The 72089-nt window shown below is 39.5% G+C and overlaps 1 protein-coding gene, 1 long non-coding RNA gene and 1 pseudogene across 9 annotated transcripts; 2 read left to right on the top strand and 1 right to left on the bottom strand.

Moving 5' to 3' along the window:
• Positions 1-7708: 7708 nt before the first annotated feature.
• LOC147343933 (olfactory receptor 5D18-like) lies at positions 7709-8767 on the bottom strand. The gene has a single exon (XM_086378430.1). The coding sequence runs from the start codon at positions 8752-8754 to the stop codon at positions 7813-7815; it is 942 nt and encodes a 313-aa protein (XP_086234556.1). The 5' UTR covers positions 8755-8767; the 3' UTR covers positions 7709-7812.
• A 27231-nt stretch (positions 8768-35998) lies between these two features.
• On the top strand, positions 35999-57832 carry LOC147343932 (uncharacterized). 8 transcript variants are annotated; one of them, XR_015155405.1, is made up of 4 exons: positions 35999-40843; positions 46512-46628; positions 48208-48654; positions 57582-57832. It is a non-coding gene; the product is annotated as an uncharacterized LOC147343932 (long non-coding RNA). The 8 variants fall into 8 exon arrangements; XR_015155400.1 differs by having other exon boundaries at positions 46491-46628; XR_015155403.1 differs by having other exon boundaries at positions 35999-41091.
• A 5729-nt stretch (positions 57833-63561) lies between these two features.
• On the top strand, positions 63562-64339 carry LOC147343931 (olfactory receptor 5M5-like; annotated as a pseudogene).
• Positions 64340-72089: the final 7750 nt, after the last annotated feature.

Here is a 72089-nt window from a genome sequence, read left to right as displayed (position 1 = left end):
TTTCTAGCTTACTTCACTCTGTATAATAGGCTCCAGTTTCATCCACCTCATTAGAACGGATTCAAATGTATTCTTTTTAATGGCTGAGTAATACTCCATTGTGTATATGTACCACAGCTTTCTTATCCATTCATCTGCTGATGGGCATCTAGGTTGCTTCCATGTCCTGGCTATTATAAACAGTGCTGCAATTGAAAGGTTGTTGTTGAATCACGTGAATACACCGGGATTCTTGGCCCCCGGAGGAGAAGAATTCAATCCGGGGCCAGAGACGAGGCTTGATTGCTCAGAGCTTTTGTGTAATAAAGTTTTATTAAAGTATAAAGGAGATAGAGAAAGCTTCTGACATAGGCATCAGAAGGGGGCAGAAAGAGTACCCGCCTGCTAGTCTTCAGCTGGATGTTATATAGTCACTAGCAGTCTGTTAATGAAAGAAAAGAATGTCTTAAAATTCAGAATGGCACCAGGCCCCTCACCCATAAGATGCATTTTGGGATAATCTTGGCACCAAATGGTTTATACTGGGCCATAAAATGATTAACTTGAATCTTGAAGAAGGGCAGACCACTCTACAAATAGTTTCATTTACATAGATTAGGGGAACAATATCCATACTGGTTTGTCAAGTAGGTTCTGGGCCAAGAGGCGGAACCGACTTGGAGATAGAGTTTGGGGTAAAGGCATAGTACATTAGCATAGCTTAAGACAAACATTTCCATAAGAAAAAGGCATTGATTATCTCTAGGTGAAACCAGGTATCATTATGGCAACACAGTATTTTAAGAGAAACCTCCCTTTAAATTTGTATAGAGAAGGAAAAAATATTGCTAGTTTGTTTCCTCCTGCCGCTTAAGAGAGATAAAAATGTCTGACACTTGCAGGCTATTTCCTCCATTTGGAGACCCCTGGCCTTCCTGCCTGTTACCCTCTCACAATGAACATTGGGGTACACGTGTCTCTTTCAATTCTGGTTTCCTCAGTGTGTATGCCCAGCAGTGATATTGCTGGATCATAAGGCAGGTCTATTCCCAGTTTTTTAATAAATCTCCACACTGTTCTCCATAGTGGCTGTACTAGTTTGCATTCCCACCAACAGTGAAAGAGGGTTCCCTTTTCTTCACATCCTCTCCAGCATTTATTGCTTGTAGACTTTTGGATCGCAGCCATTCTGACTGGCGTGAAATGGTACCTCATAGTGGTTTTGATTTGCATTTCTCTGATAATGAGTGATGTTGAGCATCTTTTCATGTGTTTGTTAGCCATCTGTATGTCTTCTTTGGAGAAATGTCTATTTAGTTCTTTGGTCCATTTTTTTTAAAATTTAATTTAATTTTTAAACTTTACATAATGGGTCGGGCCTGGTTAGTACTTGGATGGGAGGCCCATTTTTTGATTGGGTCATTTATTTTTCTGGAACTGAGCTGTAGGAGTTGCTTATATATTTTTGAGAGTAGTTGTTTGTCAGTTGCTTCATTTGCTATTATTTTTTCCCATTCTGAAGGCTATCTTTTCACCTTGCTTATAGTTTCCTTTGTTGTGCAGAAACTTTTAAGTTTAATTAGGTCCCACTTGTTTATTTTTGCTTTTATTTCCAATATTCTGGGAGGTGGGTCATAGAGGATCCTGCAGATGAATGGATAAGAAAGCTATGGTACATATACACAATGGAGTATTACTCAGCCATTAAAAAGAATACATTTGAATCAGTTCTAATGAGGTGGATGAAACTGGAGCCTATTATACAGAGTGAGTAAGCCAGAAAGAAAAACACCAGTACAGTATACTAACACATATATATGGAACTTAGAAAGATGGTAACAATAACCCTGTATACGAGACAGCAAAAGAGACACTGATGTATAGAACAGTCTTTTGGACTCTGTGGGAGAGGGAGAAGGTGGGATGATTTGGGAGAATGGCGTTGAAACATGTATAATATCATATATGAAACGAGTCACCAGTCCAGGCTCGATGCACGATACTGGATGCTTGGGGCTGGTGCACTGGGACGACCCATAGGGATGGTATGGGGAGGGAGGAGGGAGGAGGGTTCAGGATGGGGAACACATGTATACCTGTGGCGGATTCATTTTGATATATGGCAAAACCAATACAATATTGTAAAGTTAAAAAATAAAATAAAGAGAAAAATCAAGCTGCTGATTACTTATAGAAAGAAGTCGTTCTTAACCAGGAGAGATTATAACCCCATGGGACATTTAGCAATTTTTGATATTGTTGATAGGCACAATAGGGAACGTTGCTACTGACATCTAGTGGACCGACTAGTCAGCTGTTTCTGACTGAGACCCCATGGACTGTAAGCCTGACAGGCTTCTTTGTCCATGGAATTCTCCAGACAACAATACTGGAGTGGATAGCCATTCCTGTCTCCAGGGGAGTTTCCTGACCCAGAGATTGAACCCGGGTCTCCTGCATCACAGGCAGATTCTTTACCCTCTGAGCCACCAGGGAACCCCCCTGGACAGATGAGATGCTGCTAAATAGTCTACAAGGTACAGAACAGCATCTCCCTCCCCAACCCATCCTCCACACACACTCACAACACATGAAAAGACCAACATATAATTTGGGTCAAAATGTCAATAGTATCAAATGTGAGAAAATTGCTATAGAGAGACATCTACAAATCCCTTTGGCACAAGGACAAAGTAATCCCCCTTCTGTCTGATCCAGAGGTGGTTCACATGTCTGTGTTCCTCCTGGAACAGTTCCGAGGACCCCTCAGCACCACTCCCAGCCTCAGAGTGACTGTCAGGAGACTTTCCCTGCTGTATTTCCCAGGTTCCGTGGATGTAGTTAAACTGAGGGAGGAGGAGGGGGGAAGAGGAGAGGAATCAAGCATTCCTCCCTGTTGGCTCACACTCTTTCCCTCTTACACTGATAGCTGTTACAAGATATTCGGCTCTGCAGATTGAGTTGTTCCCATTTCCTGTCGAGATTGTTTCTCAGCACAAAAAGTGAAAATATTTTCAAAAAGGAGTGCTCAAAATTTGGACATTTCTTAAAATACTCTATAAATACAGACTAACTACAGACTTTTAAAAATATGTCTAATGTCACTACCCTCTTTTACAATTCTCCCCCCTCTCATACATGGCTACTAATGTTACCCTTATGAGAAGATAAATAAACAAGCCTCCAGACCCCAGGAAATACAGTTCAGTCCATTCCCCCCAAAACAAGGTATAGTCCAACTAAGCTGTGAGATAGAACTTGCTTCCTGTTTGTGAAGATGCTATGAGGGAAAATGTTACATGCTTTACATTTTTATGTGTTTGTATCCCTGGAGCTCATATTTCTTAAGCTTCCAAACTAATCATTGATCTCTGTGGGACATCAACAAGACTCAAGCAAACAACATCATCTTGGGACTCAAATAATTAAAGAGTTGTATGAGATGCAGTCAGAGGGGAAAAGCTATTTAAAGCTGGTTCACATACATGCCAAGTCTCTTCACTCATGTCTGACTTTTTGTGACTCTATGGACCATAGCCCACCAGGCTCCTATGTCCATGGGATTCTCCAGGCAAGAATACAGGAGTGGGTTGCCATGCTCTCCTCCAGGGGCTATTCCTGACCCAGGGACTGAACCTGTGTTTCCTGAATTGCAGGTGGATTCTTTATCCACTGAGCCACCTGGAAAGAGCCAAGTTGGTACATGTTATTACGGTTCAACACAATTCTTTTCAGATGTCATGATGAACTACAGAGCATTTTTTTTGCTGCGTTCAAACATTGTCCTCTGAACCAGGGATTATGTTGCCATTATGAAATATGTGGATAAGTCTTATAAACTGTGCCAGTCTTACACTTAGAGCTCCTTTCTGGAGGACATAGAGTTTGATGTCACAATAGCATTCTGCTGAATACCAGAAAGGGATGGAAATAATCATCCACTTTTGTTGAGAATAATAGCAATTGCTCACATTTGCTGATCACTTTGTATGTATTGTGTACTCTTCTGAATACAACCACCCACACCTTTCATCTTTATAAAAATAAGTGAGATGATTATAGCTATAAAAGTAAGTGAGATGATTACAGGTATGCAGCATCTAAGATGACTTAGACCTCGACAGCTGTAACTTGCACAAAGTCATAAATGAAATCACTGACAGAATGAGCTCATATGCTGCTCCTTGTTTTTTGCCATCTGGCCCTGTGTTAGGAAGAGCAGAGCCACTGACGGTGCTGGAAACCATGCTCCCTGCTCAACACAGAGACTGTTTAATGGGTCTGCTTGAAGGATCTCTCCCAAGTCGCTTCTTATCTGACTGCATAACCTCTCCTTAAACCAACAGTGCTCAAAGGAGAGTCTGCTGTGTGTGCCCTTGAATATACCAAAGATTCAAGAATTCCAAGTAATTTCATTTTTCAGAAGCAAGGATTCATTTTATTCATTTGTGTATTACCCAAATTATCCCAATTAGAAAAGCAAAAACAAAATCCTAAAACTTTAAACATAAGAGCACTGTGAAGTACTGCTTTCCAGAAAGCCTAACATTATCTATAATCAAGATTTTGCCAATCCTTGACATGACTTCTTGTTTCTCTCTGGTTTATATATATCTTTTTTTTTTCCTCAAAAAATAAGGACTTTAGACATACATTTTAGACCATACAGTAATGTTTTGAAATTAGTGGGTTGATGATTATAATATATCTATTTAGTATCTATTTTTGTTGTTGTTATTCTTAGTATGCCCTGAAAATATTGCCAGTTTTAAAATGCATCTCTCTGAGGGAGAGAATTCCATTACAGAAAGAATAAAAAGACATCTATAAAGAACAGCATTGGCAGTGATGTTTTACATCATCTGGGCAAAACACTCAGAGGAACTCTCTATTTACCTATTTGTCTAAGTCTTAAAGGCAGGGCAGGTATTTTTTAAAGTAATTTAAACTTATAATTTAATTTTATTTAATGATCATTTTAATAAAATTTATAATAAAATTTTGAAGTTGTTAGTTTTTGATGAACTACATTTATACAAACAAGATACTATACTTTTATTAAAGTATTGTATCAAAAGATTCAATGACATTAACAAGTTAAATTGTCTAAACTTTTTAATTGCACATTTTAATCAAGTTGCATTTAAGAAAAGCTGATATACTTAGTTGCTATATGATAAGACTTGAGAAGGTCTTTATGGTACTGTCAGAAATTAAGAAGGTCAGTGGTTTTAAAGACAGCATAACAAGCTACTCCAAAACACTAGCTTAGAAAAAAAAAAAAAAAAAAAACAGCTGCTTATTGCATGGATCACTATTACATGGGTCAGTAAGGTCAGTGCCCTCATCTGATCTTGACATGGCTGATCTTGGCTGGTGTCCTTACATGTACTTTATCAACTTTGCAGTCTAGGTGATCTAAGAAGACCTCACACTCCAGTCAGGAGGTTGCTAAATGCTATGTCATGGAATAGGGATGTAAGGCATATTGTTCATTATCCAGTAGGCTAGCCTGTGCTTATTCACATGGCAGCTTTTTTAAGAGACTATGCAAATTCCAAGAGATTATGAGAAAGCCACAGGGCCATCAGAGGCTTGAAGATGGCACAATCTCTCTTCAGCTACCATCAGTCAAAGCTAGTCACAAAGTAGTCTACATTCAGAACATGGAGAAATTGATTCCACCATTAATCAGAAGAGTAAGAAAGGGCGTGGATACCTGGATAACTGAAGAATTGGAATCATGTTGAAAACTACCATATTGGACAGAAATCATCTTAAAAGATATAAGGTCCAAAATTTCAGTCTTCAGCACAATTAGAAAGCAATCTAATTTTAATGCATTACTTTAAAAAATTTGAGGAAAAATCATTGTGAGAAATTGGCTGAAGTATTTGTGTCATTCCTATTCCAGCACAAATTCTGACAGATTCTATTCCCATTTACATTTAATGCTCTCAAATATTATGAGTGTTTAGATCTTTTGAAAAGTAGACATTGCAGAATTTATCTAGACATATTGAGTAGAGAGAATAGTGTACAAATTATTCAAGCAAAAGTAAGCTATTAATGTTAGGTGAAGTGAAAGTCGCTCAGTTGTGTCTGACTCTTTGCGACCCCATGGACTATACAGTCCACGGAATTCTCCAGACCAGAACACTGGAAGACTTGGTATTTCTTTTATTCAATATGTTTTCATTTGGCTACACTAGATCTTAGTTGCAGCACATAGAGTCTTTCAGTTGCAGCACAAGGAGTCTAGTTCCCTGACCAGAGATCAAAGCCAGGATTCCTGAATGGGGAGTGCAGACTCTTAGCTTTTGGACCACAAGGAAAGTCCAAAGATCTGGTATTTCTAATTTGCGAGATTGAATAGGTCTGGATGCTAGTGACTACCTTCTTCTCGTATGTTGAATATGGTCATATAGGCAACTGGTTTTCAACACTTAGGGCAACTCCAAGTACTGTTTTTTTTTTAAAGCTATGAGTTTAGTTGAGAGGGTTTCCCTTGTGGCTCAACTGGTAAAGGATCCGCATGCAATGTGGAAGACCTCGGTTCAATCCCTGGGTTGGGAAGATTCCCTGGAAAAGGGAAAGGCTACCCACTCCAGTATTCTGGCCTGGAGAATTCTCTGGACTAGTCCATGAGGTCACAAAGAATAAGACACAACTAAGCAACTTTCACTTTCACTTTCTTTAGTTGAGAAGGACAAAGACATTTTATTCAGGGGGGGAAAAAAGAATTGATAATGTTTTTGATGTCTTCATAGGCAGAATAATAGCTTGAAATGCATATTAGGCAGGTACTTACCATGCTTCCTTTCTGTATGTAAAATTTTCTGAGATCTGGTCTACCATTTTTTAACTCTTTTGTGGACTCTATCACTGGAGAAGGAAATGGCAACCCACTCCAGTATTCTTGCCTGGAAAATCCCATGTATAGAGGATCCTGGTGGACTAGAGTCCACGGGGTTGCAAAAGAATTGGACAGAACTGAATGACACAACAGCAATCATAGCTGGTTATGTTGCCACACTGGAGCTTTTTTGAAAACACATTCAGAATATAGACCATGTCTTATCAACTTTCATTCATGCCAAGTAACCTGTATATACAATACAACAAAAATATTCAAATATGCAAACACAGTATTTATTCAATTAAAAAAAAAATCATTGTATCACTGACTTAGTATTGCAGTCTGACCTCCTTGTTTCTCAGTCTTTAGTCTCCTAGATAAAACTCCTATGTTGAAATATGTCTCCTAAAACTCTTTCTGTTATCCAAACCAGAGTACATAATGCCTATTTTATAAAAGTATCTTTCTTAAGGACTTGAAAAGTTTCCTCTGAAACCTTCTAGTATACTTACTGTTTTCTCTCTTATACAATTTCCACTTTTTAAAGTGCCCTACTATCATCACTGAATTTTCATTACTTGAAGGATGAACATTATGTCTTAACTGCTATTTGTACTTTTTGTAAGAGGAATCCATGTTATTATTGAGAGCCTAGTCTATCATAGGTATTAAAAAAGGAGGATGAAATTAACAATTATTAAGATTACACAAGTATACCACATGATATTTATGTCTTTTAACCTTTGTAATCAGATTATTTTGTCTAAAATTTTAGATGAAAAAGATTTGAAAGATTGCTAACATTTTTTCCAGTAAGTAAGAGAGAAAGTCAAGTTTAGTACAGTTAAGAAAAATACCATGTACTTTCTATTTTATGTATTAACACTTCATTAATAATAAATTTATTTTTATCAACCAACCTTTGCAGACACAGTTTATTTACATATCAAGAGCAAAATCTTTCAGAATAATGCTTAGTACGAAAACACTTTAGAGTCCATGATCTTGGAGACTGTGTCCTTGACATCCTTATTTCTCAGACTGTAGATCAGGGGATTCAACATAGGGATGACCACCGTGTAAAACACAGATGCCACTTTGACTGTGTGCCTGGAGTTTTTGGAGTTGGGCACACAGTAGAGGAAGAGGATGGTGCCATGGAAGATGCTGATGGAGGTCAGGTGGGAGGCACAGGTGGAGAAGGCTTTGTGACGACCACAGGCTGAACACATTTTGAGGATGGTGACAACAATAAACACATAAGACAGGAGAACGATGATGAGTGTGCTGACCTCATTAAAGGTGGCAAAAATGAAAAGCAGCAACTGGTTGAGATAAGTATCAGAGCAAGAGAGGGAAAGCAGGGAGGATAACTCACAGAAGAAGTGATCGATTGTGTTGAAACCTTGAAATGATAATTTGATAACAGTACAGGTGAGTATCAAGGAACAAGCTACTCCCCAAGCATAAGATCCAACCACTAATGTGGCACAGAGTCTCGGGGACATGGCCACCATGTAGAGCAGAGGGTGGCAGATGGCCACAAAACGGTCATAGGCCATCACAGCTAATAAAAAGGACTCAGTCACCACAAAGGTACAAAAGAAAAAGAATTGTATTACACAGCCTACAAATGAAATGGTTCTGTCTTCTACCGTGAGGTTCACCATGGTCTTGGGAGCAATGATGGAGGAATAACAAAAGTCCACAAAGGAGAGGTGGCTGAGGAAAAAGTACATGGGGGTGTGCAGTTTGGGGTTAATTTTGATGATTACAATCATACCAAGATTCCCTACCACAGTGACACTGTAGATGGCCAGGAATGTCAAGAAGAGGGGGACTTGCAACTCTGGGTAATTGGAGAAGCCCAGGAGAGTGAACGTGGCCCCACTTTTATTTCTCTCTGATAGAAACATGGTTTCTGTTTGTCAGAATCTGATTCAGTCCTAGAAAGAAAAATATTAAGGGAAATAAGGATGTATGACATTTGGTTAACTACTCCTTACCAAAGCTCAAAGATGAAGCAAAGTGTCTCTGTTAGAATCTATGTATTTTCTATGTATGCTATGCTAAATGTCTAAAATTTTCAAAAATGACAAACTTTTAAACTTTTTATTTAAGTAAAGTTATAATTATCGAACTTTCTTAGTTCTCAATTTTAATTTTTAATATTTCAAAGTAAAAAGATGGGTTCAAGTCACTTGGGATTATTTTAAATGAAATCCTCAAATAATACTTTCAGATTTTCTTGAACATTATAATTTCATAAAATATTAATTTACCCTAGTACCAGAGCTACTTGTTTCAGTTCTATAACTAATAGCAAAAGTGATAAACTTCTAAACAAATTAAATTTTGCATTGTATGTTCAGAATGTGACATTAAAAATGACACCCCTAACACTTTACATTTTTCTCTTTACTATTAATTCCATATAGCACTTTAGTACTTGTTTTGCTTCTGGATCAGTAAACTTTTTTTTTTTTTCAAAATAAATTATAATTTTTCACAGAGCGTATTTCTCAACCAAGCAAGTCCAGGTTATCAATCCCCCATCATTGTTTGAGGAATAATAATATTTAAAAAATAATAAATATAATCTAGTCTAGCTACTTACTCTAGAGATGGCAAAGCATAAGATGGAAATTTTTGACTTTCCCTGTACCATGCAAATAAGGCCCAATCTACACATCTATGACATGAACTCTGATCCAGGCTCCCAGCAATTACTCATTTGTCTACAGTAATCTTGATCCAGGTCCAGATGCTATTTTCTTTATTTATTATCATACTAATTTATGACAAACTGGAGACTTTGGGAATGTGCCTGACGAAAGTATTCATATCACAGAGCTATACTAGAATGCATCAAGGAAAGAAATTTGAGAAAAATATTCTCTCAGAAAGAATAGCTATCCTTATTAAAGATTCTGACTTAGAAATGTCCAGTTCTTGGCCTTTCTCTCTCTTTTTTCTCCCTTCAAGGTGCATAGGATATTTATTCTGTCCCTGTGTTACCTGTAAAGGAGAAAGATTAAACACTTGAGGTAGCATTGTACTATGGAGACATTTCATGAGAAAAAAAAGTAATATAAAATAATTTTATTTCTTTAATTGGTGACCAATACCTCTAAGATCCTATTGAACCAGAACCAGAACCAGGAGCTCTTTCTCTATCATTTCTGGTAGTTCTCTCTAATTCCACAACTCAAGAAACTGATTTCAAATGGCCAGCAATGAAGAGATCAGATCATATGCAAAACAAAGAACTCAAGATCCCTATCTCTTCCTAAACTCATAAATTTGAGTATTCAAGACAGCCTATCACAAAGCTGGATGTTCTAGATATAATTAATTTATAATGTTTGGAAGTTGAGATGTGCATGCACAGTGAGAAAATACGTTTGCAGCTTTCATTCTTACATCTGAAATGGAACCAGTCCCCCAGCAGCATTTAGGAACCCCCCAAAAACTGTGGGTTCCTTTTGTTGTTGTCATTGATTCAGTTTTTTGCATGTAAAAGCATCACTATAGCATATGCCTGTGTGTAGTCCATGGGGTCGCTAAGAGTCAGACATGACTGAGCAACTTCACTTTCACTTTTCACTTTCCTGCATTGGAGAAGGTAATGGCAACTCACTCCAGTGTTCTTGCCTGGAGAATCCCAGGAATGGGGGAGTCTGGTGGGCTGCTGTCTATGGGGTCATACAGAGTCAGACACGACTGAAGCGACTTAGCAGCAGCAGCAGCAGCAAGGTGTTTAAACTTCATTTTATTTTATTTATTTATTTTTGATATGGACAATTTTTAAAGTCTCTATTGAATTTGCAACAATACTGCTTCTGTTTTATGTTTTGTTTTTTTGGCCATGAGGCACGTGGGACTACAATTCTCTGACCAGGGATCAAATCTGCACTCCTGCATTGGTCAACTTCTATCCACTGAGTTACCAGGGAATTTCCTAAACACTCATTTTAAACTAATGTTACTTTTGATATAGGTTCCCTACATTTTTTCCCTATTTTGTTGTAATATTTAGTCTTAGAGCCACTTTATAATCTTAAGTAAAAATGGTCCTATTTTCCTTTTTTCATTATAGAGTTTGTTTGATCTCGCTCTCTTTTTAAAAATACTTGTCCTTTCTACTTTGACTGCAACTTCAAACATTTGTAGTAGCAAGACAATGCACATTCCCCAGATTCTCAGAACTCTCCTAACCCCACATTCCAGGCATCTCTTGTTTAAGGAGCTGTTATTCAGGGGCTAGGACTTCCTAGGAGGCTCCATGGCAAAGAATCCTCCTGCTTGAGGATGCAGGAGTCACAGAAAACCTCGGCTTGATCCCTGGGTTGGAAAGATCTCCTGGAGGAGGAAATGGCAGCCTGGTTCAGTAGTCTTCCCAGGATAATCCCATGGTCAGAGGAGCCTGGCACAGCATCATACAGGACTGAAGCACTGAGCACCCACACACACTCACTCAGGAGCTCAGCTGAGCCAGCTTTAATAAAGAGTTCTGTAGGCTAAGTGCAGTTCCTCTTCCTTGAAACCTCAGAAAGGCAATTTTCAATGACTACATAATTCTCAAGAATGTCTATATCGAAATGGTAAATTTCCACTCCACATTTTTTCCCTAGATTCCCAATATTGAAATTAATATTAATCTGTCTTTAGAGTCTAATTCATACCTGCTGATGTTGAAAGAAGGATCTGCCCTATTTGGAAGTAATGGATATATTCTTATATGCAGAGTCACAGCCTTTGGGGCATAAACCCAAGAGACTATCTGTTGCCTCATTCTCTTAAAACCATTAAATAAACATTTATAATTAATCACCATTCTCTGATGCAATTTCTGTGTCCCAGAAAAACTGAAACATTGTTAGGGGCATTTGATATGAAAATTTATATGTTAAAGTTACTCCTCTCAGACTTTTCATCACTCCAATACTTTTTTACAGTTATCAAATGTATGTAATTATTTTGTATGCAGGTCAGGAAGCAACAGTTAGAACTGGACATGGAACAACAGACTGGTTCCAAATAGGAAAAGGAGTACGTCAAGGCTGTATAAGGTCACCCTGCTTATTTAACTTATACACAGAGTACATCATGAGAAACGCTGGGCTGGAAGAAACACAAGCTGGAATCAAGATTGTCGGGAGAAATATCAATAACCTGAGATATGCAGATGACACCACCCTTATGGCAGAAAGTGAAGAGGAACTCAAAAGCCTCTTGATGAAAGTGAAAGTGGAGAGGGAAAAAGTTGGTTTACAGTTCAACATTTAGAAAACGAAGATCATGGTATCTGGTCCCATCACTTTATGGGAAATAGATGGGGAAACAGTGGAACAGTGTCAGACTTTATTTTTTTAGGTCCCAAAATCACTGCAGATGGTGACTGCAGCCATGAAATTAAAAGACACTTACTCCTTGGAAGAAAAGTTACGACCAACCTAGATAGCATATTCAAAAGCAGAGACAATGGAGTATTACTCAGCCATTAAAAAGAATACATTTGAATCAGTTCTAATGAGGTGGATGAAACTGGAGCCTATTATACAGAGTGAAGTAAGCCAGAAGGAAAAACACCAATACAGTATACTAACGCATATATATGGAATTTAGAAAGATGGTAACGATAACCCTGTATACGAGACAGCAAAAGAGACACTGACGTATAGAACAGTCTTATGGACTCTGTGGGAGAGGGAGAGGGTGGGAAGATTTGGGAGAATGGCATTGAAACATGTAAAAATATCATGTATGAAACGAGATGCCAGTCCAGGTTCAATGCACGATACTGGATGCTTGGGGCTGGTGCACTGGGACGACCCAGAGGGATGGTGTGGGGAGGGAGGAGGGAGGGAGGTTCAGGATGGGGAACACATGTATACCCGTGGTGGATTCATTTTGATGTTTGGCAGAACTAATACAATTATGTAAAGTTTGAGAATAGAATAAAATTAATTAAAAAAAAAAAAAAAAAGCAGAGACATTACTTTGCCAACAAAGGTCTGTTTAGTCAAGGCTATGGTTTTTCCAGTGGTCATGTATGGATGTGAGAGTTGGACTGTGAAGAAAGCTAAGCACCGAAGAATTGATGCTTTTGAACTGTGGTGTTGGAGAAGACTCTTGAGAGTCCCTTGGACTGCAAGGTGATCCAACCAGTCCATTCTGAAGGAGATCAGCCCTAGGATTTCTTTGGAGGGAATGATGCTAAAGCTGAAACTCCAGTACTTTGGCCAACTCATGTGAAGAGCTGACTCATTGGAAAAGACTCTGATGCTGGGAGGGATTGGGGGCAGGAGGAGAAGGTGACGACAGAGGATGAGATGGCTGGATGGCATCACTGACTCGATGGACATGAGTCTGAGTGAACTCCGGGAGTTGATGATGGACAGGGAGCCCTGGCGTGCTGCAATTCATGGGGTCGCAAAGAGTCGGACCCGACTGAGTGACTAAACTGAACTGAATTATAGAAGTCAACATTATCAAATATTAATTGAATGACTACAATATGCCAAGCATAACCCTCTTCTTCCAAACTTTCACTATAACCAAATGGGAGTAGAATGAAGAATTCTTCATGATTTATTTATTTTTTGATATGGAAGATTTTACTTAGATAAATATGTATCCGGCCTTTAACCACAAATCTCAACTCTATTTATGCAAGGGGCATGACAACACATTTCTACAAAAGGGATCACACATCAGTATTCACAGAAGCTTTATTTACTGTTTCCCAAAGGTGGAAATAACCCAAATATCAATAAGATTTGATAAGCAGGTAGTAATATAGTTTTACAATGGAATACTACACAGAAATAGAAAAGAATGAATATCTGATATCATGATTTATTGAGTTAAAGCAGAAATATTTACAAACTTAAATATTAAGTTAGGAAAATGATCTAGTCCCTTTTAAATATCTCTTTTATTACATCACCACATCCACTCCATTAACTACTTTTAGATATTGAAATAGCACATATTTCTTGAAAAAAAAAAAAAAAAACATGAACTATAGAATTTAAATAATAAAAAAATAGCACTCTAGAAATAATTGTTATCAATTCAACTACATTGGAAATCTTGCTTTCAACTTTAAAGAAATGTGACTGATATTACCTGACTGCTGCTGCTGATCCTGCTAAGTTACTTCAGTCGTGTCTGACTCTGTGCGACCCCATAGACAGCAGCCCACCAGGCTCCCCTGTCCCTGGGATTCTCCAGGCAAGAAGACTGGAGTGGGTTGCCATTTCCTTCCCCAAGGCATGAAAGCAAAAAGTGAAAGTGAAGTCGCTCAGTCATGTCCAACTCTTAGTGACCTCATGGACTGCAGCCCACCAGGCTCCTCTGTCCATGGGATTGTCCAGGCAAGAAGACTGGAGTGGGTTGCCATTGCCTTCTCCATTACCGTTCTACCTGAAGTAAAAGAAAAAGGTGACCATCACCATAGTGGTGTAATGTGGCTCTCATTTATCCCCTGGTATGATGTGGTGAGAAAAGCTTTACTTCTGTGATATTCTTTCCCTCGATCCAATGTGAGAAGAATTATTAGGAAAGCCCACATTTTAAAGTATTCTACAGGATACCTCACCAGTATCTCTTAGAATTGTAAGAGCCAAAAAAAAAAAAAAGAAAAGAAAAAGAAAATTGAAAAAGTGTCACAGACCAGAGGAGATTTGGAAGACATGATGACTTAATGCAATGTGGTACCTGGACTGGATTCAAGACAAGTAAGCTGGCATTAATGGGGTGGGCGGTGGGGGGGAGGAGCAAGAAATTGATGAAATGCAATAAAATTGTTCTTTTTAAATAATAATACACCTATATGTCTTTTTAAAAATATATATATATATATTTCTTTTATTGTGGTAAGAACACAACATGACATCCTCTTAGATTTTAGGGTACCCATACAGCATTGCTGACTATGGATGTGTTTTTGTATATTACATCTCTAGAAGTTATTCAACTTGCTTAAGTAAAAGTTTATGCCCATTGATTTGTAACTTCCCATTTACCCCTCCACCTAACTCTGACAATTATCATAACACTCTTTGATTTTATGAATTTCATTATGTTAAATACATACATAAGTGGGAAATCATATAATATTTGCCTTTCAGTTACTGGTTTATATCACTTAAGCATAATATCTTCAATATTCATCCATGTGGTCACATATTGCAGAATTTCCATCTTTTTTTTTAAAGGTTGAATTGTATTCCATTTTTTGTATATGCCACATTTTCTTTATCTACTTATTTTTTCATATTTAGATGTTTCCACATCTTGGCTACTGTGAATAGTCCTATAATGAACACAGAAATGTTAACATCCCTTTGAAATCATAATTTCACCCTTTTTGGATGAAAATCTAAAAACAGGATTACTGGATCATATAACTATTTAATTTTTATATTGTGAAACACCACTATACTGTTTTCCATAGCAGCCATGCCATTTTGCATTTCTACAACAGCATGCAAGTGTTCTAATTTCTCCATATCCTTGCTGACTTTGTCTTTTTATATTTTCTGATAATAGTCATCCTGACAGATATAAGGTAATATTTCATTTGGGTTTTGATTTGCCTTTCCCTGATGATTAGGACATTAAACATGTTTTTCTTCTTTTAAAATACCTATTGGCCATTTATATATTTTCCAAAAAAATAAATGTCTAAATCATGTCCTTAGCTAATTTTTAAGCAGGCCTATTAGCTTTTGTGCTTTTTGCTATTGAATTGCATGAGCTTTTTATGCATTTATTAGAGATTAATCCTTTGCAGTAACCTTCAGTGTATTTGGTGCCAAGAACTGGCTTCATAGAAGACAATTTTTCCATGGACCAGGATGATAGTGGGTTTGGGATGATTCAAGCACATTGCATTTATTGTGAATTTTATTTCTATTATTATTATTTTCAGATCCACCTCAGATTGTCAGGTATTAAATCCTGGAATTTGGGGACCCCTGCTTTATCAGATACATGCATTTCAAATATTTCCTCCCATTCTACTGCCTCTTCTTTCTGTTGATTATTTCCTTTTCTGTGCAGAAGGTTTTGACAAATACATCATGGCAATGGTGTAAGGTATTAACAATGTGGCACATCTTAGCTCACCTGGAACTGTCCTTTCTTTAGAACTGTAAGTCATACATATCAGATAATTAACTTCCTTTAATTGTCTTTCTTTATAAATAAGACTTCTTTCTCTGACTAACATTTCTGGTAAGGTCATTGCTATTTCTCAAACCTAGAACCAACTGGTTCTAGATGTTTCAGCATTAAAGGCAAGAGGTCCCACATAACAGAATTCTTGATGGCTCTGTGTGTTCAGATATTCAAGGATTTAAGGATGAATCAGAAGTAAATCTTACCAAGGCAATTCTCATTATTATAAAATCATTTATTGATTATAATTTTCAGAGTTTCTCAAGCTTGGTACTATTGGTATTTCGTGTTGGATTTTAATTTTTATAGGGAGCTACCCTGTGTGTGCTACCATGTATAGCAGCATCTCTGACCTCTGTCCAATCACTCTGGTACATTAATTATGACAATCAAAAATGCCTTCAGATATTGTCAAATGTCCATGTGGGAGGGGAGGGGAGGTTCATAATCATCTGTAGTTGAAAACTATTCCCTTATTTCCTTGGAGATTTTCAGGTTATTCTGTCTGAATTATGTCCAAATTAAACATCTAGTTTCTTATCTCCCAAATGATGTTATTGTATAGTTTAAACTGTATGATTTTTGAATCTGGAATGCACTGGTATCTATAATCTTTATCCTTGTAATTTTTTCACATTCTTTTTTTTTTTTCTTTTTGCTCTTGTAAGCATTTGTTTTGCCCATGCTCTAAAATCTGATATGGAGCTGAACCTGTTGATTATTTGTCTCCAGAATGTTCATTTTATTCTCTTCAATTCAGTTTTGTTTAAATACCTACCTCTGTTCCCTTGCACAGTTCTTCCAAAAACTCACAGAAGGAGAGAAACATGTACCTGAAAACTCTCAAGGACCGTCTTCTCCCCAACTCCCAGGAAACACTTGTTGAGGACACTATTACAAAGGAGCTCAGCTAAGCCAGGTTTCCTCTACAAAGCTTGCTAGAAAATATGCACTTCCTGTCCCTGTTAACTTAATTTTGGCAATGACTCTAAATTTCCTTCAAACGTCTTTTTCTCAGGAAGGAACGTGTGAATGTGAGGTATCTTTTAGATACATTACATGGTAAAGAATATCCATATTTTTTCAGACCTACAGACAGACCTGCCAGTGGAAAAGCACCCTGCCTTCCAGCCTCTGGAGGCTTCAGTAGTTTGGGGAAGAGGTTGAGACTCATGTCTATCCACCTCCTATGGCATAAGAGCCCTGGAGAAAATCTCTTGCCTCATTCTTCAGACGCCTCAAAGGAAGCAATTATAATTAATTACTGCTTCCTCATGTAATTCTATTTTCTTGGAAAAGCTGAAGAAAAATTTAACAGCAGCTTTAGAAACATTTATATATGAAAGTTAAAAGCTTAAATGTCTTCTCCCTATGCTCCATAATCATTCCCATAGACTCCAAATATGTTGGATATAAAAAGTCACAGCAAAATTTATGTTGGCTATTTAATAACTATTTATCTTCTTAAAGTATACTTTATAATTTTATTTTTTAAGATTTATTGAGGTATAATTGACAAAACCAAATTGTATAGATCTAAGGAGAATCAGTTCAGTTCAGACGCTCAGTCGTGTCCGACTCTTTGCGACCCCAAGAATCGCAGCACGCCAGGCCTCCCTGTCCATCACCAACTTCAGGAGTTCACTCAGATTCATGTCCATCGAGTCAGTGATGCCATCCAGCCATCTCATCCTCTGTCGTCCCCTTCTCCTCCTGCCCCCAATCCCTCCCAGCATCAGAGTCTTTTCTAATGAGTCAATTCTTTGCATGAGGTGGCGAAAGTACTGGAGTTTCAGCTTTAGCATCATTCCCTCCAAAGAATCCCAGGGCTGATCTCCTTCAGAATGGGCTGGTTGGATCTCCTTGCAGTCCAAGGGACTCTCAAGAGTCTTCTCCAACACCACAGTTCAAAAGCATCAATTCTTCAGTGGTCAGCCTTCTTCACAGTCCAACTCTCACCAACCATACATGACCACGGGAAAAACCATAGCCTTGACTAGACGGACCTTTGTTGGCAAAGCAATGTCTCTGCTTTTGAATATGCCATCTAGCTTGGTCATAACTTTCCTTCCAAGGAGTAAGCGTCTTTTAATTTCATGGCTGCAGTCACCATATACAGTGATTTTGAAGCCCCCCCGCCCCCCGGCAAAATAAAGTCTGACACTGTTTCCACTATTTCCCCATCTATTTCCCATGAAGTGATGGGACAGGATGCCATGATCTTCGTTTTCTGAATGTTGAGCTGTAAGCCAACATTTTCACTCTCCACTTTCACTTTCATCAAGAGGCTTTTTAGTTCCTCTTCACTTTCTGCCATAAGCGTGGTGTCATCTGCATATCTGAGGTTATCGAAATTTCTCCCGGCAACCTTGATTCCAGCTTGTGTTTCTTCCAGTCCAGCATTTCTCATGATGTACTCTGCATATAAGTTAAATAAGCAGGGTGACAATATACAACCTTGACGTATTCCTTTTCCTATTTGGAACCAGTCTGTTGTTTCATGTCCAGTTCTAACTGTTGCTTCCTGACCTGCATACAAATTTCTCAAGAAGCAGGTCAGGTGGTCTGGTATTCCCATCTCTTTGAGAATTTTCCACAGTTTATTGTGACCCACGCAGTCAAAGGCTTTGGCATAGTCAATAAAGCAGAAATAGATGTTTTTCTGGAACTCTCTTGCTTTTTCCATGATCCAGCAGATGTTGACAATTTGATCTCTGGATCCTCCACCTTTTCTAAAACCAGCTTGAACATCTGGAAGTTCACGGTTCACATATTGCTGAATCCTGGCTTGGAGAATTTTGAGCATTACTTTACTAGCATGTGAGATGAGTGCAATTGTGCAGTAGTTTGAGCATTCTTTGGCATTGCCTTTCTTTGGGATTGGAATGAAAACTGACCTTTTCCAGTCCTTTGGCCACTGCTGAGTTTTCCAAATTTGCTGGCATATTGAGTGCAGCACTTTCACAGCATCATCTTTCAGGATTTGGAATAGTTCAACTGGAATTCCATCACCTCCACTAGCTTTGTTCCTAGTGATGCTTTGTAAGGCCCACTTGACTTCCCATTCCAGGATGTCTGGCTCTAGGTCAGTGATCACACCATCGTAATTATCTGGGTCATGAAGATCTTTTTTGTACAGTTCTTTTGTGTATTCTTGCCATCTCTTCTTAATATCTTCTGCTTCTGTTAGGTCCATACAATTTCTGTCCTTTATCGAGCCCATCTTTGCATGAAATGTTCTTTTGGTATCTCTAATTTTCTTGAAGAGATCTCTAGTCTTTCCCATTCTGTTGTTTTCCTCTATTTCTTTGCATTGATCACTGAGGAAGGCTTTCTTATCTCTCCTTGCTATTCTTTGGAACTCTGCATTCAGATGCTTGTATCTTTCCTTTTCTCCTTTGCTTTTCACTTCTCTTCTTTTCACAGCTATTTGCAAGGCCTTCCCAGACAGCCATTTTGCTTTTTTACATTTCCTTTCCATGGGGATGGTCTTGATCCCTGTCTCCTGTGCAATGTCACTAACCTCCATCCATAGTTCATCAGGCACTCTATCTATCAGATCTAGGCCCTTAAATCTATTTCTCACTTCCACTGTATAATCATAAGGGATTTGATATAGGTCATGCCTGAATGGTCTAGTGGTTTTCCCTACTTTCTTCAATTGAAGTCTGAATTTGGCAATAAGGAGTTCATGATCTGAGCCACAGTCAGCTCCTGGTCTTGTTTTTTTGACTGTATAGAGCTTCTCCATCTTTGGCTGCAAAGAATATAATCAGTCTGATTTCGGTGTTGACCATCTGGTGATGTCCACGTGTAGAGTCTTCTCTTGTGTTGTTGGAAGAGGGTGTTTATTATGACTAGTACAGTCTCTTGGCAAAACTCTATTAGTCTTTGCCCTGCTTCATTCCATATTCCAAGGCCAAATTTGCCTGTTACTACAGGTGTTTCTTGACTTCCTACTTTTGCATTGCAGTCCCCTATAATGAAAAGGACATCTTTTTTGAGTGTTAGTTCTAAAAGGCCTTGTAGGTCTTCATAGAACCGTTCAACTTCAGATTCTTCAGCGTTACTGGTTGGGGCATAGACTTGGATTACTGTGATATTGAATGGTTTGCCTTGGAAACGAACAGAGATCATTCTGTCGTTTTTGAGATTGCATTCAAGTACTGCATTTTGGAATCTTTTGTTGACCATGATGGCTACTCCATTTTTTTCTGAGGGATTCCTGCCTGCAGTAGTAGATATAATGGTCATCTGAGTTAAATTCACCCATTCCAGTCTATTTCAGTTCGCTGATTCCTAGAATGTCGACATTCACTCTTGCCATCTCTTGTTTGACCACTTCCAATTTGCCTTGATTCATGGACCTGACATTCCAGGTTCCTATGCAATATTCTTCTTACAGCATCAGATCTTGCTTCTATCACCAGTCACATCCACAGCTGAGTATTGTTTTTGCTTTGGCTCCATCCCTTCATTCTTTCTGGGGTTATTTCTCCACTGGTCTCCAGTAGCATACTGGGCACCTACTGACCTGGGGAGTTCCTCTTTCAGTATCCTACCATTTTGTCTTTTCATACTGTTCATGGGGTTCTCAAGGCAAGAATACTGAAGTGGTTTGCCATTCTCTTCTCCAGTGGACTACATTCTGTCAGATCTCTCCACCATGACCTGCCCATTTTGGGTTGCCCCGCTGGCATGGCTTAGTTTCATGGAGTTAGACAAGGCTCTGGTCCTAGTGTGATTAGATTGACTAGTTTTCTGTGAGTATGGTTTCAGTGTGTCTGCCCTGTGATTCCCTCTTGCAACACCTACCATCTTATTTGGGTTTCTCTTACCTTGGACTTGGGGTATCTCTTCAGGGCTGCTCCAGCAAAGCACAGCCGCTGCTCCTTACCTTGGACGAGGGGTATCTCCTTACCGCTGCCCTTCCTGACCTTCAACGTGGGATAGCTCTTCTAGGCCCTCTTGTGCCCATGCAGCCACCACTCCTTGGACGTGGAGTTGGTCCTCCTGGGCCACTGCCCCTGACCTTCGATGCTGGGTAGCTCCTCTCGGCTGCTGCCCCTGACCTTGAACTTGGGCAGCTCTTCTTGGCCGTTCCTGTGCCGTTGCAGCCTGGTGCTCTCGGCCGCTGCCCCTGACCTCGGACGTGGGTAACTCCTCTTGGCTGCCGGCTTTCGTGCATGGGGTCCTCCCGGCTTCTGCCTCTGACCTCGGACGTGGGGTAGCTCCTCTCAGCCACGCTTAGTGCACCGGTCGCAGCTGCCGGCGCACTAAGGAGTATACACACACATATACACAAACATCAACTACAGTATAGTTGATGTTTGTGTATATGTGTGTGTATACTTATATCATTAGAACTGATTCAAATGCTTTCTTTTTAATTGCTGAGTAATATTCCATTGTGTATATGTATCACAGCTTTCTAATCCATTCATCTGCTGATGGACATCTAGGTTGCACCCATGCCCTGGCTATTATAAACAGTGCTGCGATGAACATTGGGGTACATGTGTCTCTTTCGATTCTGATTTCCTTGGTGTGTTTATTCCCAGCAGTGGGATTGCTGGGTCATAAGGCATTTCTATTTCCAATTTTTTAAGGAATCTCCACACTATTCTCCATAGTGGATGTACTAGTTTGCATTCCCACCAACAGTGTAAGAGGGTTCCCTTTTCTCCACACCTTCTCCAGCGTTTATTGCTTGTAGACTTTTGGATAGCAGCCATTCTGACTGGCGTGAAATGGTACCTCATTGTGGCTCTGACTTGCATTTCTCTGGTAATGAGTGATGTTGAGCATCTTTTATGTGTTTGTTAGCCATCTGTATGTCTTCTTTGGAGAAATGTCTGTTTAGTTCTTTGGCCCATTTTTTGATTGGGTCGTTTATTTTTCTGGAATTGAGCTGCAGGAGGTGCTTGTATATTTTTGAGATTAGTTCTTTGTAAGTTGCTTCATTTGCTATTAATTTCTCCCATTCTGTAGGCTGTCTTTTCACCTTACTTAGAGTTTCCTTCATTGTGCAAAAGATTTTAAATTTAATTAGGTCCCATTTGTTTATTTTTGCTTTTATTTCCATTACTCTGGGAGGTGGGTCATAGAGGATCCTGCTGTGATTTATATCTATCGGAGAACGTTTTGCCTATGTTTTCCTGTAGGAGTTTTATAGTTTCTGGTCTTACATTTAGGTCTTTAATCTATTTCGAGTTTATTTTTTGTGTATGGTGTTAGAAAGTGTTCTAATTTCATTCTTTTACAAGCAGTTGACCAGTTTTCCCAGGACCACTTGTTAAAGAGATTGTCTTTCCTCCACTGTATATTCTTGCCACCTTTGTCAAAGATAAAGTGTCCATAGGTGCATGGGTTTATCTCTGGGCTTTCTATTTTGTTCCACTGATCTATATTTCTGTCTTTGTGCCAGTACCATACTGTCTTGATGACTGTAGCTTTGTAGTATAGTCTGAAGTCAGGTTGGTTGATTCCTCCAGTTCCATTCTTCTTTCTCAAGATTGCTTTGGCTATTCGAGGCTTTTTGTATTTGCACACAAATTGTGAAATTATTTGTTCTAGTTATGTGAAAAATACCTTTGGTAGCTTGATAGGGATTGCATTGAATCTATAGATTGCTTTGGGTAGTATACTCTTTTGCTCTATATTGATTCTTCTGATCCAAGAACATGGTATATTTCTCCATCTATTTGTGTCATCTTTGATTTTTTTAAATCAGTGTTTTATAGTTTTCTCTTTTTAAATATAAATTTATTTATTTTAATTGGAAGCTAATTACTTTACAATATTGTATTTGTTTTGCCATACATCAGCATGAATCCACCATGGGTGTACACATGTTCCCCATCCTAAACCCCCTTACACCTCCCTCCCCATACCATCCCTCTGGGTCATCCCAGTGCACCAGCCCCGAGCATCCTGTATTATGCAGCAAAACTGGACTGGCGATTCGTTTCACATATGATATTATATATGTTTCAAAGTCATTCTCCCAAGTCATCCCACCCTCGCCCTCTCCCACAGAGTCCAAAAGACTGTTCTATACATCTGTGTCTCTTTTGCTGTCTCTCATACAGGTTTATGTTACCATCTTTCTAAATTCCATATATATGTGTTAATACACTGTATTGGTGTTTTTCTTTCTGGCTTACTTCACTCTGTATAATAGGCTCCAGTTTCTTTAGGTAGATATATTCTTAAGTATTTTATTATTTTCTTTGAAATGGTGAATGGAATTGATTCCTTATCTTTCTGTTTTCTCATTGTTAGTGTATAGGAATGCAAGGGATTTCTGTATTAATTTTATATCCTGCAACTTTATTGTAGTCATTGATTAGCTCTAGTAATTTTCTGGTGGAGTCTTTAGGGTTTTCTATGTAGAGGATAATGTCTTCTGCAAACAGTGAGAGTTTTATTTCTTTTCCAATCTGGATTCCTTTTATTTCTTTTTCTGCACTGATTGCAGTGGCCAGAACTTCCAAAACTATGTTGAAAAGTACTGATGAGAGTGGGCATCCTTGTCTTGTTCCTGACTTCAGAGGAAATGCTTTCAATTTTCCAGCGTTGAGGATAATGTTTGCTGTGGGTTTATGGCTTTTATTTTGTTGAGGTATGTTCCTCTATGCCTTCTTTCTGGAGGGTTTTTGTCATAAATGGATGCTGAATTTTGTCAAAGGCTTTCTCTGCATCTATTGAGATAATCATATGATTCTTATCTAGCAATTTGTTAATGTGGTGCATCACAGTGATCAATTTGTGAATATTGAAGAATCCTTGCATCCCTGGGATAAAGCCCACTTGGTCATGATGTTTCATTTTAATATGTTGTTGGATTATGTTTGCTAGAATTTTGTTAAGGATTTTTGCATCTATGTTCATGAGTGATATTGATCTGTAGTTTTTTTTGTGGCATCTTTGTCTGGTTTTGGTATTAGGGTGATGGTGGCCTCATAGAATGAGTTTGGAAGTTTACTTTCCTCTGCAATTTTATGGAAGAGTTTGAATAAGACAGGTTTTAGCTCTTCTCCAAATTTTTGGTAGAATTCAGCTGTGAAGCCATCTGGTCCTGTACTTTCATTTGTTGGAAGATTTCTGATTACAGTTTTGATTTCTGTGCTTGTGATGTGTCTGTTAAGATTTTCTATTTCTCCTGGTTCAGTTTTGGAAAGTTATACTTTTTTTTTTAAAAGAATTTTCCCATTTCTTCCAAGTTGTCCATTTCTTCCTTTTATTAGCATATAGTTGCTGATAGTAGTCTCTTATGATCTGTTGTGATTTCTCCATTTTCATTTCTGATTATGTTGATTTTTCTCCCTTTTTTTCTTGATGAGTCTGGCTAATGGTTTGTTTATTTTATTTATATTCTCAAAAAAACCTAGTTTTTAGCTTTATTGATTTTGGTTATGATCTCCTTTGTTTCTTTTTTTTTTTTCTAATTTTATTTTATTTTTAAACTTTACATAATTGTATTAGTTTTGCCAAATATCAAAATGAATCCGCCACAGGTATACATGTGTTCCCCATCCTGAACCCTCCTCCCTCCTCCCTCCCCATACCATCCCTCTGGGCCGTCCCAGTGCACCAGCCCCAAGCATCCAGCATCGTGCATCGAACCTGGACTGGCAACTTGTTTCCTACATGATATTTTACATGTTTCATTGCCATTCTCCCAAATCTTCCCACCCTCTCCCTCTCCCACAGAGTCCATAAGACTGTTCTGTACATCAGTGTCTCTTTTGCTGTCTCGTACACCGGGTTATTGTTACCATCTTTCTAAATTCCATATATATGCGTTAGTATACTGTATTTATGTTTTTCCTTCTGGCTTACTTCACTCTGTATAATAGGTTCCAGTTTCATCCACCTCATTAGAACTGATTCAAATGTATTCTTTTTAATGGCTGAGAAATACTCCATTGTGTATATGTACCACAGCTTTCTTATCCATTCATCTGCTGATGGACATCTAGGTTGCTTCCATGTCTTGGCTATTATAAACAGTGCTGCGATGAACATTGGGGTACACGTGTCTCTTTCCCTTCTGGTTTCCTCAGTGTGTATGCCCAGCAGTGGGGTTGCTGGATCATAAGGCAGTTCTATTTCCAGTTTTTTAAGGAATCTCCACACTGTTCTCCATAGTGGCTGTACTAGTTTGCATTCCCACCAACAGTGTAAGAGGGTTCCCTTTTCTCCACACCCTCTCCAGCATTTATTATTTGTAGACTTTTGGATCGCAGCCATTCTGACTGGTGTGAAATGGTACCTCATAGTGGTCTTGATTTGCATTTCTCTGATAATGAGTGATGTTGAGCATCTTTTCATGTGTTTGTTAGCCATCTGTATGTCTTCTTTGGAGAAATGTCTATTTAGTTCTTTGGCCCATTTTTTGATTGGGTCGTTTATTTTTCTGGAGTTGAGCTGTAGGAGTTGCTTGTATATTTTTGAGATTAGTTGTTTGTTGGTTGCTTCATTTGCTATTATTTTCTCCCATTCTGAAGGCTGTCTTTTCACCTTGCTAATAGTTTCCTTTGATGTGCAGAAGCTTTTAAGGTTAATTAGGTACCATTTGTTTATTTTTGCTTTTATTTCCAATATTCTGGGAGGTGGGTCATAGAGGATCCTGCTGTGATGTATGTCGGAGAGTGTTTTGCCTATGTTCTCCTCTAGGCGTTTTATAGTTTCTGGTCTTACATTTAGATCTTTAATCCATTTTGAGTTTATTTTTGTGTATGGTGTTAGAAAGTGGTCCAGTTTCATTCTTTTACAAGTGGTTGACCAGATTTCCCAGCACCACTTGTTAAAGAGATTGTCTTTAATCCATTGTATATTCTTGCCTCCTTTGTCAAAGATAAGGTGTCCATATGTGCGTGGATTTATCTCTGGGCTTTCTATTTTATTCCATTGATCAATATTTGTCTTTGTGCCAGTACCATACTGTCTTGATAACTGTGGCTTTGTAGTAGAGCCTGAAGTCAGGTAGGTTGATTCCTCCAGTTCCATTCTTCTTTCTCAAGATCGCTTTGGCTATTCGAGGTTTTTTGTTTTTCCATACAAATTGTGAAATTATTTGTTCTAGCTCTGTGAAGAATACTGTTGGTAGCTTGATAGGGATTGCGTTGAATCTATAAATTGCTTTGAGTAGTATACTCATTTTCACTATATTGATTCTTCCAATCCATGAACATGGTATATTTCTCCATCTATTAGTATCCTCTTTGATTTCTTTCACCAGTGTTTTATAGTTTTCTATATATAGGTCTTTAGTTTCTTTAGGTAGATATCAACACACAGAAATCCCTTGCATTCCTATACACTAATAATGAGAAAACAGAAAGAGAAATTAAGGAAACAATTCCATTCACCATTGCAACGGAAAGAATAAAATACTTAGGAATATATCTATCTCTTTTGTTTCTTTTGCATTTATTTCTGCCCTAATTTCTTTCCTTATCCTAACCCTGGGATGCTTCACTTCTTCCTTTTCTAGTTGCTTTAGGTGTAGAGTTAGGTTATTTATTTGATTTCTCTCTTGTTTCTTGAGATAAGTTTGTATTGCTATGACTTTACCCCTTAACACTGCTTTTACTGAATCCCATAGGTTTTGGGTTGTTGTGTTTTCATTTGTTTCTATGCATATTTTGATTTATTTTTTGATTTCTTCAGTGATTTGTTGATTATTCAGAAGTCTGTTGTTTAGCCTCCATATGTTTGTATTTTTAATAGTTTTTTTCCTGTAGTTGACATGTAATCTTATCTCAATGTAATCAGAAAAGATGCTTGAGATGATTTCTTTTCTTTTCTTTTTTGTTTTTAATTTACCAAGGCTAGATTTATGGCCCAAGATGTGATCTATCCTGGACAAGGTTCCATGTGCACTTGAGAAAAAGGTGAAATTCATTGTTTTGGGGTGAAATGTCCTATAGACATCAATTAGGTCTAACTGGTTCATTGTATCATTTAAAGTTTGTGTTTCACTGCTAATTTTCTGTTTAGTTGATCTATCCATACGTGTGAGTAGGGTATTAAAGTCCCCCACTATTATTATGTTACTGTTAATTTTCCCTTTCATACTTGTTAGCATTTGCCTTACATATTGCAGTGCTCCGATGTTGGGAGCGTATATATTTATAACTGTTATATCTTCTTCTTGGATTGATCCTTTGATCATTATGTAGTGTCCTTCTTTGTCTCTTTTCACAACCTTTGTTTTAAAGTTTATTTTATCTGATATGAGTATTGCTACTCCGGCTTTCTTTTGGTCTCCATTTGTGTGAAATATCTTTTTCCAGCCCTTCACTTTCAGTCTGTATGTGTCCCTAGGTTTGAGGTGAGTCTCTTGTAAACAGCATATATAGGGGTGCTGCTTTTGCATCCATTCAGCCAGTCTTTGTCTTTTGGTTGGGACATTCAACCCATTTGCATTTAAGGTAGTTATTGATAAGTATGATCCTGTTGCTATTTACTTTGCTGTTTTGGGTTCGAGTTTATTGTTATTGTTTTGGGGTAGCCTTTCTGTATGCTGGAAGTTTGTGGTTCCTCTTTATTGTGGAAGTTCCTCCCTGTGGGTGGGGTTAGATGAGTGACTTGTCAAGGTTTCCGCTTAAGGCATGTGTGCTTTCCCAGTCTATACTGATCAGGCTCCAGGTTGCTCTGTAAGGGAACTGTCTAAGGCGGGCCCTGGGTTGTGTGCACTTCCCAGGTCTAAGCTGCTCAGGTTCAGGTTCTCGAGTTCTCCACAAAGGCACAGACTTGGTTGGGCCTGCGTTTTGTGCCTTTCCCAGGTCTGAGCAGCTCAGGCGACCAGGTGCTTGGCGAGGACACTCCCCAGGTGGGGCAGTGCGTCTTATCACCTCCTCCCCCGCTTCCCAGCCGCTTGGTTTCCTGGGTGCATAGTGGGAATACTGTCTCAGGTGTGCCATATATCTCCTCTGGGGAGCTGATCTCTGGCTGCCCTCCTGGTGGATGTCCACCGTCCAGGATCCCAGGAAGACTTAGTTAGCAACTAGGAGCCTGTTCGCAGTTTGGTGGAGGATGCCCTCTTAGGGGTCGAGTTTGCCCCTCACATTCTGGCTCTGGCTGTCACCCGCATGCCTCTCTGCCTCTGGCAAGGAATGGGCCAGTCTGCAGCTGGCAGCTCTCATCTGGTATTTGCTCAGTCCTTTGTTCTGTGAGTGGCCCAGCAGTGCCTTAGGTTAGAGCTTTTTGAGGGAAAGTTCTCTCTCTCTCTCTTTTTTCTCTCTCTCTTTCTCTGGCTATTCCACAGTTTGCATTGCTGTCTCACGTTAGCTCCCTCAGGTTGCCCTCAGGGCATTCAGGCCTGGTTCTTACCCTAAGCAATGCAGCCTGCTCCTCCCTGTTCAGCCCCCGCTTGCTGGTGGTGGAAGCCAGTGTCTGGGCTACTGGTCTGCTGGGAGTTGCTGTTAGGCATATAATCTGTGGGTTTCATTTATTTGTTTATTTTTCCTCCCAGTTATGTTGCCCTCTGAGATTCCAAAACTCCTCACAGACCAGCCGGTGAGAGGGTTTCCTGGTGTTTGGAAACTTATCCACTTTTACAACTTCCTCCCTGTGATGGGTCTCCATCCCTAACTCTTTTGTCTCTATTTTTATCTTTTATATTTTGTCCTACCTACTTCCAGAGACAATGGGCTGCCTTCCTGGGTGCCTGGTGTCCTTTGCCAGCATTCAGAAGTTGTTTTGTGGTATTTTCTCAGTGTTCAAATGATCTTTTGATGAATTTGTGGAGGAGAAAGTGGTCTCCCCATCCTATTCCTCTGCCATCTTAGGACCACACCTTAATTTTATATTTTGAATGCAAAGTTATTTATACTTTGATTTATCTTTATAAGGGTTTATTCATTTCAGAGGTATTAAAATACATTTTAAAATTGCCCTTAAAGTTTAGTACTGACTGGGAATTACCTGATTGTCCAGTGATCAGGATTCAGTGCTTTCACTGCCATAACCTGGGCTGTTCCTGATTGGGGAACAATACTCTGCAAGCTGCTGGCATGGCCAAAAAAAAAAAAAGCTTAGTATTGGTTGATTGCCTCCACAATACACAATATATGGTTATAGCATTTTACTCATTAGCCTTCAGATCAGATCAGTCATTCAGTAGTGTCTGAGTCTTTGTGACCCCATGAGTCGAAGCACTCCAGGCCTCCCTGTCCATCACCAACTCCTGGAGTTTACTCAGATTCACGTCCATCGAGTCAGTGAAGCCATCCAGCCATCTCATCCTCTGTCGTCCCCTTCTCCTTCTGCCCCCAATCCCTCCCAGCATCAGAGTCTTTTCCAGTGAGTCAACTTTTCACATGAGGTGGCCAAAGTACTGGAGTTTCAGCTTCAGCATCATTCTTTCCAAATAAATCCCAGGGCTGATCTCCTTCAGAATGGGCTGGTTGGATCTCCTTGCAGTCCAAGGGACTCTCAAGAGTCTTCTCCAATACCACAGCTCAAAATCATCAGTTCTTCGGTGCTCAGCTTTCTTCACAGTCCAACTCTCACATCCATACATAACCACAGGAAAAACCATAGCCTTGACTAGACGGACCTTTGTTGGCAAAGTAATGTCTCTGCTTTTTAATATGTTATCTAGGTTGGTCATAACTTTCCTTCCAAGGAGTAAGCGTCTTTTAATTTCATGGCTGCAGTCACCATATGCAGTGGTTTTGGAGCCCAGAAAAATAAAGTCTGACACTGTTTCCACTGTTTCCCCATCTATTTCCCATGAAGGGATGGGACGGGATGCCATGATCTTCGTTTTCTGAATGTTGAACTTTAAGCCAACTTTTTCACTCTCCACTTTCACTTTCATCAAGAGGCTTTTGAGTTCCTCTTCACTTTCTGCCATAAGGGTGGTGTCATCTGCATATCTCAGGTTATTGAGATTTCTCCAGGCATTCTTGATTCCAGCTTGTGTTTCTTCCAGTCCAGCGTTTCTCATGATATACTCTGCATATAAGTTAAATAAACAGGGTGACAATATACCTTGTTGTTAGCCTTGACGAACTCCTTTTCCTATTTGGAACCAGTCTGTTGTTCCATATCCAGTTCTAACTGTTGCTTCCTGACCTGCATACAAATTTCTCAAGAGGCAGATCAGGTGGTCTGGTATTCCCATCTCTTTCAGAATTTTCCACAGTTTATTGTGATCCACACAGTCAAAGGCTTTGGCATAGTCAATAAAGCAGAAATAGATGTTTTTCTGAACTCTCTTTTTTTTTTTTCCATGATCCCAGAGATGTTGGAAATTTGATCTCTGGTTCCTCTGCCTTTTCTAAAACCAGCTCGAACATCAGGAAGTTTATGGTTCATGTATTGCTGAAGCCTGGCTTGGAGAATTTTGAGCATTACTTTACTAGCATGTGAGATGAGTGCAATTGTGCAGTAGTTTGAGCATTCTTTGGCATTGCCTTTCTTTGGGATTGGAATGAAAACTGACCTTTTCCAGTCCTTTGGCCACTGCTGAGTTATCCAAATTTGCTGGCATATTGAGTGCATCACTTTCACAGCATCATCTTCCAGGATTTGGAATAGTTCAACTGAAATTCCATCACCTCCACTAGTTTTGTTCATAGTGATGCTTTGTAAGGCCCACTTGACTTCACATTCCAGAATGTCTGGCTCTTGGTGAGTGATCACAACATCATGATTATCTTGGTCGTGAAGATCTTTTCTTGTACAGTTCTTCTATGTATTCTTGCCATCTCATTTTAATATCTTCTGCTTCTGTTAGGTCCATACAATTTCTGTCCTTTATCGAGCCCATCTTTGCATGAAATGTTATCTTGGTATCTCTAATTTTCTTGAAGAGATTTCTAGTCTTTCCCATTCTGTTGTTTTCCTCTATTTCTTTGCATTGATTGCTGGGGAAGGCTTTCTTATCTCTTCTTGCTATTCTTTGGAACTCTGCATTCAGATGCTTATATCTTTCCTTTTCTCCTTTGCTTTTCACTTCTCTTCTTTTCACAGCTATTTGTAAGGCCTCCCCAGACAGCCATTTTGCTTTTTTTTTTTTTTTTGCATTTCTTTTTCATGGGGATGGTCTTGATCCCTGTCTCCTGTACAATGTCACAAACCTCCATCCATAGTTCATCAGGCACTCTATCTATCAGATCTAGGCCCTTAAATCTATTTCTCACTTCCACTGTATAATCATAAGGGATTTGATTTAGGTCATACCCGAATCATCTAGTGGTTTTCCCTACTTTCTTCAGTGTCATTCTGAATTTGGAAATAAGCAGTTCATGATCTGAGCCACAGTTAGCTCCCGGTCTTGTTTTTGCTGACTGTATAGAGCTTCTCCATCTTTGGCTGCAAAGAATATAATCTGATTTTGGTGTTGACCATCTGGTGATGTCCATGTGTAGACGCTTCTCTTGTGTTGTTGGAATAGGGTGTTTGCTCTGACCAGTGCGTTCTCTTGGCAAAACTCTATTAGACTTTGCCCTGCTTCATTCCGTATTCCAAGGCCAAATTTATCTGTTTCCCCAGGTGTTTCTTGACCTCGTACTTTTGCATTCCAGTCCCCTATAATGAAAAAGATATCTTTTTTGGGTATTAGTTCTAAAAGGTCTTGTAGGTCTTCATAGAACTCTTCAACTTCAGCTTCTTCAGCATTACTGGTTGGGGCATAGACTTGGATTACTGTGATATTGAATGGTTTGTTTTGGAAAGGAATAGAGCTTACCAAAAATTGGAGTCAAAGCACACGTGGGAGTAAAGAGCATCCATGAAAATGCAGCTCACCACCCTGTCCTGACCACCTGTAGCACAGTAACCAACACAAAGGCTCTGACTTCTGCTGCCCTGGCCTTGACATATGCTGGAGTCCCCAGGTTGGAGGGGAGGGCTGTGCTGCAGGGTGAGGAGCAGATGGTTTCTCCCCACTGTAGCCCCACTGGGACCTCCCCACAACCCCCTGGAGCCGGACCTCACTGGGTATGTGGTCACTAGCAGTCCACCATAGGCAGCGGGCTTCCTTGTAAGGGAGGTTGTCCTGCCCAAAGACCCAGCTCCAACCTCTGCTGGACAGAATTCCAAGGGCTGAAGAGAGTGATGGAGGAGCAGTGGCGACACCCTGGAACAGACTCCTTCCCTTCCAGCTCAGCCAGGGATAGCAGCAGGTTCTCAGCCAGGTGGCTGTGGCCGGTGGGGAGGCCTTTCTCCAGCAGGAACCCATCCGGGTCCATGGACAGCAGGTGGAACATCTCGCAGTCACCTGGCAAGGTCTGCTTCCAGACTTGCCTTTGGCTGTCTCGGCCTGTTCTTCCAACAGCTTTTCCTTCTCTTTACCGTGGCATGCCTCAGGCCAGGTCTTCTCCAGTAGCTTCTCCAGGACCAGTGAGAGGTAGCCAGGCCCTGGCTGCGCACCATGGCCTCAGGTGGCTTCTCTTCACCCTGCCTCCTGGGGATGGAATTCCGGACCTCCATGTTGGCAGGTACTGCACAGGTGCTGCCTCCCACCCTTCTCTTTGGTGTGCCCGACGTTGCTCTGGCGTGTTAATTTTATCTTTCTATTAAATTTATTTTAGTCTTGTTAATAAAGCTGTCTGCTCTTTGAGGGCGGAACACTAGCATGTCCACAGTCCATGTGCCTGCAGTGCACCTTGGCCACGATACAAGGTTCTCCATGGTTGCATGTTGGCTTCTCTGAAGTGGGACTGGAAAGTCTTCCAAGTTCTACTCCCTTGGCCAGGGCTGGGATTAAGGAGCCCAAACTCATTCTGCTTGTTGATCCAGGCCAAGGAGTCTGGAGACAAGTTGTTGAAACAAGGGATAAAGACTCTCGTCAGAAAGCTAGCTGACAGAAACGGCAGCCTCACCTGTCAAGAGCCATCTTCCATTTGTCCGAATGTGGGCGCCTTTATTTATAGAAGGGGGCAGGGCTTACTGTGGCACTAACCAATGGCTGAAGGGGCCACTAACTGTCGCTGGTTGTCAGTTACTCACTAACGGCCTCCTGCCTGGGGCAGAGGTTTCCCGTGGCACCGGCCAACGGTGGATCAGGGCTGCCCCAGCTTGTGCTGGTCTCTTGGCCTCTGCACCCAGAGCAGAAAAGTGCCACAGCAGAAAGCAGCCAGTCAGAAGCACCAACCGCTCCAGCAGTCGTTCTCCAGCTCTCAGTGGAGCAAGTGGTGCAGGCGGGAGAGGCGACAGTGGCTGCGTAGAGACAGCGGAGGTACCATCAACTGGGATCACCATCTGAGGCGGCCAGCGCCAGGGGCTCACACCACAGCCAGCCTGTGACCGCCAGGGTGGCCCCGGATGGGCAGCAAGAGCAGCTGGCCTGCCTGGTGGCAAGGGCGGCTGCAGGCAGAGAGGTGCAGGGAGTGACCTTGGCCTCAGCAGAGATGAGTAGGACGGTGCAGTGGAGGCAAAAGCCCATCATGTCTCGGGGTCGGGATACGGCGGCCACCACTACATTGGTGGCCTTTTCGCTCAGAAATCCCAGCCAGGCCTGGACCTTGTACCCTCTGCAGGACTGCTCTGAGATGTGTTTGGTGGCTTGAAGAGAAAGAAAAGAGAAAAAAAAAAAAAAAAAAGCAGCCCTTGAAAAACAGGTATTTACTGAACAGGCCCTCAGGGCAACTCTGGTGCTAGAGATATAACAAAACCACTGCTGGCAAGGAGCTGATGTTATTTTCCTGTTCTCCTTAAATTTTATGAAGAGCAAGGATATATACTTATTCATTTGCCAGGTTTCTGTGTTAAAATTTATATCCCAATGAGATGAGATAGCAAATGATTTTGGATGGTGTTGAATACTGAGAAGGAAATAAAAGAGGTTAGTGCTTAGGGAATGACAGACTCTCCTAGGGAGAGAGGGAACAGGGATTTCGTGCATCAGTTCGATTAGATAGAAGGGGACTGGGATAATAAACAGGTATTGTGCAAATATCTGGGAGATCCAGATAGCTAGGACATCGAGTTCAAAGCTGTTGGTGAGGGGAAGAAAAGGGTAAACAATGAGAACAGTTAGAAAGCTGATGCAGTAGCCCATGAGAGCAGACCAGTGCCAGGCAAAACTGAACTCTCTAACATATATTGCCTATTTATAACCTCAAATAATTCCTTGTATTTCAATCGATTATCTATGAATAAGAGGCAATCTCTAGAAAGTAAGGAGCAAGCTCATGATCAGAGAGTAAGTGAGGTATAGATGTATAACTATTAACAGAACTCAAGTCCAGGGCTAGAAACTCCACATTGTTTTTAGGGCAGCCTTCAGCTCTGCTTATCCCCTCCCCCCCAAAAAAGTGTGTCAGAATGCAAATTCAGTTGGTGTGAGTCAGTATTCGGGTTTGTTCCACTGAGATATAGACCCAAGTCACTTTTGTGCAGCCTTTTTCAATTGATTAAGCAAAGGGTTCCATGTATCAGGCTTTAACAATTCCTTTAACTTAGGAGTGTTATTATTATTTAATCTCCATATGGAACAGAGAACATCAGGGTTGCAGCTGGATTCTAGGCAGCAATTACAAGGAATTTTGGGAATGCTTGTCATGAGAAGAACGATTAACTAATTATTCTTTAAAACATTTATTGAATACATGGTCAATGCCAAAAATTTGACTGGGCCTGGTGATAAAATGGCAACAACATACAGGGTGGTCACTACCCACATGGAGTTTTCCATTTTCAATGGTTGTATAGGCAGAAATAAATTGTATAAGTGAGGCACACAGGACACAGAGCTCATGAAGGGAGATTTAACCTAGTCAGTTAAATCTGGGAGGATTTCCCAGAGAAAACTATGCTTGTACAAATAATAGAAAACACTTTTATTATTTTTTATTGAAGTATAGTTGATTCACAATATTAATTTTAGTTTCAGGTGTACATCATGATGATTCAGCATTTTGAAAGTTTATACCCCACTAAAATTATTATAAGATAATGGCTATAATTTCCTGTGCTCTACAATTTATCCTTGTTGCTTATCTAGAAAATTATTTTTGAATGCCTCTGAAAACCCAAGGCAAAATACACTAAAGACATGAAGTTGAAGTAATATTGAGGAAAAAACTGGGATACTATTCCACTGTCATCAGTCCTCCTGCTGTGTTCTTTTTTAAAAATATAAATTTATTTATTTTAATTGGAGGCTAATTACTTTACAATATTATAGTGGTTTTGCCATACACCAACATGAATCTGCCATGGGTGTACATGTGTTCCCCATCTTGAACCCCCCTCCCACCTCCTTCACCATACCATCCCTCTGGATCATCCCAGTGCACCACCCCAAGCACCCTGTCTCATGAATCAAACCTAGACTGGCAATTCATTTCACATATGATAATATAGATGTTTCAATGCTATTCTCCCAAATCATCCCACCCTCGCCCTCTCCCACAGAGTCTAAAAGACTGTTCTATACATCTGTGTCTCTTTTGCTGTCTCGCATATAAGGCTATCATTACCATCTTTCTAAATTCCATATATATGCATTAGTATACTGTATTGGTGTTTTTCTTTCTGGCTTACTTCACTCTGTATAATAGGCTCCAGTTTCATCCACCTCATTAGAACTGATTCAAATGCATTCTTTTTAATGGCTGAGTGATATTCCATTGTGTATATGTACCACAGCGTTCTTATCCATTCATCTGCTGATGGCCATCTAGGTTACTTCCATGTCCTGTCTATTATAAACAGTGCTGCAATGAACATTGGGGTACATGTGTCTCTTTCAATTCTGGTTTCCTCGGTGTATATGCCCAGTGTTCTTTTAACAGAAGCTCATTCATGCCTTAAGGCCTTTGCACTTGGTTGATACTGCTGCTCCTTAGTCTGATTGCAGCCTCCTTCATATTCTTCTTATGGTCACTTTTCCATGACCCTCCTTATTTTGATTAGTCCCTGCTTATTGCTCTCGAAACACCCTTTCATTTTCTTCAAATGTGATGATCTTTTTCTTCCATTTATTTATTTATTTCTACTAGATTGTAAGCTTCAAGAACCTGGGCTCCTGGATCTCTGGGTCACATCATCAAGCCCAAGTCTGACACATGGTAAGTGCTCAATAAATATTGAAGTGCTGAATAAACAATGAAGGATAAAAGTTTGCACAAGAAGGTTTATACTAAGTTAATTTATTTTGCACGATGTTAATCATGTTATATTCCCTTCACCTAGCAAAATTCCAATAAAACTCCCTTAAAGATGAAGCTGCTGCACAATCCTTTATTGAAGATGAGAAATGAATTTTGCATAATCTGAGATTTAGTTTTGTAAATAAGCCCCTAGAAATTTACTTTGAAGCACATAAAAAAGATAGATTAATGGATAGAGAGACAGATAGATAGATATAAAATAAAACAAGTTTACTAAAATATAACATCAAAATTTTGATTATAGCTAAACAGATTGATGTTCACTGATAAATTCTTTAAACACGACTGTCTTTAGGCAAATTTTCATAAATGAATGTGGGAAAGAAAAAGCACCCAAGTATATTCCTCCTCTGAGTAGAGCTTATGTTTAATTTACACTTTCTGTGTCCTTCAGGTGGATGATTAGCAGGGAAATAGTCAAGAAAATCCTTTACAATATATTGTTTAAGCAACAAGTGATATATTTGGTATGATTTCCAGAAGAGAGTTGTGCACTCATATGGTTAATTGGAAGTTGGGAAAACTAGAGCCCATGGCTCACTAGTCCTCTGGCTTGAGATCTGGCTGCTGATTCCAGGGGCTTGAGTAAAGTCAGAAGTGAAAGGTGACTCCCACGTGTTACCTGTTGTAACAGGAGAAATCATTGTCTCACTTGTTACTCATACTTCTCTCATCTAAGGAAATGTGCCCTTGGCATCATTAAGATACTTCAGTGTCTTTCTGTCCTGTGAATCTATTTGACCTTATGGCTGCTCTTGCTTTTGATGGTTCCAGGATGGGAGGAACCCTCATTACATTAATAACAATAACCAGCATGTGAATGAGTGTTCCTGGCTTATGAAAGTATTCTATTTGCCTTACTTTATTTGGTTGTCCCAACAATGCTATGTTGCAAATAGGCCAGGTAATATTATGCACCCGCCTATTTTACAGATCAGGCAATGTGTGAGAGACATGGCCAATTTCATGGTATGGTATTGAGGAACTGAAATTAGGACTGAGGTTCCTGATTTTAATCCAATCAGTCACCCTTATCTAATGCGTGACTGAAAATGTAGGCAATTTTTCACTACCTGATTTTATCAAAAGGAGGGAGGCTAGTTCAAGGAAATAGAGTATCAGAGAAAAGCCATAGGGAAAGTGAACTTTTTCCAGGTTGGATTCATGCTCAGTTCAGTTCAGTTCAGTTGCTCAGTCGTGTCCGACTCCTTGCGACCCCATGAATCGCAGCACGCCAGGCCTCCCTGTCCATCACTAACTCCCGGAGTTCACCCAGATTCACGTCCATCAAATCAGTAATGCCATCCAGCCATCTCATCCTCTGTCGTCCCCTTCTCCTCCTGCCCCCAATCCCTCCCAGCATCAGAGTCTTTTCCAATGAGTCAACTCTTCGCATGAGGTGGCCAAAGTACTGGAGTTTCAGCTTTAGCATCATTCCTTCCAAAGAAATCCCAGGGCTGATCTCCTTCAGAATGGACTAGTTGGATCTCCTTGCCATCAAAGGGACTCTCAGGAGTCTTCTCCAACACCACAGTTCAAAAGCATCAATTCTTTGGAGCTCAGCCTTCTTCACAGTCCAACTCTCACCAACCATACATGACCACTGGAAAAACCATAGCCTTGACTAGATGGACCTTTGTTGGCAAAATAATGTCTTTGCTTTTCAATATGCTATCTAGGTTGGTCATAACTTTCCTTCCAAGGAGTAAGCATCTTTTAATTTCATGGCAGCAATCACCATCTGCAGTGATTTTGGAGCCCCCCCAAAAATAGTCTGACACTGTTTCCACTGTTTCCCCATCTATTTCCCATGAAATGATGGGACCGGATGCCATGATCTTTGTTTTCTGAATATTGAGCTTTAAGCCAACTTTGTCACTCTCCACTTTCACTTTCACCAAGAGGCTTTCACCAGAGGTGCCATCTTGTGATAATTATGGCATGGCATTGTGGGAAATAGACTAGGGAAACAGAGAAAATAGATTAAAAAAAAACTTTCAGACCTAAGGAGAAACCCAAAGTTCCCATTCCCCTTTTACAAAATAAAATGGTATCAGTCATGCAAACCCAACCTTGACCTTGCACAATACTTTTGTTCTGGGAAGTTAAAAAACTTGCTGGCAGACTCATCTTATCCCTCAACCCACTACAAGTCTTGTGGTGGAAGACGTTTAGGAAGAACTAAGAGAATATGTTTTAGCTCCATCAACTGTTTATTTTTGTCCTGATAAAATGAAAGTATACCTTTTAGAACTTTATACCATTTAGAACTACCCAGAGAACTGGAGATACTGAACTGCCCACTCTACCCCTACTAATCTCTGTCTTAGTCTCTGTTTTTCTAACTTCCTGAGCAAGAATAGATGAATGTATATTGCTGCTGCTACTGCTGCTAAGTCGAGTCAGTTGTGTCCAACTCTGTGCGACCCCATAGACAGCAGCCCACCAGGCTCCCCCGTCCCTGGGATTCTCCAGGCAAGAACACTGGAGTGTGTTGCCATTTTCTTCTCCAATGCATGAAAGTGAAAAGTGAAAGTGAAGTTGTTCAGTCGTGTCCAACCCTCAGTGACCCTGTGGACTGCAGTCTTTATATTAAGTCATGGTAAATAGCTAAAAGTCCCAGGAAAGGAATAAGAAGTGAGGAGAGATGGATTTTTAATTCCAAGTTTTCTTTAGTCAGCCAGATGACCGTCTTGGATGTAAACCTCTCCTTTAATAAAACTGTGAGTAATAATATTTTTTGTTTGTTTTGCTGAAATTTTCAAGCCCTAATATGAGAAATAGAATGAAAAAAATTCCTTGAACAAATAAAGGTCTTGTTCCTTCTTTGACTATCATAGACTCATGGTTTAGACAAAGAGAATGTGGAAGGCCTTTGCCCTGACACTCTGGAGAAATTGACTCTCAATGTTTTAACTTGCATCAAGGCATGAACTACCCATTTCCTCTCTGTAACTGACCCATTGGTAAAGTATTTCCAGATACCATTTAGAAATTGCAGCAGGGATTCCACTTCATTATTTATTTTGTAAACTTGGCTCTAAAGACAGATAAGTAGATATTTGAATTATAGCATAGTTAAGTTTGAACACAAGTTGGTTACCCAAGTGTCCTGATTTTTCTTAAGTTTTGCCAACAAAGCAAATGCAAAGAAATCAATTCCTAAGCCCATAGGAATCTGGAAACTGAGTCACTGATACTTTTCCAAGATTTCACTCCATTTACTCATAATTGTGACACTTCATTTCTTTCTTCTCTTCTTTATCATTGTTGTTAATTTAAAAATAGCATCCTTTAGAGAGTCCTGGTTCATTGTTCTGCCTTAAGATTGCAAGTCTAGTACTCCACTCTGGACTATGTGGAGGGCAGTTATTAGTGACAGCCCTTGCCCTTTATTGTGAACTATTTCTCTTAATCACTGGTGCTCAGTTTGGAAGTTCAAGTGCCCAGTGAACCAGTCATTGAAAAAGGACTGTTCAACATTATAGGTGGCCAAGACCTACAAAGAAAAAGATTACATTAGATGTAAATGAACCCATGTCAAACAAGATATTTAGTTCTCTTTTATTTAATTTAAATTTATTTATTTTAATTAGAGGCTTGTTGGGGGCCAGAGTGAGGTACTCCGCCCATGGCAAAGGTCATGAGGAAGGAGGCTCGACATACGCAAAGGCGGGATCGAGCCTCAGGAGTCCCCCTGGAAATCCTCGAGCGTCTACCCCCATAACCAGAGCCTGCCTACTTTACTACTTTGTGCTCTTACCTACACCTCTGACTTTACGGGGGGCTGTCCCCCACCACCTCTTTCGGAGAAGGAGTTAACCTAGAGCTCCAGTCAATAAAAACTCTTGGGTGTGACAAGAGTGTTTTAACCTACAAACTCCTCTGAAGGTTCTCTAGCCTGCCTGACAGGCTTGTCCGGCCACATGTGATTGCTCACAGCCTCCCAACCGTGAGAGGCACGAGATGCTTTAAACCCTCTAAAAACAGGTTCTTTAGAGAAGTTAGAAAACTATAAGTATAAGTATAGTGGGCTAATTAGAAATTGTGTTGGTGAAGGGTTTTTCATTTGTTGAGCCAATGTTTGTTGCTACGTCTCCACATCCCCTGCCCTTACACACAAATGAATATATAGAAGAAATAAGTATTAACCTTTGATATTAATCACGTTAGACCTTAGGCTAAGTAAATTCTTTCCTTAACTAAAACCCTCTACACCCTCACCCTGTAGGAATGTAACTTTATTTGGGTGGCGTCTGTTTTGAGAATAATCAGCCCTGGAGAAATAAGTGTCCTGATTGACTGACCGATGTCACAAGGAGAGGGTCGTAAATTGTCAGCAGGCCCCCCTGGCCAGAAGATGATGTAACACCCCTAAGACCTCTGTATACATTTGTATGAAGCACCTGACTTTGATAAAAGTCAGGACTGCTGACCCCACGTGACTTTTGCATAACATCTCAGTGTATAAAAGTAGACCATGGAAAATAAAGAATTGGGATCAGTTTCTCGAAATACTGGTCTCCCCATGTCGCTCTCTCTCTCACTCTGGCTGAGTCTCCATCTGGAGCACGGAACCCACCATGCTTACTAATTATGCCTGGGCTTCTAAGATCCGACTGGGGAGGCCTCAGTGTCTCCTCTCCTTCGGGAGAACGGAAGGACGCCTGCGGCCTACGTAAGTGGTGCAAACTTCTTGTCTTGAAGTTTTATTGGTCTCCCGTGTAAACCAAGCTACTCAGCCTCTTTTCTCCACTGAATTTTCCTACTGAGCTATCCTTATTCTATTACTCTTTATATCTTTAATTAATATCTAATTGAAGCTATTGTATCCTGATCCTCGCCTATGCCGTCTCTCCTTCGAATACCCTGGATCAGCCGGGGCTGGTCCCCGGCAGGTGGTGCCCGAACAGGGACGATTCGAAGGTAAGCTCCCCAAAGCAATCAGGGCCATCAGCCCTATTGCTCCCCGTTCTCAGAACAACTGGGTCACCAGCCCTCTTGTTCCCCCACGGAGCAGTTTGGGTCACCAGCCCTACTGCTCCTCCCTTGGAACAGTTTGGGTCACCAGCCTACTGTTCCTCCCCCGGAACAATCTGGGTCATCAGCCCTATTGTTCTTCCAATGTTCGGGACGGCTAGGACCCCACTCAAGGGTGCCGCGGACCCCCCTGTAGGATAGACAGGGCGAGAGGAGTGGGAAGTGTTGAAAGTGTTAAAGAGTTAGAGTTAGAGAGAAAAAATGGTTTCTGAAGTTAAAAGGCCAAAGAAAAGCCTGATCTTCTGAAAGCTAAAAGCTTTATCTTCTATTATACTTAATTTTCTGACATGGATAACACTGAAACTAAAAATGACAACTCTTTATACAAGTAATCTTGAAACTGTTAATGAAGCTACTGTTAATTTAGATACTTGGGTGAAGGTGAAAAAACAACTAAAAACTTATCCTATAAATATGATTAAAAATGTTCTGGACCCTCATCATGAGGCTGTGGGATGACCTATGGGAGAGGCTATAGCGGTGGATGGTAGTGGGTCTCCACCTTCTGTGCAGATCATATTTTCTGCCATTGACGAGGAAGAGGAGGGACACTGTGCTCTACCTCCCGAGGAGTGAGAGGGCTTACAGGACGCTGCAGCCGGGCACCCTGGCGAGCCCCCTCTCCCTCTACACAAACCTTTAAAAATTTATCCAACAATTTCTGATTTAAGGCGACTACCCCACCTCCGCTTGCACCTCTCAGGGCCTAGGAATTCCCCAGTTTACCTCCAAAGCCTCCAAGAGCATTGCCTAAGTTTGAAAAAGATAAAAAAGTTTTCTTTTAAACAAAGGAGCTTTTAAAAAATACACAATATACAGAGCCTGCTCCTTGCAGAAAACCCCCTCTGGGGGGGCCTCACCCAAGCAAAAAAAGAGAGAAAAATAAAAAGAAAAAAGAAAAAAAGTGAAAAAGAAAAAAGGAAAGAAAATAGAGAAAGATCTAAAGATAGAAAAAGAACTAAAGAGTGAAAAGGAGAGAGGAACGGAGGAGGAAGAAATCAGGGAATGCAGCAAGATAGAAAAAGAAAAAAAGGAAGTTAGAAAAAGAGACACAGAGAAAGAGAGGGAGGAAGAAAGAAAAAGTTAGAGAGAAAGAGGGTAAAGGAAAAGAAACGAAAGAAAGAGAAGGTAGTGAGAAGGAAGAAGGGAGAATGAAAGAGGGAAACAAGAAGGAAATGATAGAAAGTAAAAGAGAAGAGAAGAGGAAGGAAAAAAGATAGAGTGAGGGAAAGAAAACTTGAGAAAGATTTAAAGAGAAGAAGGAAGAAAAAATCAGCAGAGGAGAGAGGAGAGGACTTACAGGACACTGTGGCCAGACGCCCTGGCGAGCTACCTCCCACTCTGCGCAAACTTTTAAAAAAACTTATCCACCACTTTCTGATTTGGGGCAATAGCCCCCGCCTCCGTTTGCGCCTTCCAGGGCCCAAGAGTTCCCCACTTTGCCCCCAAAGCCTCTCAAAGTGTTGCCTAAGCCTGAAAAAGATAAAAAGTTTTTTAAACAGTGGAGCTTTTAAAACAGACTGCATGCACAATATGCAGAGCGTGCTCCTTGGAGAAAACCCCCTCAGGGGGGTCTCACCCAGGCTAAGAGAAAAGCCAAACGGTAAGGGGATTTAGCAACAATATTAACTCTTGACGAGGTTACTCCAATTCCAACGGGAGTGGCTGGCCCCCTACCTGAGGGCATTGTAGGACTTGTGCTAGGGCGTAGCTCGCTTTCTTAAAAAAAAAAAAAAAAAAGAAAGAAAGAAAGAAAGAAAAAGAATACATAAATAAATAAAAAGAAAAAGAAAATTTCGGTGGTGCATGGTGTAGTAGATTCTGATTATATTGAGAAATTAAAGTTTTGTTCTCACCGCCTACTAAAACTGTGCAAATTAATAAAGGTCAAAGAGTAACACAGCTTTTGCTTTTTACCTTATTATCAGACAAGAAAAACCTTGACTTCTCAAGCTAAGAGCCACAGAGCATTTAGATTTAGTGATCTAGCTTTTTGGGTGCAGGGAATTACAGCTCCAAGGCCTTTAAAAGATCTTTTAATTCAAGAAAATAAAATGTCAGGGCTATTAGACACAAGAACAGACGTCTCTTAACATTGCTGGAAAAGACTGGCCTAGTTCCTGGCCCACGTATAATACTGAAAATGAGTTGGTGGGATTAGAGAAAGTGATATGCGGGGTGAGAATGCTGTAGAAAAAAAAAAAAAAAAGGTGAGGGAGAGTTTAAAACCTTGAAGAGTAGTGAGTTCCCTGTTGCTGGAAGTATTCAAGCAAAGATTAGATGGTTGCTTGTCATCTAAAAAGCTATAGACCAGATTTAGGTTACAAAACAAAAACTGGAGAAGCTTATAAAGATGTTGTGCAACACCTCTTTACTTGCTTCTCATATTTAGGTGTGCCAAAAGTTTTAAAAACTGATAATGCCCCTTTGAAGCTGTGGAGAGATTGTTTACTAACTTTAAATGATTTCCAAAAATTATTAGGGGACATTAATTGGATATGCCCTCATTTAAAACTGACTACTGCAGATTTAAAGCCTTTATTTGATTGCTTAAAAATTGATCCTAATTCCAGTTCTAAGAGAAAGTTGACTAATGAGACAGAGTTAGCTCTTGTTGAAGTGTATGAGACTTTAAATGATCAGTTAATTAGGATTAATATTACCAAAAGATGAGATTAAATTATTCTTGCCACAAAACATACACCTACAGGGTGCTTGTGACAAAAAGGCCCATTGGTTCCATCTACCAGTGACCCCAAGAAAAACAGTTTTATCTTATCCCAGCTTGGTGGCACAATTAATTATAAAAGGAGGAAAAAAGAAGTGTGGAACTTTTTAGAAAAGAAGTAGCAAATATAGTAATGCCATTCAATAAGGATCAACTGCAAGTCTTTTACAAAATAGTGATGATTGGCAAGTTGCCCTGATAGATTTCAGGGGTCAAATTTTGTTTCATTTGCCCTCAAGCCCCCACAGTAGTTAAAAGTTCAAAAATGTTAGATTGGCAGTTTGAGGATACCTGTGGAACTTTCCAACCTTATGTAGTTCCTACGCTCCCCTTTACCCTATGGGTGAGGGACGTGCTATCTCAAATAGGAGATACTCAGAGAAGGGTTTTCTCAATTTCTTAGTGATCAACAGGCGGTACAATTAATAATACTATATATATTATTATAAATATATAATATAAATATATTTGCCTAATTGCAGTTTGCCTAATTAGGTATGGGTATAAATAAAATATAATAGAGGTATACCTAATTCTATTTATGGATCTATACTTAATTAATCTGTATATAAATTGGTATGTATACTGTATATGCATATTATATATATACTGTATAATCAAATATATATTGCAGTAATATAATGTGTGTGGCTGATATTAATTGGTATGGTTTGATGTGCTGTGATGATATATGTTCTATATACTGTATAATTATATATGTGTGACATGTATTATTGCAGTACATTGGTTTGTGTTGGCTGGTATTAGCTGTGTACGTGTTGTATTGCTGTAATATATATTAATTAATATATTAATTATAAAGATTAATTCAAGTATATTGATTATGTCAATAAGTTTATACTTGTTGCCATGTATAAATACATATATAAATACATTTTGCATTTAGATATATCTGTATACCAAAATGAGATAAGGAGGTTATGCATTTATTATTTAAATTTATACAGAGACCTAAACTAAACATTACACCTAAATTAACATATCCCAAAATTTATGTTGTTAAAATGTAAATTTTAAAAATTTAAAAAATTAAATTGACAACTGCTTGACAATTCTTTTACCGTAAAACCCCCATAGGTGTAATTGGGGTAGCCAGACAAAAAATTGGTTTTATGGCAAAACGGCCCCCTAGAATGGGTCCATCTCCCCGCCCAAGCTAAAAAAGTAGCGGCTTCTTATCCGGGATTGATAGCTACTTTGATATTAAAGGAAAAAAGCAGAGCATTAAATTATTTGGTAAAGAGCCATCAGAAATTGTAATTCCATATAATAAGGAACAACTTGATGCTCTTCTAATGTTTGAGGACTGGCAGATTGCCGTAGGAAATTATTTTGGTCAAAATTTTTGCATCATTTACCCTCGCATGTTTTGCTGAATTTTATATCCAGACATCCAGTTATTTTTCCTGTCAGATGTAAACAATCTCCTATTCCAAATGCTCAAATAGTTTTTACTGATGGGTCAGCAGACGGTAAAGCCTCCATAGTTACTAAAAATCACCAGAAGGTTTTAGAAACATGGGAAACTTCAAACAGCATAGAGGCTTTTGCTATGTTTGCAGATGAAGAATTTAACCTTTATTCTGATTCTCAGTATATTGTCAGGTTGTTTCCACACATTGAAACTGCGGTTTTTGTCTGAAAATAAAACTACCATATTTCATTTGTTAACTAAATTACAGCAACAAATTTGGAAAAGAAATAAAATATTTTTCACTGGACACATTCAGGCTTATTCCGGATTGCCTGGCCCTTTAAATGCCTTTAATGATTTGGCTGACCAGAAATACAGTGGCTACTGTGATTGAGGAGGCCAGAGCCTCTCACTCACTTCATCATCAATATGCTACTGCCTTAAGATATCAATTCCAAATTCCCAGAGAAACTGCTAGGGAGATTGTGCGTTCTTGCTTATATTGCCCCACTGTTTATAATATAGTCTACCTACGGGAGTTAATCCTCATGGTCTCAAACCTAACGTACTCTGGCAGATGGATGTAACTCATGTCTCTTCATTTGGAAAACTGTCCTTTGTTATACCTTTTCTCATGTCATTATTGCAACTTCTCGTACCGGAGAGGCAGTTAAAGGTGTTATACAACATCTCTTTACTTGTTTTTCATATTTGGGCCTACCAAAAGCTCTGAAAACTGACAATGCTCCTGCTTACATTTCTAAGTCTTTTCAGGAATTTTGTTTACAGTTTCAAATTAAACACAATACAGGCATCCCTTATAATCCCCGGGGACAAGCCATTGTGGAAAGAGCACATCAAACATTAAAGCTTCGAATTCAAAAACTAAAAGAAGGGGAGTTTAAGTATAGTTTTCCCCATCAAATCTTGCAACGTGCTCTTTTCGTAATAAATATTCTAAATACTGATCTGGCTGGAACTACATCAATGCTTCGTCATTGGTGCCTGGAGCAATTAAATGCAAAACCATTAGCCAAATGGAAGGACCTCCTCTCAGGACAATGGAAGGGTCCTGACCCATTATTAACTAGCGGTCGAGAATGTGCTTGTATTTTTCCACAGGATGCAAATTCTCCAATTTAGATCCGGGACAGGTTGATTCGCCATGTTGCAGACCCCCAGACATCCAGTTCCCCCATTGCTTCGATCACAAAAGAGGAGCCCGCCGGCAGGGGAGACAAGATAAACATCGAGATCCCGGTGAGACTGACAGGGCTGCTGCAGCATGAACTCCAACCAGAAAATAATTCTACTTATTCTGTTTTAGCTTGTCCACCCTCGCCTCATGTTTTCCTTTTTACTAATGACTCCAACAAACTTAATGTAGGCATGAATTATTCAGGTGGACCTAACGTAGTGACTTGTGAACAATGTATGCTTTCATCTTGTTTAAACCCTCAATGTAATGTTTGCTCCTTTGTGGTGTTACAACGCCCACCCTATCTTATGGTGCCTATATGATAGCTATGGTCTTACTGTGTTACAACAACTTCAGGATTTAATGCGATCGCGACGGTTTGTGGTCTTGCTTATCCTAGGAATATCAGCTTTAATAGCAGCAATTACTTCTGTTACTGTGGCAGCAATATCATTGACTCAACAAGTGCATACTGCCCAATATGTTGATACCATGTCTAAAAATGTTTATTTAACTCTAGCAACACAGGAAGCTATAGATAGGAAATTAGAGATGAGAGTAGACGCCTTAGAAGAAGCAATTATGCATATTGGGATTGAGTTACAGGCTTTAAAGGTGAAGATGGCTTTGACGTGCCACGCTGATTACAGGTGGATATGCGTGACATCTTTGAAGGTAAACGAGACAGATTATGAATGGGAAAAGATTAAAAATCATATCTCAGGTGTTTGTAACAGTTCTGATATTGGCCTGGACTTAGGGAAACTTCATAATCAAATACAGACCTTGAAACACTCTCAACTGGATTTTACCGCCACTGGAGCAGCTAATGACTTTTTTCACACCTTCTCTAACTTTTTTCTGGAAAAAATATTCTGTCTAATATCCCTAGTCTCTAATTCTACTTCTCATAATCATTCTTCCTTGTATTGTCAGGATTCTCCGGCAGAGCATTCGGAGGCTCGCGACTGAGCTGCATCTGGCTGTTTTAAGAAATAAAAAAGGGGGAGATGTTGGGGGCCAGAGTGAGGTACTCCGCCCATGGCAAAGGTCATGAGGAAGGAGGCTCGACATACGCAAAGGCGGGATCGAGCCTCAGGAGTCCCCCTGGAAATCCTCGAGCGTCTACCCCCATAACCAGAGCCTGCCTACTTTACTACTTTGTGCTCTTACCTACACCTCTGACTTTACGGGGGGCTGTCCCCCACCACCTCTTTCGGAGAAGGAGTTAACCTAGAGCTCCAGTCAATAAAAACTCTTGGGTGTGACAAGAGTGTTTTAACCTACAAACTCCTCTGAAGGTTCTCTAGCCTGCCTGACAGGCTTGTCCGGCCACATGTGATTGCTCACAGCCTCCCAACCGTGAGAGGCACGAGATGCTTTAAACCCTCTAAAAACAGGTTCTTTAGAGAAGTTAGAAAACTATAAGTATAAGTATAGTGGGCTAATTAGAAATTGTGTTGGTGAAGGGTTTTTCATTTGTTGAGCCAATGTTTGTTGCTACGTCTCCACATCCCCTGCCCTTACACACAAATGAATATATAGAAGAAATAAGTATTAACCTTTGATATTAATCACGTTAGACCTTAGGCTAAGTAAATTCTTTCCTTAACTAAAACCCTCTACACCCTCACCCTGTAGGAATGTAACTTTATTTGGGTGGCGTCTGTTTTGAGAATAATCAGCCCTGGAGAAATAAGTGTCCTGATTGACTGACCGCTGTCACAAGGAGAGGGTTGTAAATTGTCAGCAGGCCCCCCTGGCCAGAAGATGATGTAACACCCCTAAGACCTCTGTATACATTTGTATGAAGCACCTGACTTTGATAAAAGTCAGGACTGCTGACCCCACGTGACTTTTGCATAACATCTCAGTGTATAAAAGTAGACCATGGAAAATAAAGAATTGGGATCAGTTTCTCGAAATACTGGTCTCCCCATGTCGCTCTCTCTCTCACTCTGGCTGAGTCTCCATCTGGAGCACGGAACCCACCATGCTTACTAATTATGCCTGGGCTTCTAAGATCCGACCGGGGAGGCCTCAGTGTCTCCTCTCCTTCGGGAGAATGGAAGGATGCCTGCGGCCTACGTAAGTGGTGCAAACTTCTTGTCTTGAAGTTTTATTGGTCTCCCGTGTAAACCAAGCTACTCAGCCTCTTTTCTCCACTGAATTTTCCTACTGAGCTATCCTTATTCTATTACTCTTTATATCTTTAATTAATATCTAATTGAAGCTATTGTATCCTGATCCTCGCCTATGCCGTCTCTCCTTCGAATACCCTGGATCAGCCGGGGCTGGTCCCCGGCAGAGGCTAATTACTTTACAATATTGTATTGGTTTTGCCATACATCAACATGAATCCACCGCAGCTGTATACGTGTTCCCAGTCCTGAATCTCTTTTAATCCATCATTCAACAAGTGCTGATTGAGTACGCATTTTGTGTAACAAACCATGAGGGATAAAAATTAGTCCCAGGTCTCAGGGACCTTACAATTATAAAGGAAATAAGACATTTTGCTAAGAAGTATAGATAAGGAAATAGATATGAAGAAGTAAATAGGATTTGAGAGGACCAAGTCATTATCAGCCCTCAAAATCAGAAGACTAAGGTGTCATGAGTAAGGACTTTGGCAGATGGAAATGGGATTGTAGGACTCTGGTAGAAATGATAGGAGTTTGAATAATATTACCACAGAATAGACTTAAAGGACTTCTAAATGTGGAATAAAGCATACAAAGTCTTTAATCAAGGGTTTTGTGCATAGAAATACATTTATTAATATATACAAGTAGCTTCCTTTTTAATCTAATGTATTTTATTTTATACAAAGACAGACAGGTAAGAGGTTCATGGGATTCTCCAGACTACTTACAATGCTTATGGACGTGATTTTATTCAGTGTCTTTATAAGATTTAATTCTTGTTAGTGTTGTTGCCATTTTGAATGTTATTTTTGCAGTTTCTCTATGTCAGAAGTTCCTCGAAGTGTACTTTAGAGCACCTAGGGTTCCCTAGGACACTTTCAGGGGGTATTCAAGGTCAAAATGATTCCCATAATACTTCTGAGACAGTATTTGCCTTTTTCATTTTCATTCATGCATGCGTATAGCATGGGTTTTTCCAGAGGCTATTAAACATGGGATGATGTCATCACTCTGATGTTAACTTTTACTGGCTTTATCTTGTTATTTTAAAATTAATTAATAGATATTTTAAAGCTCTCAGTTTCAATTTCAAATACAATAAGTATCAGTGGATATAACCTCTACAAATGAAAGCTCTTTGATGTCCTCAATACGTTTTAAGAGTGGTTTCTTGACAAAAAAGATTGAGAACCACTACTGTGTGGAATGTCCACTGAATTTGGAAATGAGCATGGAGAAGGAAGCAGTACGATGACTGGATTCTCCAGTTAATCATGGCACACCAGTGCCAGTCTTAGGAGCAGTGGTATTCTGCATGGGTCACAAATCTTTTAATCGTTCACGGCATTGTAGCCGAGAATGCTGAGTCTCCTCTCGGGCCCCACTATCTATACGATGAAATGAGGGGGATTCCAGGGTTCTTCCTTCTGTTATTCTAGGAGTGTGAGATTCGTTGAAAGACTGTATCATGTTGGGGCAGGTTTAGTAAACCTTGCCTGTAAAGTGCCACACAGTAAATGTTTTAATTCTGCATCACAGCTACTCGATTCTGCTGTTTTAGGATGAAAGCTATCATAGAGAATATGTAATGTATGAGTGTGGCTGTGTTCCAATAAAACTACAAAAACAGACTGGAATAGATTGGCCCTTGGACTATAGTTTATTAGCCTTGATTAAGGGAAAAGCTTCTTAAATCAAACTGTTGGTTTAAAACCTGCTTCTAGGGAACTCCTACGTGGTCCACTGGTTAAGACTGTGTGCTTAACACAGGTTTGATCCCTAATAGGAGAACTAACAACCTGCATGCCACACAGTGTGACCAAATAAATAAAACCTGCTTCTACAACTTATTAGCTGTGTGATCTTATACAAGTTATATAACTTCTTCATACTTCAATTTTATCATTTGTGAAGTGGAAATACTCTGAGCATGTAGCTACATCCCATGTCAGTTCAGTTCAGTCACTCAGTCATGTCCGACTCTTTGCGACTCCATGGATCGCAGCACGCCAGACCTCCCTATCCATCACTAACTCCCAGAGTTTACCCAAACTCATGTCCATTAAGTTGGTGATGCCATCCAACCACCTCACCCTCTCGTCCTCTTCTCCTCATGCCCTCAATCTTTCCCAGCATCAAGATCCTTTGAAATGAGTCAGCTCTTCACATCAGGTGGCCAAAGTATTGGAGTTTCAACTTCAACATCAGTCCTTCCAATGAAGACCCAGGACTGATTTCCTTTAGGATGGACTGATTGGATCTCCTTGCAGTCCAAGGGACTCTCAAGAGTCTTCTCCAACATCACAGTTCCAAAGCATCAATTCTTCAGTGCTCAGCTTTCTTTATAGTCCAACTCTCACATCCATACATGACTACTGGAAAAACCATAGCTTCGACTAGATGGACCTTTATTGACAAAGTAATGTCTCTGCTTCTTAATATGCTGTCTGAGTGAGTGAGTGAAGTAGCTCAGTCATGTCCGACTCTTTGAGACCCCATGGATTGTAGCCTGGCCAGGTTCCTTCGTCCATGGGATTTTCCAGGCAAGAATACTGGAGTTGGTTGCCATTTCCTTCTCCAGGAGATCTTCCCGACCCAGGGATTGAACCCAGGTCTCCTGCATTGTAGGCAGAGGCTTTACCGTCTGAGCCACTAGGGAAGATCTAATACACTGTCTAGGTTGGTCATAACTTTTCTTCCAAGGAGTAAGCACCTTTTAATTTCATGGCTGCAATCACTATCTGCAGTGATTTTTGGAGCCCTCAAAATAAAGTCAGCCACTGTTTCCACTGTTTCTCCATCTATTTGCCATGAAGTGATGGGACTGGATACCATGATCTTAGATTTCTGAATGTTGAGCTTTAAGCCAACTTTTTAACTGTACTCCTTCAGTTTCATCAGTTCACTTCAGTTCAGTCGCTCAGTCGTGTCTGATTCTTTGTGACCCCATGAACCACAGCACACCAGGCCTCTCTGTCCATCACTAACTCCTGGAGTCTACCCAAACCCATGTCCATTGAGTTGGTGATGTTGCCCAACCATCTCACCCTCTGTCATCCCCTTATCCTCCTGCCCCCAATCTTTCTAAGCATCAGAAACTTTTCAAATGAATCAGCTCTTCACATTAGGTGGCCAAAGTACTAGAGTTTCAGCTTCAATATCAGTCCTTCCAATGAAGACCTAGGACTGATCTCCTTTAAGATGGACTGGTTGGATCTCCGTGGAGTCCAAGGGACTCTGAGTCTTCTCCAACACCACAGTTCAAAAGCATCAATTCTTCAGTGCTCAGCTTTTTTTTATAGTCCAACTCTCACATCCATATATGAACACTGGAAAAATCATAGCCTTGACTAGACAGACCTTTGTTGGCATAGTAATGTCTCTGCTTTTTAATATGCTGCCTAGGTTGGTCATAACCTTCCTTCCAAGGACTAAGCATCTTTTAATTTCATGGCTGCAATCACCATCTGCAGTGATTTTGGAGCCTTAAAAAAAAAAAGTCAGCCACTGTTTCCACTGTTTCCCCATCTATTTCCCATAAAGTGCTGGGACCAGATGCCATGATCTTAGTTTTCTGAATGTTGAGCTTTAAGCCAACTTTTTCACTCTCCTCTTTCACTTTCATCAAGAGGCTCTTTAGTTATTCTTTACTTTCTGCCATAAGGGTGGTGTCATCTGCATATCTGAGGTTATTGATTTCTCCCAGCAATCTTGATTCCAGCTTGTGCTTCCTCCAGCCCAGCATTTCTCATGATGTACTCAGCATATAAGTTAAATCAGCAGGGTGACAATATACAGCCTTGACATACTCTTTTTCCTATTTGGAACCAGTCTGTTGTTCCAAGCCCAGTTCTAACTGTTGCTTCCTGACCTGCACGCAGGTTTCTTAGGAGGCAGGTCAGGTGGTCTGGTATTTCCATCTCTTTCAGAATTTTCCACAGTTGATTGTGCTCCACACAGTCAAAGGCTTTGGCATAGTCAATAAAGCAGAAATAGATGTTTTTCTGGAACTCTCTTGCTTTTTTGATGATCCAGCCAATGTTGGCAATTTGATCTCTCTTTTTTCTGCCCTTTCTAAAACCAGCTTGAACGTCTGGAAGTTCATTGTTCACATATTGCTGAAGTCTGGCTTGGAGATTTTTTAGCATTACTTTACTAGCTTGTGAGTAGAGTGCAATTGTGCAGTATTTTGAACACTCTTTGACATTGCCTTTCTTTGTGATTGGAATGAAAATGTCTAACATGCAAAACAGTTGACAGTGCCTGGCCCCTGGCAAGCGTCCAATAATTATTATTTGAGATAAGCAGATGGATTTGATGGATGCTTTCCCAAGAACAGCATTATTACCTGAGTGCTGAACCAGTCCTGGTTCCTCTCTTTGCTCCTTTTCATTGGTATGCGGCTCATCCGGGTAACATAAGCAATCCAGGGACTTTCAAGCAAACTTTAAGAGAATAAAAGGAAGACATGATCACTCCTTGGGGAGCTTCAGTTCCAGTTACTGGGCTTGCATAACCACTGGCAGATATGGCTGAGCATTAGAGGAAATGGCAATGACTCAAAGGCTCCAATATAGTGGTGGTTATTTGTTTTTCATCTTTGCAGACCTTTTATATCTAAAGATGACACACTAGGTATTCAGTCATACTACCTGTCTTGCAGCCTAATGTACAAGAGCAGTGTCCCCAGTATTTTCCTTAGTCATTGGTGCAAGGCTCAGAAGATACCTAGATAACTGAAGGTCAGGCTTCTCTGGTGTCTCAGTGGTAAAGATTCCATCTACCAATGCAGGAGACGTGGGTTTGATTCCTGAGCCATGAAGATCCCCTGGACAAAGAAGTGGCAACCAACTCCAGGATTCTTGCCTGTGAAACCCCCAGAGCAGAGGAGCCTGGCAGGCTACTGTCCATGGAATTGCAAAAGAGTCAGACATGACTTAGTGACTAAAGCAACAACAACTTAAGGATATATGCAATGTGATTAACAGGTTGGCTATTGTCATCAAATAGAAATGGGTACAAGTTCTGATTTGGCACTGCCACTGGCCCTTATTTGCTCTTGAATGAGTGATTTAATGTTTCTGAACTTTAGTTCTCTTACCAGAAAAATGAAATTGATACTATCTGCATTGTCTGGTTTTGCAAGTTTTATTACATCAAATAAGATAATGCATGTAAAGTGAGTGAAGTAGTTCAGTTGTGTCCAACTCTTTGCGACCCCATGGACTGTAGCCCACCAGCTTCTCCATCCATGGAATTTTCCAAGCAAGAATACCGGAGTGGGTTGCCATTTCCTTCTCCAGGGGAGCTTCTGACCTAGGGATTGAACCCAGGTCTCCCACAAGGCAGGCAGGTGCTTTACTGTCTGAGCCATCAGGGAAGCCCACAATGTAAAGCCTTTAGCAAATTGCCTGATGCATAGTAGCTACCATTATTGTCATGAATAGTAATGCAAATGAATGAGGAAGGAATACACTGGGAAGTTGAAGAGGGTTATTCAGTTTAAAGTCATTTTGATTCAGGGAAAATTTCTAATCATAAAATAACTTTTTAAAAAACTGGCCTCCTATTATCTTTGGTAAGAATTATGATGTCCAGCTGGATTACTGTTTGAAGGACTTGGTGATCAGGCAGAATACAGGTGACCTTTGAGAAACACTCAAGTCCAGTTAAATGTGGATATTTTTAAGTAAACACACTATACCACAAGATTAGTGGTTGCTTGAATCCACAGTTGTGGAACTACATATATGGATAGATGACTTGAATATCTTTGGATTTCGGAAACTGAGGTGGGTCCAGGGACTAATCCTCCTCAGATGCTGAGGGACTACTATACTGCAATTGAGAATGAATCACGTGGGAAAAAAGGCAAAATTGGGCAAATTCAGTTTCCAAGAAACTCATTCAATTATTTCAGATGTTTGATACCACATTTTTTGGGGAAATGTTTCAGTTACAAGAATGCAGCCAGCCGTCATAATCTGCTAATCATTGCTAATCATAAACAGATCAGATAAGAAAGGTAAGAGGACCATCCAGGTAATAAGAGTAGGAGAATATTATTGTTTCCTTACTTGACTAAATATATGAGTACCATGGTTCTGAAGATTCCATAGAAAGGACCAAATGCGATGAAATAGTGGATATAAAAGCTGCTGGCCCAGGTGATGTCCTGCTGGTAGAAGTGCTTGAAAGTTAAGCTAGTGGAAATAAAACTGGCTAAATTGTATATCCTAGTACTGGAAGGAAACTGAATTTGGAAAGGACCAAGCATTTACATTTCCCCTTTTCTACCAGCCTGATCTAGTTTTAGAGAAGGAATCGAGTTACTCACCTCCCAGTACCTTCTGTGATACATCTCTTTAATGGATTGCAGGTTCAGATATACTGGAATGAAAAGGAGGGGCCAGACTGAAGAAAAAAAAAAAGATGGTGAACAAATGAGCTGATATGATTCCTGTGGAAGCTATTGAGAGTTGATCTCGTTAACATGCTACTCCTGCAATATTGTCCCTGAGAAGGGATGCAAGGTGGAGATCCACAACCACATCCTGGATGCTGCTGGGCTTTTAGAGTCTCTGAGGCTGAACCAGGACTTTGGTTCAAGATCCCTTAAGGAGACTAGGGAAGCTTTGCAGATCTGAGTCATTTTTGATGAAAGCATCCTGGAAGAGCTTCTGCTGTGAGCTTTCAAGTTTTCTCAAGGTCTCTGGAATCCTTCAGTTCTTCACGATCCTTTGTGTTGGGCCCTGTCACAATATGTTGAGGTGGCAGATATACAGCAGGCATACTGAGTCTGGCCAGATAGTTATTTACCTGCTTCTCCCCCAGGACAAGTGAAGTTGCCTGGAGCATGTAGGAGTCATATGGAGACCCTTCATATTTTGACAGCTCCCTTTTTGATCAAATTTTAGTTAGATGCTCTGGAGCCCCCTTCCTGACTAGGCTTCATACTTGACCTGTAAGCTTTCAAAGTCTGCGAACAGTCAGGACAAATGATTTTGCCCACCCTACATGCTAAGAGTCACACAAATGCTAGAAATAGTTTCTAAGAACAGTTTAAGGCTATGTTCCTGGGATGACTCCAGCCCCCTTAAAATTCTTGAGAAATTTCAAGACTGTCCAAAGAAATTACTGCATGTTCAGTAGGCTCCTGACATCCTTTTTCTTCAATCATTTGTTAGAAAACTTATAATTATAAAATTCTTACTCTGTCCCTCTGGGATGGATCTTCCCTGACCCAGAAATGTCTTTCTCAAGGACTTGGGAGTCATCCCTCTGAAGTACAATCTTTGAAGATCAGGCTCTGTCCTGCAGCCTCTGGGAGGGTATGAGTTTGACTTTGATAAGCACCAGTTAGATGACACACATGGCTTAACCACAGGACCAGCTTCCCCTCCCTTTATCCTCTTTCCCTAATTTCCTTTAGCATGTCCCAGTGTTCTGGAGAGTTGAGCTCAGTTTATACTGAAGTACCTTTCCCTACTACAGAAATCTGAATGAAAGCTGTCTCTCCACCTTTATGAAATGTCAAGCCTAATTTCTCTTTGACAGGTTGAGTATGACTCACTTGTACCTGTCTTACTAAGTTGAAGACATTTGAAATAAAATGACAAAATGAAACAGCTCCTCAGGACAATGTGGTTTGTAACCTGAACATTCTTCAGTGAAGCTACAATATTCATCCATTTCTCATAAGCTAAGGCTGTCTTGTTTTACTACACACAGGAGGAGAATTCAGACAAGAGACTCCAATAGTTTTTTCTTATGTGAATACACATCTGTCTGGGCTGGAATAGTTAACTTTCAAACTGGGGCACCAATGTCCTCCACACCCTTTTTGGTCATGAAAGAGGGTAACTACATTAGGATAAGTCCTCAGAATTCTAGCACTGGAAGAGGCTACAGTGGTGGTTGATCCCCATGTCACAGAAAATGGACTCACAGGCCATCTTGGTCAGGCATGAGACAGATGATCACTGGTGGCCAATGTTTGGGCAAACCAGATCATCTGCAACAGTTTCTCAATCTTAACACTGTTGGCATTTTAGTGTCAGATAATTCTTTATTGTCCAGGGCTGTTCTGTGTACTATAAGACATTTCATAACATCCCTGGCATGTGCCCCATGGATGTCAGTACCATTACCCCTCTTTGTTGTGATAATCAAAAAAAGTATCTGTATGGTGTCAAATGTCCCACTGGGGGCAACAATGCTCCTAGGTGAGAACCACTGATCTATAGGAAATGTTTGAAATCTTCCTTAATTTGGATTTCTTTTGCAAATGAGTAAGCATGTTTTAGATGAGCATATTTTGGGGTCCTAAACTTTTCTTTGTGAACTTCATTAACAAAGAAGTTGGACTTCTTTGTTGGACTTCATTAAGAGCAAAACATTTTTGCTTCTAGTATTTTTATTGGTATTAGCCTTATTCAGCTACCTTATTTTCTCTCAAGCCTAGAACATATCCAGACCTATCTTATTTTATATATATATGTGTGTGTGTGTGTGTGTGTGTGTATCCACTAAAATATCTTCTACAGTTGTATGTAAGCTGTGGAAACAGTCAACTTTCTTCCACACAGAAGCTCTACAGGTGACTTTTATTCATGAGACTCTGCTTTTTCTGGCACCTACTATCAGTACTTGAGCATTCTTTTCCTATTTTGCCTTCCTATCCATATACCACTATTCTTTTCTTCTTGATAAGTATTGTATTTAGCTTATCCAGGACAAGAGTTACCAGACCCCTTGATTGGCATCCTGCCTCCCATCCTTCTTGGAACATCTCCTTCCTTGTACAGTAGCCAGAATGATGAGATGCCCATTAAGAATGCCTAATTGTTCTTCTATTTTCCTTTTCAGATTTCACCCAAGTAAGTCTGAAATAAAACATGCTGCTTTTTTGAGGCACAACAAGACATGATCAGATCGTCTCTCTGTGGGAGGATTTCAATCATGCCTTCTGGCTTGACAACTGTTTGCTTCAAGGAAATGGGATGATAAGGGTTGTGGCTCCCTGGTGACTCACCCATGTGGAAGTACAGGTGCTGCTTCTCGTAATCGAGGTATTTGTTTTGTTCTTGCCATACTGAATAAAGAGAGAATAAAACTAAGAACAATATACACTTCTGTTATTATACTCAAGGGTGTGTGTGTGTGTGTGTGTGTGTGTGTGTGTGTGTGTGTAGAATCTCTATAGAAAGAGCCATCTGGTCAGAGTTCATTTACTGTCAAACTGAAGGCACTGAAGAACCAGAATTGAAGAGGGAGGAAATATTGTGGTGTCTTTTTCTTTATTTAATTGTGGGCAATTCTTGCAGGGATGGTTTATTTCATTTGACTTCAGAGATTGTGATCGTTTATTATTCTTCCCATGGGAGCCATTTTGAATTTTTTGTCCTGGTGTGGATTGGAATGATGATGGAAGAGAAATACTTCTGATAAGTTTTCAAGGTCTTCTTCAACCTATGTGCTTAGAATTCAGCTTGAAGCCCAGTCTGTTTGTATCCATTCATCCATTTAACAGATATTTTTTGAATGGTTATGTTATAAAACACATAGTCATAACCTCTAGTATCTACTTCATCTTTTCTCCATTATTTCCATCGTGGATCTCATGCTGTGATTTACTCATTTTAAGGCATGATAATATATAATCTTTCCACTGGGAATTTGAGTCATTTCCTAGGGGTCTTCTTAATTAATTTAGTCTATGCCCAAATGCACAAAGGCAGCAAATATCTTGAGAGAAGGCATAGAAGTAATAGTTTATATTTATTTCCTAAGAGGCATTTAATAAACATTTAGTTGAAGGAATTAGTGAATGAATGATAATTCAAACCTCTTCTATAATTTTACCATATGTTCAGTCAGTTAAAACACTGTGAGCTGTGTTTGATTTTTTGTTTTTCCCATTATTTTTATACTGTCACTTCTACATATTTCTTCTGTTATTTGGATATTAAACTTGACCCTTCTTTCTCTTACTATCATAAATAAAAATATATGTCATGGTGTTAAAGTTATGATAATTATTTATGATATTTAGTTATGATAATTAGTTATCATAATTAGTTATCATAATTAATTATGATACTTACTCCCAAGCTTCTGGATATTTAAGTGGTCAGAAACTTGAAAGAGGGAATCAGTGGGAAACTTTGGACAGTTGGCAAATGTAGGTGAAGGATTGATTTTTGAGTATTGCCTCCAAAAGAGAAGTCTAACTTTTCCATAGTATGAGAATAGGACCTTGCCCTAGAGGATTTAATTAATACTTGTTAAAGGAATAAATGTTTGAAGAAAGTGGTAGAAAGACTGACAGTAAAATGGGAAGAACAGAAATGCTTAGGGCTTATCAGGATTAGTTTTGTTGTGAAACAACTGAATTTTAGAGATTAAATTATTTTAAGTAATGTGTTGTGCAGTTGCTTTGAAATTAAAGTATACAGGAACCTAAGGCTTGAGGGATATGTCTCTAGAATGATGGAGAAGTGATGATGTCTCCATCCTCTGTGAAGAGGCAGCATGTGAACTAGACACAGTTCTATAGAAGCACTTCTGGAGGGGGCCAGGCTGCCTCATGAACTCCAGTGAGACAAAGCTCCATTGCTGTGAGGGAATAGGGAGAGAAGTCAAAATGTCATAAGTTTAGTGATCAGCCTAGGAGTTCACAGGGATGGTTCACACTGTAAAGAGTCTGCCTGCAACATGGGAGACCCAGGTTCAATCCCTGGAGAAGGAAATAAAAACCCACTCCAGTATTCTTGCCTGGAAAATCCCATGGATGGAGGAGCCTGGTGGGCTACAGTCCATAGCGTTGCAAAGAGTCAGACATGACTGAGCGACTTCAATTTAGGAGTTCACAAACTTTGGAGAGCTCTGACTTGTTTGTGGAGTCATTGTGAAGAACAACTGACTAAAGACTACAATCAAAGTTTCTTTCTTTTTTTCTTTAAATCAAGACAGGAGACTTTTTTTCCCTAATTTAAAGAAGGTTGTCTTCCAAAACTGGGAAAACTTATTTTGAGAAAGTTGCACAATTTTGGTTACCACAAAGTCCAAGCAGCAACTGACCAAGCTACACTCCTTTGTTTTTAGAAAGCTCCTAAATTCTTTCAGAAGGAGATAGAGCCTCTTCCTAAGCATTTAATTATCAGGATCCATCATTTCCTCTCGAGGGAAAATACCTTTCTGTGGTTATCCTTATACCTTCTATGTTGAAAGCAGACTCTAAACATCTTGGTAATAATCCTTACATGCTGGTTTTTAAGCTGAAGTTTTAGAAAGTCAACAGCTGAGACATTCTGGAGTTTGCCTTCCTTTTTCTGTTGCTTAAGAAGTCTGAATTAGAGGTGAGGTCCTAAGTGTATTATGAGGCATTTGAGCTGAGTTTCATGTATAAATGAACCAAAATGAACCTAAACTAAAAATAACAGCTTAGTTTCTTCCAACAGCTAGAATTTGTTGACATAACTAGATATATAGATGTTTCCTGATTTAGCACTTGTTGAATGTACTGCCATGCCTTCTATGAGTGGTTTAGCCTGAATGACTTTCAAGATCATGGAGTCATTAATTCCATATTTTCTTCTTTTCTTACAACACCAATTTCACTTATTTCAAATCTATATCCTGGACTTAAAAGAAGAAGAGACGATCTGAAAACATGCTTGAAGACAGAATTTCCAGCCTGATCTCCTCACACCTGATCTCCTGATCTCCTCTACACCTTGGAAAGGTGTAGACCTTTCCAAGAACCAGTTCCTGGAATATTTCTCTAGTGCTTAGGATTTCTAAACACACCTTGACAGGTTGTAAATCTCCAGTAACAAAAAGTGGGCCTCCATCAATATCTAGGTCTTTGGGAGTAGATGTTTGTTTTTACATGGTGTGAGAAGTGCTGGTTATTCCACCATTGGCCCTGAGGAGAAGAGAACATTCATTAGCTGCAAGATTTCTCTCCTGAAATATCTTTCATTATCAGAGTTTTCTAAAACTAAAGAAAATCAACCCTGAATATTCACTGGAAGGACTGAGGCTGAAGCCAAAGCTCCAATATTGTCCACCTGAGGCAAAGAACCAGCTCACTGGAAAAGACCCTGATTCTGAGAAAGATTCAGGGCAGGAGGAAAAGGGGATGACAGAGGATGAGATGGTTGGATGGCATCACCGATTCAATGGACTTGAGTCTGAGCAAACTTTATGAACCAGTGAAGGACAGGGAAGCCTGATATGCTGTGTTGAGTTCAGTCACTCAGTCGTGTCCGACTCTCTGCATCCCCACAGACTGCAGCACACTTGGCTTCCCTGTCCATCACCAACTCCTGGAGTTTACCCAAACTCATGTCCATTGAGTCGGTAATGCCATCCAAGCATCTCATCATCTGTTGTTCCCTTCTCTTCCTGTCCTCAGTCTTTCCCAGCATCAGGGTCTTTTCAAATGGGTCAGCTCTTCTTATCAGGTGGCCAAAGTACTGGAGTTCCAGCTTCAACATCAGTCCTCCCAATGAACACTCAGGACTGATCTCCTTTAGGGTGGACTGCTTTGATCTTCTTGCAGTCCAAGGGACTCTTAAGAGTCTTTTCCAACACCACAGCTCAAAAGCATCAATTCTTTGGTGCTCAACTCTCGCATCCATACATGACTCCTGGAAAAAACCATAGCATTGACTAGATGGACCTTTGTTAACAAAGTAATGTCTCTGTTTTTTAATACGCTGTCTAGGTGGGTCATAACTTTCCTTCCAAGAATTAAGCATCTTTTAATTTCATGGCTGCAGTGCTGTGTTCATGGGGTCGCAATGAATTGGACGTGACTAACGTCTGAATAGTAACAATCAGAGTTTTCTGCCTACATCTCCAAAGTTTAATTAAGATATGGATTCCTGGAACATGCCAACCCCATTCCTGGGTCACAGAATGATTCATTGGATAGAGGCTCTAAAAGCCTACAAGCAAATAATTATCTTATCCAGGAACACAAATTCCAGGCTAAAACAACTCATGATAATGAAGAAGAATAAAAGCCATTGAAATGAAATGTTTTTCCATCTTTCTTTTTATTGTCCTCCTTTAAAAAAATATGAAATAGGTAGGGCAGATAGTATACTTATTTTATAAATAAAAAAACTTCAGCTCTAAAACTATTTAGTTCTGGGGGGGATGGCCCCAGGGTTCCTACTTCAATTAATATTTTAAAGAGTCATAGATCTGAAGTCATCTCCTATGGGGGCTTGCCTCTGATCATCATATATTCAAGATTCGATGATCTCATTAAATATAAATGAGAATAAAAATATTTTAGCTGATGCTGAGTTCATATCATCTCTGATTAAGTTGTTTAGGATTTTCCCTTTTTTTGTGAAAATCTGAAGGTTTTAACAGAGAAAAAGATTTGGAAGCACATCAACTTTGTTGCATCCACTGGATGTATAAATGCTTCTGTGTGCTTTGGGGAAATTATCTACCTTTTGATGTTCAATTTCATCTTCAGTAAATATAGTGTAATATAATGACATTTGCCTCCATGGGTTGTTTGAGGAGACATGAGATCCTGTATGTAGAATGCTGGCATATTGAGATATTCAATTTATCTTCCCTTCCCCTATCACGTTAATCATTTATAGAAGAACAAACAATAGTCATAGTTTTTATTGCATATTTGACATCTCTCAAAAATTGATTAATAGATATTTTAGATCTGCAGTACTCAATAGAGTAGCCCTTATGTATGTGTGGCCACTGAGCACTTACTATGTGACCAGTCAAATGGAGGCGGGCTATATAAATATATAATACATACTATATTCAAAGCCTCAGAACAAGAAAAAAAAAAAGAAATTTAAAACATATTAATAATTTTTATATTTCTTTCATGTTAAAATGAAAATATTTTGAGTATATACAGGAGTAGCAAAGTTGGAAGAAGGTATTTGCTGTGACCAGTGTGTTCTCTTGGCAAAATTCTGTTGACCTTTGCCCTGCTTCATTCTGTACTCCAAGGCCAAATTTGCCTGTTACCCCAGGTGTTTCTTGACTTCCTACATTTGCATTCCACTCCCCTATAATAAAAAGGGCATCTTTTTTTTTTTTTTTTTTGGTGTTAGTTTTGAAGGTCTTGTAGGTCTTCATAGAACCATTCAACTTCCGCTTCTTTGGCCTTAGTGTTTGGGGCATAGACTTGGTTTACCATGACACTGAATGGTTTGCCTTGGAAACAAACAGAGGTCATTCTTTCATTTTTGAGATTGCATCCAAGTACTGCATTTCAGACTCTTTCATTGATTATAAAGGCTACTCCATTTCTTCTAAGGGATTTTTTGCCCACAGTAGTAGATATAATGGTCATCTGAATTAAATTTGCCCATTCTGGTCCATTTTAGTTCATTGATTCCTAAAATGTCGATGTTCACTCTTGTCATCTCCTGTTTGATCAATTCCAATTCGCCTTGATTCATGGACCTAACATTCCAGGTTCTTATGCAGTACCAGTTTTTATAGCATCAGACTTTACTTCCACCACCTGTCACATCCATAGCTCGACGTTGTTTTCACTTTGGCTCAAACTCTTCATTCTTGCTGGAGTTATTTCTCCACTCTTCTCCAGTATTATATCAGGTACCTACCAACCTGGGAGATCATCTTTCAGTTCTCAAAGCAAGAATACTGGTGTACAAAATGAAGCAGGGCAAAGGCTAGCAGAGTTAGTTAGACTTGGATTACTGTGATACTGAATGGTTTGCCTTGGAAACAAACAGAGATCATTCTGTCATTTGGTTTCTCAGCAAATCCTAGAACATCATAGAAAAGTTGAGATCCAGTTTAAATCCTAATCCCCTTTATACAGTTTGACTTTTTCATTTTCTTGGGGCTCACCGATAGCTATGTGCTCATAGCAATGGCTTATGACTGCTACATGGCCAACTAAAAACCCTTGTTATATGGCAGCAAAATGTCCCGAGGTGTCTGCCTTTCTCACTGCTACATCTTATATTTATGGCTTTGCAAATGGTCTTGCACAGACCATCCTGATGGCCACTCCTTCTGTGGACCCAATGAATTAAACCACTTTTACGGTGCAGACTCACTGCTCTTAGTCCTGGCCTGCTCAGATACTTATGTCAATGAAACTGCCATGTTTGTGGTGGCTGGTTCCAACCTCATGTTTGCTCTCACCATCATCCTCATCTCCTACGTTGTCATCTTTACAGCCATTCTGCAAGATCGTTCTCCAGAAGGGAGGTGCAAGTCCTTCTCCACTTGTGGGTCTCATCTGACAGTTGTCACTATGTTTTAATGGGACACTGTTCTTTGATGTATCTGAGGCTGCCTTCTGACGCATCTGTAGAACAGACCAAAATTGCAGCTGTTTTTTATATCTTTCTGAGTCCTATGCTAAACCTTTTGATCTACAGCCTTCAGAACAAAGATGTTAAAAGAGCAATAAGGAGAGTGATTCAAGAGAAAATTTTTGTCAAATTAGGTACACATTTGGCCAGAGGTATGTAATATATTTAAGAGAGAATTTTAAATTAACGAGTCACTTTTTGTCATTGACTTATTTTTTTCCTTTTGCAATTCACTTATGAAATGTGGAAGAATCTGTCAGATCATTAGCTTGTGTCATTTCAGTGTATTTAAAATGAATACCATCCCTCTGGGTCATCCCAGTGCACCAGCCCCAAGTAAAATTAAACAAACAAACAAAAAACTACTCAATAAATAAATAAAATAAAATGAATACCATATGGAAATTCAATGACAAGACCAAACAGCATTGTTATTTTTGTAATATTAGTAAAGGACAGATAATTCTGTGCACAGTATTCATAAAGGTAGAAAGTTATAAAAGACAGAATTACCAATGATGCTAAGACAATGCCAATTTGTTTGATTTGAGGGGTTTAAAATTTTCCAAATTATTTTCCAAAACTTGTCAATAGTATAAGGAGGAATGTTTTTTGCTTAGATGGTTGGTTTTTTCCTTTGTTCACTTTACATATCCAAGAAGCTTTTTGGGTATCTTAAATTATTACTCTAAGAACTATATTTAGTTATTAGTACTGGTCAAACAGAATCCTCATTGATTAAATGTTTGACAGAAAAGCCAAATTTCCTTTAGATTTTAAAAGATATTTCTTTTTTTTTTTTTTTTTTTTACCAATATACCTCTGGCATTAACTTATATTGGCTTTCACTTTTTTTTTTTAGTATGCAGCTCACAGACAAAAATAGTGAATAATATAAAGAGCGCTTTTTGAAGCATACTTTATCATCATGAAGTTTTCACACAATGACACTTTGTTTCAAATTTGCACAAATCTCCATGTCACGGACCTGACTGCACACCTTTGGCATCTCCCCCTGGGATGTACAGGTTGGGGAAGATCACAGTGCTAGAAAACTCCTCAGAAGAGAGGAGAGTTGAACAGAACTTGGTTGTGTTAGGTCAATCGAGTTGATTTTTTTTTAAACTGATTTATAACTGATTTGCAATTTTAAGTTTCAGGTATACAACATTTGAGAGTCACTCAATCATGTCCGACTCTTTGTGATCCCATGAACTGTAGCCTGCCAGGCTCCTCTGTCCATGGGGATTCTCCAGGCAAGAATACTCAAGTGGGTTGACTTGCCCCTCTCTAGGGGATCTTTCAGACTCAGGGATTGAACCCAGGTCTCCTGCATTGCGGGCAGATTACTTGGTGTCTGAGCCACCAGGAAAGCTGGGTGTTCAGCATAGTGATTTACAATTTTTAGAACTGTTAAAGAGGCTTCTCCAGTGGCTCAGTGATAAAGGATCTGCTTGCAGTGTTGGCGACTCAGAAAATACAGGTTTCAGAACTGGGTTGAGAAGATCCACTGGCAGAGGAAATGTTTAAAAAGCAGTAAGAAGAGCGATTCAAAATAAATTATTTGCCAAACAGCATAGACATTTTGGTCACAGGTATGTAACATATCCATATTCTCTGATCAATCAGTGAGCACTTTAAATTAACAAATCATTTTGGCTATTGACTATTCTTTTCCTTTTGTAAATCACCTATGAGACTTAGAAGAATGTTATCAAATTGTTAATTTTGACTCAGTATATTAAAATAATACCACACATATATTAAGACATGAGACCAAACAGCACTGTCATTGTTCTATAAACTTAGCAAAAGATGGATTATTCTATCTACATTACCTATAGTCACCAAACATGTGAACTTGTTTGTTGGATTGTTTCTTTTGTATTTTCCATTCAAATTATATAGGAATGAAGATTTTTAGGAATCTCAGGTTATTACTCCAAGATGTATCTTTAGGTATTAGTACTGGTCCAATAGAATCCTCATTCATAAGATTGTTGATGTAAATCCTAAATATACTAGAGAATATTTTTATTATTTCTTTTAAGTGTTTTAAGCTATTTATATCCCTATCAGAAAACTAGGTTTGAGGTTTCATTTTTTTGTTGTTATTATGAATGATTTCCAGTACACATACAAAATATAAACCAACATAAAGGCTACCAGTTCCAGGATAACTAGCAATTAATATAATACACAATGCCACATTCTTCATTTTTTAAATTTTTATTTCATCTTGGAGCATAGTTGATTAACAATATTGTGTTAGTTTCAGGTGTACAGCAAAGTGACTTTGGACTGCAAGGAGATCCAACCAGTCCATTCTGAAGGAGATCAGCCCTGGGATTTATTTGGAAGGAATGATGCTAAAGCTGAAACTCCAATATTTTGTTCACTTCATGTGAAGAGTTGACTCATTGGAAAAGACTCTGATGCTGGGAGGGATTGGGTGCAGCAGGAGAAGGGGACAACAGAGGATGAGATGGCTGGATGGCATCACTGACTCGATGGATGTGAGTCTGAGTGAACTCCGGGAGTTGGTGATGGACAGGGAGGCCTGGCATGCTGCGATTCATGGGGTTGCAAAGAGTAGGACACGACTGAGCGACTGAACTGAACAGCAAAGTGACTTAGTCATACATATACATGTATCTATATTTTTCAAATTGTTTTCCAATTTAAATTAATATAGAATATTGAACAGCCTTCCCTGTGCTATAACAGCAGATCCTTTTATTTCATTGTTTTAGCAACTCAGATCCTGCATCTCTGCATATCATAGACATTTGGCATCTCCTCCTGATGCATATCTGGGGGAGATTATGATACTGAAACATGCTTAGAAGAGATGGGAACTGAGCAGACCAGGGTCCCATCAAGTCTGTCTAGTGAATTTTCTTTTATTAGATCTTCAGTGTCCTTACAGATGTTTGAATTTTCATACATGAAAATGGAGAGAGATGATGTGGATTTGCCTATTTTCTTTTGTAGTTTTTAAAACTCTTGAGACTATATTATTAGGTCTTATCAAGTACTAAACTAGTATTCTTCCTTTTATCATTTATACTTTCTATCCCTTCTATGATGTATAAAGTCTACAAGTGTGATTTGTCTGATATTCACATATACTTGGATGCTTTTTGTTTGTTTTTAGTTGGTTATGTCTAGTATGCTTATTTTGACATTTTTACTTTCAGGCTTGAAGTCCTTTTGATCACTATTTCTTATTTTATTGTGGATATTTACACTTTTGAATATTTCTGACAACTTTGTGCTTTTCATAAACTTATTTATGCTTTTTCTCCTCTTTAACTACTGTGAATTAAATCATATTTTGCAACTTTCCCTCCTTTTTAATCCTTGTTTGATTATGATGCATTCTATTTTCTATTATTAATAAGTTCCCTTAAATTGTGTATGCATACTTGTCTTAACTTAGTCTTCATTAATCAGTATATCTACTTTGCTATTAAATAATAAAAGGAACATACAACATTTTAATTATGAATTTATCCTGTTTCTAACTTGTAAACTTTCATTTGCAGGTATAGAAAAAAATCATTAATATTAAATTATTTATTAATGAACTTTAAATATCTATAAGTGAAAGAGAAGAGTGAAAAAGTTGGCTTAAAGCTCAACTTTCAGAAATCTAAGATCATGGCATCTGGTCCCATCACTTCATGGGAAGTAGATGGGGAAACAGTGGTTGACTTTATTTTGGGGGACTCCAAAATCATTGCAGATGGTGATTGCAGCCATAAAATTAAAAGACTCTTACTCCTTGGAAGAAAAGTTATGACCAACCTAGATAGCATATTCAAAAGCAGAGATATTACTTTGCCAACAAAGGTCCGTCTAGTCAAGGCTATGGTTTTCCCAGTGGTCATGTATGGATGTGAGAGTTGGACTGTGAAGAAAGCTGAGTGCCAAAGAATTGATGCTTTTGAACTGTGGTGTTGGAGAAGACTCTTGAGAGTCCCTTGGACTGCAAGGATATCCAACCAGTTCATCCTAAAGGAGACCAGTCCTGGGTGTTCATTGGAAGGACTGATGCTGAGGCTGAAACTCTAATACTTCATTCACCTCATGTGAAGAGTTGACTCATTGGAAAAGACCCTGATGCTGGGAGGGATTGGGGGCAGGAGGAGAAGGGGACAACAGAGGATGAGATAGCTGGATGGCATCACTGACTCGATGGGCATGGGTTTGGGTTAACTCCGGGAGTTGCTGATGGACAGGGAGGCCTGGTGTGCTGTTACTCATGGGGTCGCAAAGAGTTGGACATGACTGAGCGACTGAACTGAACTGAACTGATATTGTATATTATTACAGTTATAATTATTTTAACTGGTGATTCAATGTTTGTGTTCCTTTAACTTTTGTGACATTTATCAATTTTTTTCTGACTATTATATGGCACCCACTCTTCATTTCTGGTTTAGTTTTCTCCTGTGTGACATATATCCTTCATCAGTTCTTTGAAAGTCTGTCTCTATATCCACTTATCTGAGAATATCACTTGTCCATTCTCAAAGGGGAATTTATTTGTGTATGAATGTATAAAGACAGATACTTGCTTTCAGTATTTAAAATATCTTATATTCTGGCTTCTTTTTGTTTGGCTATGCAGATGGATGTATTACCAGATTATTTGTTATTTCTCTGTGGATAAGATACTATCTTTTTCAATTTCTAATATTCAGTTTCAGTGTTTGTTGGGATTTAGTTATATTTATGTTTTTGTATTTTCAGTGCATCTTCGCTGATTTCTTAAAGTCATATACTCTTAAGATATATATTCTTTTTTTGTGTGTCTTTTTAAAAACTATTATTATTATATATTTTTTACTTTACAATATTGTATCGGTTTTGCCATATATCAACATGCATCCACCACGGGTGTACATATGTTCCCCACCCTGAACACCCCTCCCACTTCCCTTCCCATACCATCCCTCTGGGTCATCCCAGTGCACCAGCTCCAAGCTTCCTGTATCCTGAGTCGAACCGGGACTGGCGGTTCGTTTCTTATAAGCATATATTCTTACAGTATCATATAACTTTAATTCATAGAAATTTTAAAGTTGCATATTTAATATTATCATTGTAACTGACTCATGATCATATTATTCCCAGTATTCTCAGTGTCATGAGGACCAGGTCTAAGATCCTTGTCTAGCTTTGCTCAGTAATTTAAAGTCAGATTATTAATCACAAAACCTAGAATAGAGATATTCAGAATAAATATCACGTGAGTTAATAAACTATCACTACGTCCTTTGCATTATAGTTCTTTGAGTAGTGAAAAGATCTACTCTCTTTCACTTTTCAACATAATTTTTATTCAATCTAAATTATTTAGAATCTTACTGTACAGTTTCCATTCCTCATGGCTTCTACCATGAAACAGAAATATTTGAAGGAAAAAAACTATCTTTATGTTTTTCTTACACTTTTTGCATTGACCACACAGTGGCAAACAGAAGATTTTCTCTGAATATTTGACAACTATGTGGATGGTATGAATGAACAGATTAATTGATAAGTGAATGCCTTTATAACCAGATAATGTGCAGCATTGTGTGAACATGCCACATTTCTATTCTAAGCAACACGATATCATTGACTAATAATCTGTTGGATCCCAGCCTCACAGTTTATTAACTGTAGGTTCCAGGGAAAGTTAATTAACCTCTATTTGTTTCCCTGGAGAAGGGAATGGCAAACCACTTCAGTATTGTTGCCTTGAGAACCCCATGAACAGTATGAAAAAGCAAAATGATAGGATACTGAAAGAGGAACTCCCCAGGTCGGTAGGTACCCAATATGCTACTGGAGATCAGTGGAGAAATAACTCCAGAAAGAATGAAAGGATGGAGCCAAAGCAAAAACGATACCCAGTTGTGGATGTGACTGGTGATAGAAGCAAGGTCCGATGCTGTAAAGAGCAATATTGCATAGGAACCTGGAATGTCAGGTCCATGAATCAAGGCAAATTGGAAGTGGTCAAACAAGAGATGGCAAGAGTGAATGTCGACATTCTAGGAATCAGTGAACTCAAATGGACTGGAATGGGTGAATTTAACTCAGATGACCATTATATCTACTACTGCAGGCAGGAATCCCTCAGAAGAAATGGAGTAGCCATCATGGTCAACACAAGAGTACAAAATGCAGTATTTGGATGCAATCTCAAGAACGACAGAATGATCTCTGTTTGTTTCCAAGGCAAACCATTCAATATCACAGTAATCCAAGTCTATGCCCCAACCAGTAATGTGGAAGAAGCTGAAGTTGAATGGTTCTATGAAGACCTACAGGACCTTTTAGAACAAACATCACAAAAAGATGTCCTTTTCATTATGGGGGACAGGAATGCAAAAGTAGGAAGTCAAGAAACACCTGGAATAACAGGCAAAGTTGGCCTTGGAATACAGAATGAAGTGGGGCAAAAACTAATAGAGTTTTGCCAAGAAAATGCACTGGTCAGAGCAAACACCCTCTTTCAACAACACAAGAGAAGACTCTACACATGGACATCACCAGATGGTCAACACCGAAATCAGATTGATTATATCCTTTGCAGCCAAAGATGGAGAAGCTCTATACAGTCAACAAAAACAAGACCAGGAGTTCACTGTGGCTCAGATAATGTATTCCTTATTACCAAATTCAGAATTAAATTGAAGAAAGTATGGAAAACCACTAGACCATTCAGGTAGAAATAGATTTAAGGGCCTTGATCTGATAGATACAGTGCCTGATGAACTATGGAATGAGGTTCATTACATTGTACAGGAGACAGGGATCAAGACCATCCCCATGGAAAAGAAATGCAAAAAAGCAAAATGGCTGTCTGGGAAGGCCTTACAAATAGCTGTGAAAAGGAGAGAAGTGAAAAGCAAAGGAGAAAAGGAAAGATATAAACATCTGATGCAGAGTTTCAAAGAATGGCAAGACGAGATAAGAAAGCCTTCCTCAGCTATCAATGGAAAGAAATAGAGGAAAACAACAGAATGGGAAAGACTAGAGATCTCTTCAAGAAAATTAGAGATACCAAGGGAACATTTCATGCAAAGATGGGCTCAATAAAAGACAGAAGTGGTATGGACCTAACAGAAGCAGAAGACATTAAGAAGAGGCGGCAAGAATACACAGAAGAACTGTACAAAAAAAGATCTTCATGACTCAGATAAAAATGATGGTGTGATCACTCATCTAGAGCCAGACATCCTGGAATGTGAAGTCAAGTGGGCCTTAGAAAGCATCACTACGAACAAAGCTAGTGGAGGTGATGGAATTTCAGTTGAGCTATTTCAATCCTGAAAGATGATGCTGTGAAAGTGCTGCACTCAATATGCCAGCATATTTGGAAAACTCAGCGGTGGCTACAGGACTGGAAAAGGTCTCAAAGAAAGGCAATCCCAAAGAAAGGCAATGCCAAAGAATGCTCAAACTACCATACAATTGCACTCATCTCACATGCTAGTAAAGTAATGCTCAAAATTCTTCAAGCCAGGCTTCAGCAATACGTGAAACATGAACTTCCAGATGTTCAAGCTGGTTTTAGAAAAGGCAGAGGAACCAGAGATCAAATTGCCAACAACTGCAGGACCATGAAAAAAGCAAGAGAGTTCCAGAAAAACATCTATTTCTGCTTTATTGACTATCCCAAAGCCTTTGACTCTGTGGATCACAATAAACTGTAGAAAATTTTAAGAGATGGCGATACCAGATCACCTGACCTGCCTCTTGAGAAACCTATATGCAGGTCAGGAAGCAACAGATAGAACTGGACATGGAACAACAGACTGGTTCCAAGTAGGAAAAGGAGTATAAGGCTGTATATTGTCACCCTGCTTATTTAACTTATATGCAGAGTACATCATGAGAAATGCTAGAATGGAAGAAGCACAAGCTGAATCAAGATTGCCAGGAGAAATATCAGTAACCTCAGATATGCAGATGACACCACCCTTATGGCAGAAAGTGAAGAGGAACTCAAAAGCTTCTT

This window comes from Bos grunniens, chromosome 26 (assembly GCF_055505025.1).
Source record: "Bos grunniens cultivar Pamir isolate PY7600 chromosome 26, Bosgru_T2T1.0, whole genome shotgun sequence".
Classification (NCBI taxonomy): Eukaryota; Metazoa; Chordata; class Mammalia; order Artiodactyla; family Bovidae; genus Bos; species Bos grunniens.
The sequence above is the reverse complement of the archived record's forward strand: the minus strand, read 5'-3'. Positions and strand labels throughout refer to the sequence as shown.

Bases quoted from the DNA above. Each gene is read 5' to 3' on its own strand.
- LOC147343933 (XM_086378430.1), bottom strand. From the start codon at position 8,754: ATGTTTCTATCAGAGAGAAATAAAAGTGGGGCCACGTTCACTCTCCTG.